General features: G+C 40.8%; 5 protein-coding genes across 6 annotated transcripts in view; 1 reads left to right on the top strand and 4 right to left on the bottom strand.

The window, feature by feature from the left end:
• LOC124287851 (serine-rich adhesin for platelets-like) overlaps positions 1 to 11,912 on the bottom strand; it is a 23,948-nt gene extending 12,036 nt beyond the window's left edge. The window contains exons 1-3 of the mRNA XM_046724331.1: positions 11,601 to 11,912; positions 8,765 to 8,923; positions 6,056 to 6,256 (exon numbers count right to left, since the gene is read on the bottom strand). Of these exons, the coding sequence (XP_046580287.1) occupies positions 6,056 to 6,256; positions 8,765 to 8,923; positions 11,601 to 11,685 (445 nt within the window). The 5' untranslated portion in view covers positions 11,686 to 11,912. The remainder of the gene's footprint in view (positions 1 to 6,055; positions 6,257 to 8,764; positions 8,924 to 11,600) is intronic.
• Positions 11,913 to 19,890: 7,978 nt separating this feature from the next.
• On the bottom strand, positions 19,891 to 28,882 carry LOC124287860 (mucin-2-like; the record flags this gene model as incomplete). The annotated part of the gene is made up of 4 exons (XM_046724346.1): positions 19,891 to 22,208; positions 22,292 to 26,465; positions 27,195 to 27,287; positions 28,355 to 28,882. Coding segments are annotated over 4 exons (7,008 nt in total), but the record flags the coding sequence as incomplete, so codon positions are not given.
• Positions 28,883 to 32,606: 3,724 nt separating this feature from the next.
• On the bottom strand, positions 32,607 to 58,400 carry LOC124287850 (methyltransferase-like protein 27). Of its 2 annotated transcripts, none has more exons than XM_046724330.1 (6): positions 58,316 to 58,400; positions 48,553 to 48,710; positions 45,302 to 45,430; positions 44,626 to 44,761; positions 43,908 to 44,000; positions 32,607 to 33,051 (listed from the first exon to the last, which is right to left on the bottom strand). In XM_046724330.1, the coding sequence occupies exons 2-6, from the start codon at positions 48,706 to 48,708 to the stop codon at positions 32,867 to 32,869; spliced, it is 699 nt and encodes a 232-aa protein (XP_046580286.1). In that variant the 5' UTR covers positions 48,709 to 48,710; positions 58,316 to 58,400; the 3' UTR covers positions 32,607 to 32,866. The 2 variants fall into 2 exon arrangements, with proteins under 2 accessions (XP_046580286.1, XP_046580285.1); XM_046724329.1 differs by lacking the exon at positions 58,316 to 58,400 and adding an exon at positions 50,261 to 50,379.
• LOC124287859 (methyltransferase-like protein 27) lies at positions 50,336 to 56,335 on the top strand. The gene is made up of 6 exons (XM_046724345.1): positions 50,336 to 50,368; positions 52,928 to 53,035; positions 53,628 to 53,756; positions 53,892 to 54,027; positions 54,413 to 54,505; positions 56,069 to 56,335. The coding sequence occupies exons 1-6, from the start codon at positions 50,336 to 50,338 to the stop codon at positions 56,251 to 56,253; spliced, it is 684 nt and encodes a 227-aa protein (XP_046580301.1). The 3' UTR covers positions 56,254 to 56,335.
• A 7,968-nt stretch (positions 58,401 to 66,368) lies between the features above and the next one.
• LOC124287858 (methyltransferase-like protein 27) lies at positions 66,369 to 68,332 on the bottom strand. Its single transcript, XM_046724344.1, has 5 exons — positions 68,180 to 68,332; positions 67,947 to 68,075; positions 67,615 to 67,750; positions 67,349 to 67,441; positions 66,369 to 66,562 (listed from the first exon to the last, which is right to left on the bottom strand). Exons 1-5 carry the CDS (start codon positions 68,330 to 68,332, stop codon positions 66,369 to 66,371), a joined length of 705 nt encoding a protein of 234 aa, XP_046580300.1.
• Positions 68,333 to 72,089: the final 3,757 nt, after the last annotated feature.

Here is a 72,089-nt window from a genome sequence, read left to right as displayed (position 1 = left end):
GTATAATAATGAAAATGACAAGCGAGAGAAACTGGTGGCGCTGACGGTCAGCGGGCAAAGCCAAAGAATACTTGGGTGGGAGTGACCACACTCCCGATAAGATTCACAAAATGCCAACCGAAGAAATCAACAAGCTGTACGCGAGATACGATGCCAGACACGGCGGCGAAATGACAAAAAGTCTTCACCGGCTTAGCGTTCCTCCCCATTCTGCTTGAACGTCGACTATACCTGTGGGAAGATCTCGAGAAAGATCCGTTCATCGACCATGCTTTGAGCACCCTCAGCTGCGTGCTGTACCAAAGATACGGCATGTTTTTAGCTCTGGTGACCGCGGTGATCATCATGGCAAAGCATTGTCAATTTAAGGAAGAAAAAAATAATAATGATAATCATATACAACATGGATGCGCACCCGGAGGAAACGCCAACGCCGACGGAGGAGGAAGCAACGACGACGACACAGATACGACTAGTCACCAAGAATCCTAAAAAAGTCACCGCCTAAAGTAAAAGGTGGTTTAGCCAAGCACCACAAAAATAATAATAATACTCTGTGGATTGTTGCAGCAACGGGAGTAAGCCTCATCGTTGGCGGCATTATGCTGCTATATAACAATAACAAGCAACAACCACCACAACAGCAGACGACGCAATTAGAAATAAATCCTCATGTTATGTTATAAAAAAAAATATATATATATTTTTTATATATACACACACGATGTCATCCGAAGGAAAAACATTTGTCAATTATGCATATCACACTGTTGTGGTCACTGGACTAACCGTAGGTTATGCTCGCTTAACGAAAATGTTCTCAAACAGCCTAGGATCAAACTCGATTTCAACGTGCAGGACATGGGCATGCTCATCATGGACTAAGGATGGCGATTGCCACCAAGGACATTCTCATGAAACAAGGAATTATACCGGAAAATATTTTAAAAAGAAATGGCTACGATCACTATGATGGTCGGTGGTGCATTATTCAACGCCCTCGCATTTTCCGGCAGCAATTATATCTTCATCAAATTACGAACAGCGAACGCGACCGAAGTGGAAGTGGAACGTAAACGTCATGATTTGGCCTTGGAGAAACTGCAAACCGCTCAAGTCAAGTACGCCCAAAAAACACGTGCAGAGAATACAGTTCATAAACGACCAACTCTCGCTCGAAAACAACGCCGTTCAAACGTTCATGGACGTCGACGAAGCCATGCGAGAATACTACCTGCTCACCGGCAAACGACTCGAACCTCTCGGCGACGTACCCCCTACCCTCTCGCAGGCGTTGGGTCTAGCGGCGACCGTGTGTTGATTGCTAAACAATTAGACTAAAAATATATTTATGTGTATATACATAAAGATGGGAAGACGTGCACCATATAACTGCAAGTACGTTCTGCTAGGAAAAACCGAAACCTGCAGCAAAAAATGCACCAAATATTGCGGCATACACATGATGTACATACGAAAGGGTTTCGTGAATTACACGTGCGAACTGTGCGGCGTGGGTGTGAAATGTCATTATCGTCGTTGCAAAGCCCATGGAGCAGACGTGGTACGAAGCCATCTCATCTACTTGACGAAAAGAGACTACCTCAACGAACGCAACCGACTGTTTAGAATAAAAATCTAATGTGCATGTTGAAAGTTTAACATTTAACAGCGAGACCACACCAACAAACTACTAGAGATTTTGACTCGCAGCCGAACATAGCAATTAAAATCCTATTAGAGATTAGACTTCACCCCTGACTATAGCGAACAAGCTATTAGAGATTTGATTTCGCATCTGAATATAATTATATTTCATTTAGAAAAAGGTTTTCACACATTGATATTACCGTTCGTGAACTGAAAAGGATTGCCAAAAAACGTGGAGTTAACGGTTACTCCCGTTTGAGGAAATCTCAGCTGTGGGCAACGTCGACGAACCCACGGTGAAACAACTCAAGCTCCGAGCGAAAGAACAGGGACTCAGAGGTTATTCGCGCATGAGGAAAGCCGAGCTCCTCGAACTGCTGGAGGAACACAAACCCATCGAACTACGGTTCATGCGGACGAAGCACGCCATAGGTAAGTATCTGAGAGGCTGGCGGATGGGCGTTGACAAAAAACATTTTACGTCGTTACAAACCCATGATTACCAACAAAGTCAACGAGGAACTGAACGATCTGGGAAGCCTCAAATTTCCACTCAAAGAGGAAATGTCGCTGGAAAAACAGCAGATGGCACCACCATCACATCCAGCCTTACTTCAGAGGCAAGCAAGAAGTTGCGACTCAACCCGAATCTGTCGACGTGTCCATGGACACCTCGTTTGCAAAAAAACGAGAATCCCTGGAACGCTTTACGCACATGGGCTCGGCTGGGTCGTGGACACAATCAACATGGTCTACCTGGACATAGCAAACTACGTGCCGTTGAAAGGAGGCTCGTACCTGGATCTGCCACCGTACAACAAGAAAAAACAAGCCATGGTAAACGTAAAAAACAAAGGCGATGACTGTTTACCGGTGGCGATCATAGCCGACTTGCATCCAGCTACCCATCATACAGACAGACTTTCCGAGGAATCCATCGAGGAATCCGGCCTCGACTTTACGGGGATAGACATGCCTACTCCCATCTCACAAATCGCTCGAGTGGAAAAACAAAACGATCTGGCTATTAACGTGTTTGGACACGAAGGGAACACAACTATTGAGCACAGGATAACCCCGTCCTAGATAAAACTGTTCGAAGGACAAAGGTATTTTTGATCGAAAAAAAGGACAAGTATCACTACGCAACGATTAAAAGTTTCTGGAGACTGTTGTAAGATCAATCGAAGCACGCCAGGAAAAAACACTTTTGCGAATGGTGTCTGCATGGCTACATGAGAGCCGACCTGCTGGAATCGCACCGGGAGGATTGCCGAGGCGTGGGACAGACGGCTGTCTGAATCGACATGCCCGACGAAAACGACAACGTCTTGAAATTCATCAACCACATGCATCAAATGTCCGTGCCTTACATCACCTACGCCCACTTTGAAGCCCTCATCAAAAACGTCGACACCGTCGCTCTGTCGTCCCCGGACAAAAGTTGACGCACAAAACGCAAGAGCGCGAAGCCTGAGGGTTCGGTTACGTGGTCGTGTTATGTGCGACGGACACTCCTGTGGTCTACCGAGGTCCCGACGCAGTCAGAACATTTCTCACGTTCTTACAACACGAAGAGAAAAAAATCAGGAAAGAGTTAAGGATAAACTCACTCACAAGAAGGATAAGAATTGCCAAGTGTGCGACGAACGCCTGTGCGGGGATTCCGTGAGAGACCACTGCCACATCATCAGCAAGTACAGAAGCGCCGCTTACAACGCGTGCAACTCAAAATCGACCCCAAAACCATAAAAATCCCTGTCGTGTTTCACAACCTTCACGGGTACGATTCTCACCTGATCATGCAGGCCATCGCGAAGGTCGTCGGCAACATAACGTGCATCCCCAACAACATGGAAACATACTTCTTGTTCTCGGTCTGAGATTTATCGATAGCGTTCAGTTCCTGCTGTTGGTCCAAGTTCGACAAGACACGATTATCCCCATCAACCAATTTTACAGCAACTTGACCGACTCGGCCATCACCCCGGACGATTACGCACACGTGATAAACGTGTGGGACAAACTGGGCTGCAAGAATTTAGGCGATTACCACGGCCTGTACTTGAAAACGCACGTGTTGCTGCTGGCCGACGTGTTCCAGATATTCAGAAAAACGTGCTCGAAACGTGGCCTGGACCCCACGTGGTATTTCTCATCCCCCGGTCTCTCTTGGGACGCCTTGTTGAAAAAGACTAGAGTTAAATTGGAATTGTTAACGGATTGCGACATGCACTTGTTCGTGGATTTCCATGGCCTCCAAACGATACACCAAAGCCAACAACAAGTACGTTCACAGTCACGACCCCGGCAAACCGACCAAACACATACTCTATCTCGACGCCAACAACCTGTACAGCTGGGCCATGAATCAGTATCTCCCCACCAGCGATTTCGAGAAAAACTTGTACAAACTCATGAACAACTCGGTGTTCGGCAAGACGATGGAGAATTTGAGAAAAATGAAACTAGTCAGATCCAGCGAGGAAGAAAAACTCAGGAAACTCATAGCCAGCCCAGCGTTCAACGGAAGCAAAATATTCGATGACAACTTGGCGGCGCTGTACATGAACCAAAGCCACATCAAATTCAATCGGCCAGTTTAGATGGGGATGAACATCGTCGACTTATCCAAACACTTGACGTACGATTTCTACTACAACGAGCTGGAAAAGCAGTACGGCGATAGGTGCGAAGTGCTGTACATGGACACAGATTCCCTGCTCATTGAAATTCACACCGAGGACGTGTACGAGGACATTAAGAAACGCATGCACCTGTACGACAACAGCGACTACCCTAAAGATCACCCTATGCACAGCCAAGTCAACAAAAAAGTGCTCAGCAAGATGAAGGATGAATGCGCGGGCACGCCGATCGCCGAGTCCATCGGCTTGAGACCCAAGATGTATTCCATCAAGAAAGCCGACGACAACGAAATCCGAAAGGCGAAAGCCGTGAAAAAACACGTGTGAAAAAACACATCAAGCACGCCAGATTCAAGGAAGCCCTGTTCAAGAATTAAATGGTCAAACACCAAATGAACATGCTGAGAAGCGACGGACACAGGATATATGGACTGAGAATCAACAAGACCTCGCTGTCTCCCATGGACACGAAACAATGGATTGCCATCGATGGAGTCACCACTTATGCGTACGGGCACAAATGCGTATCGAATAAACTGAACGCTCACACACTTACGTACAAACATCATGGAGAAAATTTATTACAGCCCGTGCGGGTACTGGAAAGGTGCGGACGCCATCCCGAAACTCGCCAAAGGCACTCGAGTCTCGGAAGACGTCGCCAAAGCTTGGCTTAAAAAACAAGCCATCTGGCAAGTCTACCTGCCGGCGCCTTGGTACATCCCGAAAAGAAAATTTGACATTTCAACGCCGAATCGCGTTCACCAAGCCGACCTCCTGTTTCTCTCTCACGACAGGGTGAGACGCAAAACCTACAAGTACTGACCATTGTCGACGTCGCCAGTCGCTACAAGGAAGCCGAACAGTTGACAACGAAAGATTCGAACGAAGTCGCGAAAGCCTTTGAACGCATCTACAAACACAGTCGTTTGACCTGGCCTACCGTATTGCAAGTCGATCCCGGACGCGAGTTCATGGGAGCCGTGTCGCAGCTGCTGGCCAAGCACAAAGTCCAAGTGAGACGAGGTATAGTGGGAGCTCACCGTAGCCAAGCCATAGTCGAGAGATTCAATCGCACCAGTACTCGTGGGATTTAATGGATCCCCAAAACAGAAACACCTCAAGTGGTGGATGCCATCAACAACGAAGTCACCAGACTCGTGGGCAAGAGACCCGTCGAAGCCATCAAAATGAAATCTGTCGAATCATCGTCGTCAGCGGCACGTCGCGATGAAACAGAAAACATTACTTGACCGGGTCAGCGTTAGGTACTTGTACCAGCCGGGAGAATACAAGGGAGACAGCGGAAAATGAGCCAACGATCCGATATGGTCCATGAAAACGTACAACGTAGACCTGGTCGACATCAAAGACGGCGAACCGAACTTGTACTACTTGAAAGACAGGCCGCCGAGAGCATTCGTCAGAGAGGAGTTGATGATCGTACCTCACGACACAGTCCCATTTCGATCGCCCACTGTATGATAATTGTCATCATTGTGTGTGTGTGTGAATCAAAGGCATTGGTGTTTCCCCCATGCTCACTTAAAAGTCAATATTTCAGAAACTATTGGACCGATTTTCGTCAGATTTTGCATGCAACTCAGTACTAGTATAGACAATGATGGTACGGGATTAGGGCCTTCCCAAGGGCTCAATTTGTTAAATTGAGCCCTTGGGAGGGGCCTGGTTCCCTACCATCATTGTCTATGCTACTGACATGACATGTAATTTTAGACTAATCCTATGTTTCTTACCTTCCTCAGATCCTCCTTCGCACACAACACGATGTGAAGACGAACTGCTGACTAGCATCCAATGTGTTTGACTGTCAGTTATGGCCCTAAAGCCATCTCCATAACACTTCCATCTGCCTGGTACTTCAGCAGTCAGACTAGGTATACGCCATTTCCAGGGGGTGTTACTTCCGTTTCTCTTCAAAGCTATCCAGTGATCACCTGGAAGTTGGTGATAAAAGTTATCTCCTTCAAAAGAATGAACCGAAAAATGTACTAATACACTTTATTTCAAATGGGAATTTCGGTTAGACTATACACCTCGGAACCTAAATGTTTGTTTGTTTTAAACAGTAGTTAGAGGTCAGAAGCATTGAAATATTTGTTTATAAAAATGCTCCCATTTAATAAAGAGCTAAGGAAATGAACTATCCAAATTCATTACGTTGAAATATTCTGCTAAACGTTTGAGTAGATATATATATGCACATCCTTCGACCAATACTGTGACACATTTTTTAACAAGTACTGAGACATTCTGGACTACTCCGTTAAGGTTCCGCCTAAGTTTTACAGAAAGAAAAGGACGAGTCAGTGTGACCAGGATCTTTGAACTTAATGCAGTTGAATCATTGTTTCCCTTAGCTCTCTACAAACTGGGGGTATCTTTCACAAACAAAACACTTCTGACCGCCAACTCCTGTTTACATAATGCAACTGTACAGCCATTAGGTTATTTTGAAAATGGCTTTAGATATACCTCCATGGGCATAAACGAGTGAGTAGTCTACACGTTAGCATTCTTTGTATCAAATCACTAATCAATGTTAAACCTGATATCAGTTCAATAAAGTGCGTCTGGGTTAACAACCTACACGGGAACGTTAGGCGAATCCCCTCGCTATATGTTACCTATTTCCTCACTCCCTTGATAACGAGCCATTGTTGCTACATAATGCAGTTGTACATGTATTTCCTAGCCATTGAAATAAATGTTAACATGGTGAGAATCCTAATATCAATGAACGAGTTTTTTATAGAGAATAAATTATAAGGTAAATCTGTACTTTGTTCATGCATGATTTCAAGGGTATTTCAAGGGTACCCGTGTCAGCAATGAAATTTACAATTATGTCAGATGTTATAAATATACTCAACAACGAAAGTTCTTTTGAGGCAATTCAAAGTTATATAGAAGAAAAAAATTAGAAACCAAATGCAAAACAAATATAATTAATGTATAGAACTGACATGTGGCTTGTGAATGTTGATCATAATCTTGGATTAGACAGGTTTGTAAACGGTAAGAAGGCCATGTGAATGTTGTCGGGATAAAATCACAGCTCACACACTAATCTGATCCAGTTGTCGTTGAGTCGTTACTGGTGGTTGGCCACTGCGGAGACGGTCTCTGACGTCGGTTAGCTGATGCCGATTCCACAAGTTCCCATGGACGTTAAATCGACGAGCAACTTTCCGTTGTTCGGTTCCGACTTGGAGCATTCCAAGTGTCCGCCACTGTTCATTTTCACAAAGCCTTGACACCAAAAAGTTTATAGTCTGTTTGCAGTGAAAACGTACCGATGAATTTCACGTCAAACAAAAAAGTAAATCGAATAAAGTGAAATTAAGACTGCGAATCCTCATAATTTTACCTTGCCAGTTGAACATTTAAATCTCAGAATTGTATTGAACTCAGGATGACAGTTGTTTAAGAAACGATCATAGTTTCAAATCGCTTTATTTGTTTGTATTAAAAGGGGGTATACACATTAAATGAAACACCGAGAACAAGCAGGTTTGGTCTCAGTTAACGCTTATCACGTACCGCACGTGCTTTTGTTTCATTGTTCCAACTACTGCGCTTACCCCCATTGTAATACAAACCAATTATAACGATTTGAATCTATGATCGTTTGTTAAACAACTTTTATCCAAATTTGAATAAAATTCTGAGACTTACATTTTCAATCGGCAACGTAAATCTATGAGGATTCGCAATCTTAATTTCACTGTATTGACTTTATTCTTTTGTTTAAAGTGAAATTCATCGGTGCGTTTTCATTGCAACAGACTATACTTGTGGTTCGAAATTCAATGTTTTCAGGTAACACCCAGTGAACATGTCTTTATCCACAATGAAAAAATCTATCAGCAACTCATATTTAAATACCCACAGACGTACTCGTTTTTCGCGAAATTGCAAGTGAAATGTCAATTTCTGGTTATCAAACATTCACTTCAAATGTGCGTTTGTACTCTCTGTTATCGTATTGGGTTGTACTCTCTGTTATCGTATTGGGGGCTTGCTTTTTATGGTTTGGGTTAAACTTGATCAAATTTATCCAAACATGTATGTGTTACAAGAACTTTTGTTGCTGAGTATATACGGAAATGGTGATCACACTTACACACCCCTGTCATATTTGTTCATAGTTCCCAAGTGTTATTTTATTTCATCACCTGCGTGACAAATGACTTGGCGGCCAGTTCATACACACATTTCAAACATTGGTCATTTGGACCTCGTTTATTTCATATTATGGTTAGATTTTGGAAATACTGCCCTTCATGTCGTGAAACTCTCTGAAGAATTTGTCATGAATATTATCACCTTTCAATTACAAATAATCATCAGAAATTCTTAAAAGTACACAACTGCCAGGACCATGCTGAAACACATCTAGAAGAATTAAAGTAATTTGATGACTTGTTGATAAAATGACTTACCCAACTCCTGCACGACTTTGCTCTGAATTTCAGTTGACATGTACAGTGGCAACCGTGCTGTTTTGCTTTTACAAATTCTCCGGGCTTCGGGACGCGTTTTATTATCTGCCTGAACTGTGAACACGATCCCGTTGACTACAACCGACGAGTTTGACATCGCTGAAAACGCATATACACATGTAGATATATATCACTAGTTACGATCTGTTCAAATATACTATGACTTGTCCTGACTCTTGCCAACAATATCTTATGGTGACATCGTATTTATTTCAGATATCCTGTTGAACCAGTACTTCAAGACAATGTTCATTAAATCCATATAGTGAGATAACATGATCTTTCCCATGAGGCGATGGGGTAGCCCAGTGGTTAAAGCGTTCCCTCGTCACGCCGAAGACCCGAGTTCGATTCCCCACATGGGTACAATGTGTGAAACCCATTTGTGCACCCCCCCCTTGATATTGCTAGAATATTGCTAAATGGGGCGTAAAATTAAACTCACTCGTTCATTCTTTTCCATGTCTAGGAAGATTCAAGACAAGGCGTTTGGCTAAAGATCGTGGTATATTTAATATAATTAAGCTATTGCTACAACGTGTCAAAGATTGCAATACGACTACTACGCAGAAGTTATTTCTTAAAGGTTGCAGTATTCAAAGTTTTAGTAAAACCTTCAGATTTGTATAGTGTGTGGAGGGCACTTGTAAATGTGAGTCGGCCGTGACAAAAATTATGTCCAACGCAACCTTCTATTTTGACTTTTTCATATTAATATTTGACCTGTCGTTGCGTGTGTTTGTGACGGGCACTGGCACCCCTGTTATTTCATTGCTTCATTAGAGTGATTCATAAAACAGCTGTCACACCAGGGCTGCGACTGTGCGCTCTTTGGTCATGCACAAAGTACGCGCCGTTGCTCTGCGTTCTGACATGCTCACAGCGGAAACGCCGTAGGATCACGGTAGTAAGGTCTCCCACAGCGCGAGAGGAGCTGCGGGGCGCGCAGCAAGGACGCACATGACCGCAGCACGAACGCAGTGGTAGCCGATGGCACTCACAGAGTCCTTAGTGATATCACTGCGTCTGTACCCCGTTCTTATGGCGCGTAGACCTACGGCGCTTACACAGTGCGTTATTTATTTTACTGCGCTCTTACAGCGACTACACGGAGCTGCCACGTCGAATATTGCGCTTCCACGGCGATTCTACCGCATCCATTAACGTTTGCATGACGTTGCCATTGCGTTGTGAGCCAACCCCATAAATATGGTACAAATGCATTCTTGTCTTTGCCGGCCATGATGTTTTTTACGAGGGAAATAGCAACTGATGATGGTGTTTGTATACACTTCGCGCACGCAATACGAACGTTGTCAGCACAGTGTACGTGCGGTGGACGCACAGTGACAACTCTAGCACGCCGTGAGCACTCTGTGAGTCAATCGCCAGCTAGAACTCCGTGCGAACGCGTTAGCACACCACGGGCGCATCGCAGAAATCCCTCATTCGCCGTAAAGACGCCAAATTTCAAATATACACTACCCCTCAAAAGTTTAGACTCACTAGTGTAAATGTAGCCACTTACTTCAGTCAACTGTTCTAAACTAGCATTTGCAAAATATGCCATACTGTTTAAAGGTACTGTTTACATATGAACTAATGTATTGTAAAACAAATACGTAATGTTGAAAAGATTATTGTCATGAGTTCAATAAATGATGAAACTCAGTAAAAACTGGAGAATTCTTTACCAAACTTTACACCAAAACGCAGCTGTTCACATGCACGGTATTTGCACATGCATTTCAGCAATTTGATGCATGATCCTCATGCAATTCATCTGCATAAGGTTTGCAGTTGGTTCCCGAAAGTTAGTGGAGAAATTCATCTTCGATGTAACTACATATACATAACCACTATGCATAACATATAGTGAGATCTTCAAGTGAGTCTAAACTTTTGATGGGTAGCATAAAAGTGAAACGATTTTTTTTCAGAATTGTCCTCCGATGCCAAAGCGCTCAGAGAAATTTCACAACGCCCTGCCAACTCAGCGAAAGCTCATGGTACAGCCAAATCAACTCTGCATCGTGTACCGATTCTATTACCCCGAATCTGCTTTGTCGCTTTTACTGTAAGGCTAGAGTCACAACTTAGTTCATTTTGCATCCTCATACCGGCATGGATTCGTGATCATCATATCGACCACTTGTCTTGTCTCGTTGATTCACCTGCCACCTTCCTACATATGGACTACTGGTAAATGTGACCATTAAGACTCACCCAACCAACGAAATAAAGGCACTGGTATCTATATACTATTCACACTTTGCTAAGGATTAAATCATTGATTCAACAGAAAACTATTATGTGGGGTCAAATTTGGCCTAAGCTTATTGTAAGCATGGATCCCAGGTTTCAGTATGTCACTGCATCCTTTGGATCCCATACCTGCTATTGACAGGTGTTGTGTACTTGTAAATGACTCATTCCATGATTTGCAAAATGGTTGTTTGGTGTAATCAAAACCATGTTTATGGTTACTCGTGTATCAAGTGCATAAGGTTAGAGTAAAGTGCTTGTTTGCCTAAAGAGGAGTTACCATATCATTATTTATCCAGTTTTACATGGATACAATTTCAAATTTTAAATCTACGTTTAAGTTGCGACTTTTGTGACCCTTAGCAAAGTGTGAGTAGAAATGCAATAATACAGGAGTTGATATCCCCATGGGTAATATGGATTCTAAAATGCCCCTAAGATTTCATAGATAGTATTGAAACATGTTTAAATGTTATTGTTTATATGAACATGACAACTTGGTGTTACTTACCTAGGATCGACGGGATCACCGATAGCAAGGACAACAACAGTATCTTCATGTCGTTACGTTTTACGGTAAAACTGCTTGACACCATTCTCAAAACCTTTGCAGATTTGCAGAGGTCACACACGATTCAGTTGCCCAGTGTCATGTATATTATTAAAAAGAACTATCGTCAAAAGGTCTGTCGGAGTCGGTATGAGAAAATATATTCACTCGTTTCAGTGAGACCTTAAGATGCACCCGATGTCGATCCTTTATGATCAAGTCTAAATGAGAAGATACACTGGTCACAATGCATGCTCATCCGATGCTTTGAAATGACATCTGATTGGTCGAAATACTTAGGGAGTTACTGCAACAAACGCTCATTACAGAAATTTCGAATTGACTTCCATATTTCTATGTTATACGAATCGATGCCTCTTCGCGGTCTCTGAATCTAATGAAAAAGATGAAATATGTCTTCTTTGTCAGTAGTAATGCTCATTTATATTCACACCCAGTGTGAAATCATTGTATAATATTCACTAGAAATGAAGCATTTGAAACAGATATGTATTGTATTACAGAATTATGTTTGTGTTCAGTGAGTGATTCCCTCGAGGAAATAGGCGACTTTGTGATCTCAGACACCGCGTTGTGCAGAGTTACGTCCCCTTGTCAGGTTCCGGTTACCCTGGACTTGTTTTCATAACTGGTATTTGACTGCCTGTGATTATCATTTGATGACACTTGAACGTTTGTTGTATTCATTCATACAAGTTAGTTATTTTCAAATAGGAATGTTAACAAAGACATTTACATACGTACATGGTTCATTTACCAATTTTGCAATTTATTCAGAAATCTTGTAAGCATGATAGGTTATGATGACATTCTCTTTGTCATTAGGTATGATTGATTTTCAAGTGGGTTTTCAACGGTTTTCAGAACACAACCAGGGAGTCATTTATAATTTTGCTTCAAGAGCCAGTAACTTGCAACGAGTCCCAAGACATTGTATATGAATATTTCATATCACTTTGATGACGTTGATGATTCGTGATATCAGAATGAAGCAGTGGAACAAAATCTGATAATGCAAACTACTGACTGCTCTTATGAGGGCCTTAGAAACCGATGCTGTTTACAAACAAAACTCCTATCATATATGTCTCAAAGAAAGACGTGAATATTCATTCTTTGCTGTTTGTATGATTGTCTTCTGAAAATGTTCGAGCCTGGGCCAGGCAACCAAGAGTTTGGGATCATGAGAATCCATGTGTGTAATCTGGATTCTTTGGCATGTATCCACGACTTCAGCAAGACTCACCACCTATCGTAGACACTGGATTGACCACATTTAGTAGGTGGATGTAATTTGACAATGAGCTATATGCCATCAGAGATGTTCGAGCCTGAACCAGGAAAGCAAGAGTTTGGGATCATGAGAATCCATGTGTGTAATCTGGATTTTTGGCATGTATCCACGACGTCAGCGAGACTCACCACCTATCGTAGACACTGGATTGACACATTCAGTAGGTGGATGTAATTTGACAATGAGCTATTGAAATCGTGTAGAAATGTACCTACTTACGTTAGTGTCATACAAAGAATGGATCTTCCCCAGTCCATGTTTGTCGTAAGTGGTGGAATAACGGGACCGGGTGATCACGCTCGTTGACATTGTTGACACATGTCTTCGTATCCAAATTTGCGTACATCAATGCTCCTGCTGTTGATCACTGGATTGTCTGGTCGTCCAGACTCGATTATTTACAGACCGCCGCCATATAGCTGGAATATTGCTGAGTGCGGCGTATAACTACACTCAATCACTGGTGTGAAAAGGGTTTCAGAACAAACGCCATAAAATCATTGCATACATTCTTTTCCCTTCCGAATGTACAATGTGAAAATCCTTTTATATTGTCCAAACATCACGATATTACTAAAAGAGTGATAAACATGGACTTAAGACGTGTTCGTGTTCTCTGATCACACATAGGGGCGGTACCGTAGCCTATTGGTTCCATCGTTAGCTCGTCACGCCGAACACCCGGGTTCGATTGCCCATATGACTACAATGTGCGAAGCCGATTTTTAGTGGCCCCCGTTGTGATGTTGCTGGAATATTGCTAAAAGCGGCGACAACCATACTCACTCACTCTGATCACATATAATGGAAGAGGCGTATAATAAGGCTTTCTGACGACGCACTCATACGATTTGAATGAAGCAGCCCACCAATATCACCTACATGTGGCTGACATGTCTTGATGCTTCATACAATAATCGATATCCACCATTGCTGCTTCACCTTCATCTGCAACTGTCTTAAAAAGACCCGGGATCCTATGTTCTCTAAACTGTTTTAATTTGTACCCTTGATGTCGTTTCACCTTGCCTGAGCGTTCTGTTCTTCTTTTTGTGTTTATTGATGTGTTGATGTGCATAGCAATTGTATTTGTTATTCTTACAGTGAATATTCTATGTGAACCCGTGAGTGTGAAATCCCGATCCGAAACACGGATCGTGTACACACACGTACACACAGGCACACACATACATACATACAGACAGAGAGATAGACAGACAGACAGACACACACACACGTACACACAGCACACACATACACACAGACAGAGACACGTACACACAGACACACAGAGAAACACACACACATACAGAAAGACACATTCATGAGAGACACACAGAGAAACACACACATCACACTACAAGCACTATACGACATTCAACTTTATACACGGATCGTGTACTTTACACACGTACACACAGAGGCACACACACATACATACAGACAGAGAGATGGACAGACAGACAGACACACACACACACACACACACAGGCACACACACATACATACAGACAGAGAGATAGACAGACAGACAGACACACACACACGTACACACAGCACACACATACAGATAGACAGACAGAGAGAGAGAGAGACACACACAGAGAGAAACACACACACATACAGAAAGACACATTCTCCCAGAGAGAGACACACAGAGAAACACACACATCACACGCACTACAAGCACTATACGACATTCAACTTTATAATAAGATAACACAATCTTCAATCGAATTGGAACTAAAGTTTCTTTGATGTAGTTCTCATGATTATGTTTTAAGTTTGTTTATATGAAAATATCCCATTAACCCATGGGGATTTTGGTGAAGAGGATACTCTGTATGTGGGCCTGAGGCAGAAAATGCTTATGACATATACAAACACGAACATTGTACTAAGTGTTTAGAAGAGATTTTGTATGATCATGGAATACATTGGTCTTCTTCATAAAACAACGTTTGTTTGGAAACGAAAGAAAGAATCAAAACAAACCAAACCCGTCGTATTCATTATTTTCTTTTGTTGCTTAACGCCGCACTCAGCAATATTCCAGCTATATGGCGGAGGTCTGTAAATAATTGAGTCTGGACCAGACTATCCAGTGATCGACAGCATGAGCATCGATCTACGCAATTGGGATACGATGACATGTGTCAACCAAGTCAGCGAGCCTGACCACGCGATCCCGTTAGTCGCCTCTTACGACAAGCATGGGTTACTGAAGACCAATTCTAACCCGCATTTTCATGGGTTCATTTTCATAAACAGATGACAAGCTACACCTGACACATTATTCTTCACGTAACATTAGGTAAAACAGTTAGTATTGGGCATGTGTCGCTTATTCAACCACGATTAATGGAGTTTAAATATTAATTACTAAACACGAACAACACCATCGTGTCGTCATGCTGCTGTAACATCTATAGGAAGCTGGTGAAATAAGTTACATTGTGAGGCGAGTGTCACATAATAGTCACAACTGTTATTCACAATATCCACACGATATAATACCCTGAAAATCGAAACATCATTAAAATACACTACTTCTTGATAATGGTACTTTAAACCAATTGCATTTAACAATTTCAGGAAGGAGATGTCATTTTCTTGAACATAGAGTTCCAGTAAACTACGTTTGTAACGAACACGTGATCGTCAGTATGGATGATTTAGAGAATAGGAACGTTGATTTTAGAGTATTATAACAAGGACATCAGATCAGCTAAAGTGATTTCAAGTAGAACAGGCATCCCTTTTTCCACTGTTTATCGTGTTTTGAAAAATATTGCAAATGGATATGGCATTGAGCACAAGGGAGGCGCAAGTAGGCCCAGAAATTGACTGTCGGTGACAGGAGGCGGCTTAATTGGTATTTTTGTTTCTAAAAACAAACGAAGGAGTTTAGAAAACTTAAGGCTGGATATGATTGATAGAGGAACTGTGGCTGTCTGTAAGGAGACAATTAGAACTGAGCTGCATGCAATGGGTTGGCAGAAAGGTCGAGGAATTCCATCACCGATCATAAAACCTGAACAAAGGGAGCGAAGGTTGAACTGGTGCTTACAGCATAGAAATTTTAATTGGGACAATGTGATTTTATCAGATGAAAATTCTGTGTGGCTGTTTCCTAATACACTGAAATTCTGGACCAAACAAACTGAAAAACCTTTGTATCAGCGCCCAAAGTACAGTCCGAAATTTAACGTGTGGGGTGTCATATCTGTGTTAGGGGCAACGCCCCTCTGTGTATTTGAAGGGAATGTGAACAGTGATCGGTACACAGATATTCTCGAGGGACATTTACTTCCATCTGCTCACGTGTTCTATGGAAATGCTTGGATTTTCCAGCAGGACAACGACCCAAAACATCGTTCAAAGCATTCACAGGCCTGGTTTCGGACCCAAAATATGACATTATTAGATTGACCAAGCTATAGCCCTGACCTAAATCCAATAGAAAATGTTTGGGGACTTATGAAGGAAAGTGTCAATAAGAAAAATCTGACAAATATTGCTGAAATGAAAGAAGAGGTGGTCCGATACTGGGACAGCATGGACCACGACTTTCTAACTTCTTTGATCACTAGTATGCCCCGCCGCATTGAAGCCTGCATTGCTGCCCATGGTGACTTGACAAAATACTAACTGTTCACTTGTCTTTGAATCAGGAGTTATGCTCTGCTAATATCAACATTTAATACGTGAGTAATGAGTGAAAAAAATATAAAAATTACAATCTTTAAATTCTCAATAATTTCTGGTTGTACTGTATTTTAGAGAAAGTGCGTATAATGAACGGCGGTTATAACGAACTAAGTTAGTCGTCCCTTTGACTTCGTTTTAACCAGAGTTTACTGTACATAACTCATTAAAAGAATATATTAACATGGCACGAATAATGTCAGGTCGTTTTTGCTAAAGTGACCGGACATTTTTTATGCCATGTTAATATATACTATTTAATGAGGTTCTCAGGATGTACAACTTCGGACGTAGGAACTGTTGCACTTGATAAGGATTCTCAATAAGTTTTCTCAATAAGGATTCTCAATAAAGATTCCGTGTCACCAGAACGGCTCTGTGGTACCAGATGGATATGGCAACCCGCATAAATCTAAAAATACTAACCCAAGATTATTTAATCTGTGCTCTGTTTTATCTTGTTTTACTGCCATACATTTGATTTGTTACTGTTTCTTGCCAGCAATCATATATGTCATTGTATTCTTTGCAATTAGCCCCCAAAGCATGTTTGGGGATTTTACCATGTACATTCATGAAGTGAGTACGTTTAACCATAATCACTATATATAAGCAGGTATTTATGCAAATATCTTTGGTGAGTTATTTTTCACATAATTCTAAAGAATATTAATATTGCTTCAATTTATTTCAATTTACTTACTATATACGTGACGAAATGGATATGCCGAAAAATACATAAACGATTCAAACTTGTCTTGTGACATTTTTTCCGCCATTTATGGGCGGAGATTTTTGAAAACTAAAACTGTGTATCTCATATGAGGAAAATATAAGTCGTCAACACATGAATACCACTCACATCCTTAACCCTGTTGATGTTTTCTGTGGCGTTTTGTATCCATCTTGAGTTGGATTTTATCATTCGAATAATAACATGTACATTTTGTATTTTTTCGGGAGGGCTAGTTTATACTAAGGGGAATACTAGTGAGTGTTTTGATCGTGAGAGGGGAGGAATTTCGTTCAAGAATAATTCACACAAGCGTTTATCAGTTTATCACACATTGTGCCCACGTGGGGAATCTAACAAGGGTCTTCGGTGTGACGAGCGAATGCTTTAACCTCACCGCCCCACTGCCCCATCATGGATAGGGTCATCTGGAATGAAAGCTAGGGGAGTGATTTATTCCTGCCATACTGGCAATGAGGTAACCATTTCCAACCAGTTCTGACAAAATTCTGAGACAGTAAGTAATGAAATCAAATACATACAATGACCGGACACTGCTGGCAGTGATATGAAATACACACAATGACCGGACACGGATGGCAGTGATATGACATACATACAATGACCGGACACTGCTGGCAGTGATATGAAATACACACAATGACCGGACACGGATGGCAGTGATATGACATACATACAATGACCGGACACGGATTGCAGTGATATGACATACATACCATGACCGGACACTGCTGGCAGTGATATGAAATACATACAATGACTGGACACTGCTGGCAGTGATATGAAATACATACAATGACCGGACACTGCTGGCAGTGATATCAAATACATACAATGACCGGACACTGCTGGCAGTGATATGAAATACATACAATGACTGGACACTGCTGGCAGTGATATGGAATACATACAATGACCGGACACTGCTGGCAGTGATATCAAATACATACAATGACTGGACACTGCTGGCAGTGATATGAAATACATACAATGACCGGACACTGCTGGCAGTGATATGAAATACATACAATGACCGGACACTGCTGGCAGTGATGAAATACATACAATGAAATACATACTGCTGGTGATATGAAATACATACAATGACCGGACACTGCTGGCAGTGATATCAAATACATACAATGACCGGACACTACTGGCAGTGATATCAAATACATACACTGACCGGACTGGCTGGCAGTGATATCAAATACATACAATGACCGGACACTGCTGGCAGTGATATCAAATACATACAATGACCGGACACTGCTGGCAGTGATATGAAATACATACAATGACTGGACACTGCTGGCAGTGATATGAAATACATACAATGACCGGACACTGCTGGCAGTGATATGAAATACATACAATGACTGGACACTGCTGGCAGTGATATGGAATACATACAATGACCGGACACTGCTGGCAGTGATATGAAATACACACAATGACCGGACACTGCTGGCAGTGATATGAAATACATACAATGACCGGACACTGCTGGCAGTGATATGAAATACATACAATGACTGGACACTGCTGGCAGTGATATGGAATACATACAATGACCGGACACTGCTGGCAGTGATATGAAATACACACAATGACCGGACACTGCTGGCAGTGATATGAAATACATACAATGACTGGACACAGCTGGCAGTGATATGAAATACATACAATGACCGGACACTGCTGGCAGTGATATGAAATACATACAATGACTGGACACAGCTGGCAGTGATATGAAATACATACAATGACCGGACACTGCTGGCAGTGATATGAAATACATACAATGACCGGACACTGCTGGCAGTGATATGAAATACATACAATGACTGGACACTGCTGGCAGTGATATGAAAAATTTACAACAGGTGTACAAACAAGAAACACTTGGAGAAATTGTATAAACCGTTTACCAGAGAGCAGCGTAAAACAGACACAGCTGGAGAACAATTGCATTGGAAATATCGCATTATCGAACATACAGACATAATATAGTCACATTATGGCATGTGTATAAATGTATGTTATATATTTATATTACAATATGCGAGAAGTAATCATATCTATTTCAAAAATATATTTCTAGCGTTGTAAAATTATATGTGCCTCAATATCATTGAATATATTTAGACGTTACCATTATGCTTACACCTTGCGAAACAAATTTATGAATATTTGTGTTTTGCTGTTCATACATGGACACACGTTTGTAACAGATATTGAATGAGATATTTGTCAATTACAGGGATAATACAAGACACATGTTGTCTCTGCGATATAAACATATTGTCAGTTCACCGTGAAGATCCGGGTTAGAATTGGTCTTCAGCAACCTATGCCTTGTCGTAAGAGACTAACTGGATCGGGTGGTCAGGCTCGCTGACTTGATTGACGCATTTCTTCGTATCCCAATTGCGTAGATAGATGCTCATATTGTTGATCACTGGATTGTCTGGTCAAGACTCCATTATATACTAACCGCCGCCATATAGCTGGAATATTGCTGAGTGTGGTGTTAAATAACAAATCAAGTATCTTAACACACACGTGGACTGTCCTTTTCATGGTTTTACCTTACACAGCCATTTAACTACTTGGACAGCATCACTCAAAACAGCCATTGCAAAAGGAATAGCTACAACGATAACAAACGTCCCCCCTATCACGACGGGAGAGGGTCGCTTGTCTTCTAGGCTTTTTCTCTGTAGAATGTATTTGTTTAAATATTTCTCATCAATATTTAATTTTTCTTTTATTTCTTTGGCTTTCTCTGTTGCCTTGTCAATTTTGCTGGGTGCTGCAGTTTGGTTACGACATCTGCACACACACTTTCTGAAGATATGTCGTGCGGATGTTGATGTTGTGTTCGCTGAAGCCGTAGTTGTGGTGGCGCCGGCTATAGTTGTAGTTTTGTCATCTGTAGCCTTGGAAGACGTTGTGGTGTCCTCCGTAGTTGACGTTGTCGTGGCTTCAGCAGAAGTTGTAATGGTGTCAGTCGTTGTGTTTGTTCTGGTTACTTCAGTTATGTTGGTATTTCTGGTGTCAGCTGTAGCAGTAGTCTCGGGGTTAGCTGTAGTTGTGGTGCCAGCTGTAGCAGTAGTCTCGGCGTCAGCTGTAGTTGTGGTGTCAGCTGTAGCAGTAGTCTCGGCGTTAGCTGTAGTTCTGGTGTCTGCTGTAGGAGACGCCGTGGCATTAGGCGTAGTACTAGTGTCAGCTGTAGGAGACATCGTGGCGTTAGCTGTAGTTTTGGTGTGAGCTGTAGGGGACGTCGTGGCGTTAGCTGTAGTACTGGTGGCAACTGTAGCAGACGTCGTGGCGTTAGCTGTAGCAGTGGTTGTAACGTTAGCTGTAGTTGTGGTGTCAGCAGTAGGAGACATCGTGGCGTCAGCTGTAGTCGTGCTTTCAGCTGTAGCAGACGTCGTGGCATTAGCTGCAGTACTCGTGTCAGCTGTAGGAGACGTCGTGGCGTTAGCTGTAGTACTAATGTGGGCTGTAGAAGAAGTCGTGGCGTTAGTTGTAGTTCTGGTGTCAGCTGTGGGAGGCGTCGTGGCGTTAGCTGTAGTACTAATGTGAGCTGTAGAAGAAGTCGTGGCGTTAGTTGTAGTTCTAGTGTCAGCTTTAGGAGGCGTCGTGGCGTTAGCTGTAGTACTGGTGTCAGCTGTAGCAGTAATCGTGACGTTAGTTGCAGCACTGGTGTCAGCGGTAGCAGGCGTCGTGGCGTTAGCTGTAGTTCTGGTGTCAGCTGTAGCAGTAGTCGTAACGTTAGCTGTAGTTGTGATGTCAGCAGTTGGAGAAGTGGTGGCATTAGCGGTAGTTCTATTGACAGCTGTAGCAGTAGTCGTGGCGTTAGCTGTAGTTGTGGTGTCAGCTGTAGGAGACCTCGTGGTATTAGCTTTAGGTGTGGTGTCAGCTGTAGCAGTAGTCGTGGCGTTAGCTGTAGTTGCGGTGTCAGCTGTAGCAGTAGTAGTTGCGGTGTCAGCAGTTGGAGAAGTCGTGGAGTTAGCTGTAGTTGTAGTGTCAGCTGTAGCAGAAGTCATGGCGTTAGCTGTTGTGGTGTCAGCAGTTGGAGACGTCGTGGCGTTAGCTGTAGTTGTAGTGTCAGCTGTAGCAGAAGTCATGGCGTTAGCTGTTGTTGTGGTGTCAGCAGTTGGAGAAGTCATGGCGTTAGCTGTAGTTATGGTGTCAGCTGTAGCAGTAGTCTCGGCGTTAGCTGTAGTTCTGGAGTCTGCTGTAGGAGACGTCGTGGCATTAGGCGTAGTACTAGTGTCAGCTGTAGGAGACATCGTGGCGTTAGCTGTAGTTTTGGTGTGAGCTGTAGGGGACGTCGTGGCGTTAGCTATAGTACTGGTGGCAACTGTAGCAGACGTCGTGGCGTTAGCTGTAGTTGTGGTTTCAGCTGTAGCAGTGGTTGTAACGTTAGCTGTAGTTGTGGTGTCAGCTGTAGAAGAAGTCGTGGCGTTAGTTGTAGTTCTGGTGTCAGCTGTAGCAGTAATCGTGACGTTAGTTGCAGCACTGGTGTCAGCGGTAGCAGGCGTCGTGGCGTTAGCTGTAGTTCTGGTGTCAGCTGTAGCAGTAGTCGTAACGTTAGCTGTAGTTGTGATGTCAGCAGTTGGAGAAGTGGTGGCATTAGCGGTAGTTCTATTGACAGCTGTAGCAGTAGTCGTGGCGTTAGCTGTAGTTGTGGTGTCAGCTGTAGGAGACCTCGTGGTATTAGCTTTAGGTGTGGTGTCAGCTGTAGCAGTAGTCGTGGCGTTAGCTGTAGTTGCGGTGTCAGCTGTAGCAGCAGTAGTTGCGGTGTCAGCAGTCGTGGAGTTCGTGGAGTAGCTGTAGTTGTAGTGTCAGCTGTAGCAGAAGTCATGGCGTTAGCTGTTGTGGTGTCAGCAGTTGGAGACGTCGTGGCGTTAGCTGTAGTTGTAGTGTCAGCTGTAGCAGAAGTCATGGCGTTAGCTGTTGTTGTGGTGTCAGCAGTTGGAGAAGTCATGGCGTTAGCTGTAGTTATGGTGTCAGCTGTAGCAGTAGTCTCGGCGTTAGCTGTAGTTCTGGAGTCTGCTGTAGGAGACGTCGTGGCATTAGGCGTAGTACTAGTGTCAGCTGTAGGAGACATCGTGGCGTTAGCTGTAGTTTTGGTGTGAGCTGTAGGGGACGTCGTGGCGTTAGCTATAGTACTGGTGGCAACTGTAGCAGACGTCGTGGCGTTAGCTGTAGTTGTGGTTTCAGCTGTAGCAGTGGTTGTAACGTTAGCTGTAGTTGTGGTGTCAGCTGTAGGAGACATCGTTGCGTCAGCTGTAGTCGTGCTTTCAGCTGTAGCAGACGTCGTGGTATTAGCTGCAGTACTCGTGTCAGCTGTAGGAGAAGTGGTGGGATTACCTGTAGTTGTGGTGTGAGCTGTAGAAGAAGTCGTGGCGTTAGTTGTAGTTCTAGTGTCAGCTGTAGGAGGCGTCGTGGCGTTAGCTGTAGTACTGGTGTGAGCTGTAGGAGTCGTGGCGTTAGTTGTAGTTCTTGTGTCAGCTGTGGAAGAAGTCGTGGCGTTAGTTGTAGTTCTGGAGTCAGCTGTGGAAGAAGTCGTGGCGTTAGTTGTAGTTCTGGTGTCAGCTGTAGCAGTAATCGTGACGTTAGTTGCAGTACTGGTGTCAGCTGTAGCAGTAGTCGTGGCGTTAGCTGTAGTTCCGGTGTCAGCTGTAGGAGACGTCGTGGCATTATTTGTAGTACTGGTTTCAGCTGTAGCTGTCGTCGTACAGTTAGCTGTAGTTGTGGTGTCAGCAGTTGGAGACGTCGTGGCGTTACCTGTAGTTGGAGTGTCAGCTGTAGCAGAAGTCATGGCGTTAGCTGTTGTTGTGGTGTCAGCTGTAGGAGACGTCGTGACGTTAGCTGTAGTTGTAGTGTCAGCTGTAGCAGAAGTCATGGCGTTAGCTGTTGTTGTTGTGTCAGCAGTTGGAGACGTCGTGGCGTTAGCTGTAGTTGTAGTGTCAGCTGTAGCAGAAGTCATGGCGTTAGCTGTTGTTGTGGTGTCAGCAGTTGAATAAGTCATGGCGTTACCTGTAGTACTTGTGTGAGCTGTAGGAGTCGTGGCGTTAGTTGTAGTACTGGTGTCAGCTGTAGGTATGGTGTTAGCTGTAGTACTGGTGTCAGCTGTACGATACGTCGTGGCATTAGCTGTAGGTGTCGTTTCAGCTGGAGGAGTATTCGTGGTGTTAACTGTAGTTGTGGTGTCAGCAGTAGGAGAAGTCGTGGAGTTAGCTGTAGTTGTTGTGTCAGCTGTGGTAGTAGATGTGATGACGTCAGCTGTGGTATTAGTCGTGATGGCGTCAGCTCTGTTAGTAGTTGCCGTGTCAGCTGTGGTAGTAGATGTGATAGAGTCAACGGTGGTAGCAGATGTGATGGCGTCAGCTGTGGTAGTAGTTGCCGTGTCAGCTGTGGTAGTAGATGTGATGACGTCAGCTGTTGTAGTGGTTGTGATGGCGTCAGCTGTGGTAGTAGTTGCCGTGTCAGCTGTGGTAGCAGATGTGCTGACGTCAGCTGTGATAGGAGTCGTGATGGTATCAGGTGTGGTTGTAGATGTGGAGGCCGGAGTTATGGTAGTAGATGTTGTAGCGTGAGCTTTTGCAGTAGATGTGATAGCATTAGCTGTAGTATTAGATGTGATGACGTCAGCTGTGGTAGTAGTTGTAACGTCAGCTGTGGTAGTAGTTGCCGCTTCAGCTGTAGTTGTTAATATGATAGAATCAACGGTGGTAGTAGATGTGATGGCATCAGCTGTGCTGGCGTCGGCTGTATTAGTAGATGTGATGGTGGCAGGTGTGTTAATAGTTGTAGCGTAGGCTTTGGTAGTAGATGTGATGGCGTCAGCTGTTGCGGTGGATGTGATGGCGTCACCTGTGTTGGTAGATGTGATGGCGTCAGCTGTGGTGGTAGATGTGATGGTGCCAGGTGTGGTAGTAGTTGAAGCGTCAGCTGTGGTAGTAGTTGTAGCGTCAGCTGTAGTAGTAGAAGTGATGGTGCCAGGTGTGGTTGTAGTTGTAGCGACGGCTGTGGTAGTAGTTGTAGCGTCAGCTGTAGTTGTAGAAGTGATGGTGTCAGGTGTAGTAGTAGTTGTAGCGTCAGCTGTAGTAGTAGAAGTGATGGTGTCAGGTGTGGTAGTAGTTGTAGCGTCAGCTGTAGAAGTAAAAGTGATGGTGCCAGGTGTGGTAGTAGTTGTACCGTCAGCTGTAGTAGAAGAAGTGATGGCGTCAGGTGTGGTAGTAGTTGTAGGGTCAGGTGTGGTAGTAGTTGTAGCGTCAGGTGTGGTAGTAGTTTTAGCGTCAGCTGTAGTAGTAGTTGTAGCGTCAGCTGTAGTAGTAGAAGTGATGGTGTCAGGTGTGGTAATAGTTGTAGGGACGGCTGTGGTAGTAGTTGTAGCGTCAGCTGTAGTAGTAGAAGTGATGGTGTCAGGTGTGGTAGTAGTTGTAGCGTCAGCTGTAGTAGTAGAAGTGGTGATGTCAGGTGTGGTAGTAGTTGTAGCGTCAGCTGTGGTAGTAGTTGTAGCGTCAGCTGTAGTAGTAGAAGTGATGATGTAGGGTGTGGTAGTAGTTGTAGCGTCAGCTGTGGTAGTAGTTGTAGCGTCAGCTGTGGTAGTAGTTGTAGCGTCAACTGTGGTAGTAGAAGTGATGGTGCCAGGAGTGGTAGTAGTTGTAGCGTCAGCTGTGGTAGTAGTTGTAGCGTCAGCTGTAGTAGTAGAAGTGATGGTGCCAGGAGTGGTAGTAGTTTTAGCGTCAGCTGTAGTAGTAGTTGTAGCGTCAGCTATAGTAGTAGAAGTGATGGTGCCAGGTGTGGTAGTAGTTGTAGCGTCGGCTGTGGTAGTAGTTGTAGCGTCAGCTATAGTAGTAGAAGTGATGGTGCAAGGTGTGGTAGTAGTTGTAGCGTCGGCTGTGGTAGTAGAAGTAATGGTGCCAGGTGTGGTAGTAGTTGTAGCGTCGGCTGTAGTTGTAGACGTGATGGTGCCAGGTGTGGTAGTAGTTGTAGCGTCAGCTGTAGTAGTAGAAGTGATGGTGCCAGGTGTGGTAGTAGTTGTAGCGTCAGTTGTAGTGGTAGAAGTGATGGTGTCAGGTGTGGTAGTAGTTGTAGCATCAGCTGTGGTAGTAGATGTGTTGGCGTCAGCTGTGGCATTAGATGTGATGGCGTCACCTGTGTTAGTAGATGTGATGGCGTCAGGTGTGGTAGTAGTTTTAGCGTCAGCTGTAGTAGTAGAAGTGATGGTGTCAGGTGTGGTAGTAGTTGTAGCGTCGGCTGTAGAAGTAGAAGTGATGGTGTCAGGTGTGGTAGTAGTTGTAGCGGATGTGATGGCATCAGCTGTGATAGGAGTCGTGATGGTATCAGGTGAGGTTGTAGATGTGGAGGCCGGAGTTATGGTAGTAGATGTTGTAGCGTGAGCTTTTGCAGTAGATGTGATAGCATTAGCTGTAGTATTAGATGTGATGACGTCAGCTGTGGTAGTAGATGTGATGACGTCAGCTGTGGTAGTAGTTATAACGTCAGCTGTGGTAGTAGTTGCCACTTCAGCTGTAGTTGTTAATATGATAGAATCAACGGTGGTAGTAGATGTGATGGCATCAGCTGTGCTGGCGTCAGCTGTAGTAGTAGATGTGATGGTGGCAGGTGTAGTAGTAGTTGTAGCGTAGGCTGTGGTAGTAGAAGTGATGGCGTCAGCTGTTGCGGTAGATTTCATGGCGTCACCTGAGTTAGTAGATGTGATGGCGTCAGCTGTGGCGGTAGATGTAATGGCGTCAGGTGCGGTAGTAGTTGTAGCGTCAGTTGTAGTGGTAGAAGAGATGGTATCAGGTGTGGTAGAAGTTGTAGCGTCGGCTGTGGTAGTAGTTGTAGCGTCAGTTGTAGTGGTAGAAGTGATGGTGTCAGGTGTGGTAGTAGTTGTAGCATCAGCTGTGGTAGTAGATGTGTTGGCGTCAGCTGTGGCATTAGATGTGATGGCATCACCTGTGTTAGTAGATGTGATGGCGTCAGGTGTGGTAGTAGTTGTAGCGTCAGCTGTAGTAGTAGAAGTGATGGTGTCAGGTGTGGTAGTAGTTGTAGCGTCAGCTGTAGTAGTAGAAGTGATGGTACCAGGTGTGGTAGTAGTTGTAGCGTCGGCTGTAGTAGTAGAAGTGGTGATGTCAGGTGTGGTAGTAGTTGTAGCGTCAGCTGTGGTAGTAGTTGTAGCGTCGGCTGTAGTAGTAGAAGTGATGGTGTCAGGTTTGGTAGTAGTTGTAGCGTCAGCTGTGGTAGTAGAAGTGATGGTGTCAGGTGTGGTAGTAGTTGTAGCGTCGGCTGTAGTAGTAGAAGTGATGGTACCAGGTGTGGTAGTAGTTGTAGCGTCAGCTGTGGTAGTAGTTGTAGCGTCAGCTGTAGTAGTAGAAGTGGTGGTGTCAGGTGTGGTAGTAGTTGTAGCGTCGGCTGTGGTAGTAGTTGTAGCGTCAGCTGTTGTAGTAGTTGTAGCGTCAGCTGTAATAGTAGAAGTGATGGTGTCAGGTGTGGTAATAGTTGTAGGGACGGCTGTGGTAGTAGTTGTAGCGTCAGCTGTAGTAGTAGAAGTGATGGTGTCAGGTGTGGTAGTAGTTGTAGCGTCAGCTGTAGTAGTAGAAGTGGTGATGTCAGGTGTGGTAGTAGTTGTAGCGTCAGCTGTGGTAGTAGTTGTAGCGTCAGCTGTAGTAGTAGAAGTGATGATGTCGGGTGTGGTAGTAGTTGTAGCGTCAGCTGTGGTAGTAGTTGTAGCGTCAGCTGTGGTAGTAGTTGTAGCGTCAGCTGTAGTAGTAGAATTGATGGTCAGCCTGGTAGTGGAAGTGATGTTGCCAGGCGTCAGCTGTGGTAGTAGTTGTAGCGTCAGCTGTAGTAGTAGAAGTGATGGTGCCAGGAGTGGTAGTAGTTTTAGCGTCAGCTGTAGTAGTAGTTTTAGCGTCAGCTATAGTAGTAGAAGTGATGGTGCCAGGTGTGGTAGTAGTTGTAGCGTCGGCTGTGGTAGTAGTTGTAGCGTCAGCTATAGTAGTAGAAGTGATGGTAGTAGTTGTAGCGTCGGTGTGGTAGTATGGTGTTGGTAGTAGTCGGCGTCAGTGGTAGTAGTAAGTAATGGTGCCAGGTGTGGTAGTAGTTGTAGCGTCGGCTGTAGTAGTAGAAGTGATGGTGCCAGGTGTGGTAGTAGTTGTAGCGTCGGCTGTAGTTGTAGAAGTGATGGTGCCAGGTGTGGTAGTAGTTGTAGCGTCGGCTGTAGTAGTAGAAGTGATGGTGCCAGGTGTGGTAGTAGTTGTAGCGTCAGCTGTAGTAGTAGAAGTGATGGTGTCAGGTGTGGTAGTAGTTGTAGCGTCACTGTAGTTGTAGAAGTGATGGTGTCAGGTGTGGTAGTAGAAGTGTATGCGTCAGCTGTAGTAGGAAAAGTGATGGTGTCAGGTGTGGTAGTAGTTGTAGCGTCAGTTGTAGTAGTAGTTGTAGCGTCAGGCTGTAGTAGAAGTGATGGCGTCAGGTGTGGTAGTAGTTGTAGCGTCAGCTGTAGTAGTAGAAATGATGGTGTCGGGTGTGGTAGTAGATGTTTTGGTGCTAGCTGTGGCGGTAGTTGTGAGACGTCAGCTGTGGTAGTAGTTGTAGCGTCGGCAGCTGCGAAGTGATGGTCCAGGTGTGTATAGTTGGCGTCAGTTGTGGTAGTAGAAAGATGTGATGGAGTCATGTTTTGGTGCTAGCTGTGGCGGTAGATGTGATGACGTCAGCTGTGGTAGTAGTTGTAGCGTCAGCTGCGATAGTAAATGTGATGGGGTCAGCTGTGGTAGTAGATGTGATGGAGTCAACTGTGGTAGTAGTTGTAGCGTCTGCTGTAGTAGTAGAAGTGATGGTGTCAGGGGTGGTAGTAGTTGTAGCGTCGGCTGTGGTAGTAGTTGTACCGTCAGCTGTGGTAGTAGTTGTAGCGTCAGGTGTGGTAGTAGTTGTAGCGTCAGCTGTATTAGTAGAAGTGATGGTGCCAGGTGTGGTAGTAGTTGTAGCGTCAGCTGTAGTAGTAGAAGTGATGGTGCCAGGTTTGGTAGTAGATGTAATGGTGCCAGCTGTGGCGGTAGATGTGATGACGTCAGCTGTGGTGGTAGTTATAGCGTCAGCTGCGGTAGTAGGTGTGATGGCGTCAGCTGTGGTAGTAGATGTGATGGAGTCAACTGTGGTAGTAGATGTATTGGCACCAACTGCGGTAGTAGATGTGATGGCGTCAGCTGTGGTAGTAGATGTATTGGCACCAACTGTGGTAGTAGATGTGGTAGTTGATGTGGTAGTGGATGTGATTGGATAACTTGTGGTTGTTGGAAATGAAACAGTAGTGACGTCAGCAGCCGTGTCCGTGACTGTTGTTAATGGATCAACCACTGTGGAACTCGTGGTGATGTCAGCTCCATTTGAAGTTGTAGTGGCGCCGGCAGAAGTAGATGTGACGGTGTTAGCTAAGGATAGAAGATAGATGAAAGAAGTAGTTTAGGAACACATGCAACTCTAGACAAACATAATTATAACCATTGAGTGAGTTAAGTTTTATGCCGATTTTAGCAATATTCCAGCAATATCACGGCGGGGGACACCAGAAATGGGCTTCACACTTAAAAAATGACAGCTTCAGTTATATACAGTCTTCAAAAAAAGAAACGCACAGGGGATTGAGATTTTCTATTGCATTTTCATATCGGCAATCTATGATTAAGACTATGTTTATGTTTGAATGATGTGATGTATGTGATTTTTAATGGTTATGTCGCGCAACACAACCAAAACAACTTCATGTTACCGTTGTTAGCAATTGTGAAGAAAATGCATGAAAACGCACATGTTGATCACAATGCACGTGAAATGAGTGGAATTCATCAGTAGAGACAATGACTATAAAAGCCCGATACATTTACTCCATTGTATCACAAATATTGATGAGGAATGAACGACGTTGCACGTCATTATAACGTCCACCAAAGCACAATATCTCGTCTGTGGGCCCGTTATACAGCATTCAATTCGACGCGAGATCGCCTAAGAAGTGGACGACCACGAGTGACCACCCCTGCTCAGGATAGGTACATCCGGGTGTTCAACCTACGTCATCGGCATTTGAAAAACACATTTTGTACTTATCATATTCACTAATTCATCTTATCTCACATTTGCTGTTTAATTGTCACACCAACTATAAACATTTAATATATTAGCTGTAGTTATTATGGATAGGAGTGTCTGCGGGATAGCCTAGTGGTTAAGGCGTTCAGTGGTCACGACGACGACCTAGATTCGATTCCCTTATATTGGTACAATGTATGAAGAACATTTCTGGTGTCCCCCTCTCTGATATTGCTAAAAGCGGTGTGAAACCATATTCACTCACTCTTGAAAGGAGAATCATTCTCCGTTTTGCATCCATTGACGACAAACTACAATGATAGATGGGTATCTACAACAAGACAGGAATGACAAAGTGGAAATCTGAACACTTACCAAACATCAGTTGTATCGTAACCAGAAGAACTAGCCATGCCACATTTACATTCTTCCTTAATGTCCTAGAATAACACATCCAGGCCATTTTGAAAGAAACACTCGGAAAGTTTATCAGCTCTCTGATCAAATGAGTCTGCAACGTTCCTTAAATTTCCTAAACTTCATACTTAAGGGATGGAATATCCATACAGACAAAGACATTCTGACTACATTCGTACACAATGGCATATCAGAGCTTGATGTGAGATGATTGAATATTTGTATTGTACACAAGGATACTTGCCAAGACCACAATCAACACGAGAGATAAATGGGGTATTTCTTGCAATAACCTTTTACAATTCAGATAACGCCGTCTGACAATAGTCCAATGGTACATGAAATATGTATGGTTTTAGATTGACAATCATCGTTGTATGAGATCAGCAATTGATTTTATCCCAAGCAATCTCATTCTCTGCTAATACTTTGAAAATTTTCCAATTAATTTAAGAAAAAAACATTAACCGTCATGTCTGCTTAAGTGCTTTACATTCATTGACCAAACAAGCAGAAAACAATTTTCTGTTAACAAGAGAGTCCATCGATTAAATGCGTTTTGAAAAGTCAGGTATGTGTAACCCCGAGTGATTGTGATCATTACACTGTAGATTTGCATCACATCACTGAACTGGAACTGAAGTTTTAGCGATATCGATACCGATCTTTCATTAAACAATCAAGTAGAACATTTAATTCCACTGGTTACCCTCCAGAACTAAAAAAAAAAAGAGTATGGAATTTTTCAGCAAGATCAGGGCAACCAGAAATGGGCCTCACATATTGTACCCACTCGGGGAATCGAACACGGGCCTGCGGCGTGACACGTTAACCACTTGTCTGCCTCGGCACCCTTCCCAACCCTACGGTGACATTTTCGCAAAAACCTGATAGCCCCTACTAATTCATAGTCGTTCGCAAACGAACACCTGCAATATACAGTAAACTACGGCTATATCAAACTTAAAGGGACAACTATTTTAGTCCGTTTTAACCGTAGCTTGTCGTTTTAACCCCAAACAATTCATGATATCTGTAGCATAAGCGTGTTCGTTATAAAAATCCCGTGTTCGTAGTAGTACCCCGTGTTCGTTATAAACGTGTTCGTGTTCGTTATATAAACGTTATAAACGTATACCGTGTTCGTTATAAACATAGTATACCATGTTCGTTATAAACGTAGTATACCGTATGCCGTGTTCGTTATAAACGTAGTATACCGTGTTCGTTATAAACGTATACCGTGTTCGTTATATAGTACGTTATAAACGTAGTACCGTGTTCGTTATAAACGTAGTATCGTGTTCGTTATAAACGTAGTATACCGTGTTCGTTATAAACGTAGAATACCACGTTCGTTATAAACGTAGTATACCATGTTCGTTATAAACGTAAACGTATACCGTGTTCGTTATAAACGTAGTATCTCGTGTTCGTTATAAACGTAGTATACCCCGTGTTCGTTATAAACGTAGTATATCTCGTGTTCGTTATAAACGTAGTATACCGTGTTCGTTATAAACGTAGTATACCATGTTCGTTATAAACGTAGTATCTCGTGTTCGTTATAAACGTAGTATCCCGTGTTCGTTATAAACGTAGTATACCGTGTTCGTTATAAACGTAGTATCTCGTGTTCGTTATCAACGTAGAATACCGTGTTCGTTATATACGCAGTATCTCGTGTTCATTATCAACGTAGTATCCGTGTTCGTTATAAACGTAGTATACCGAGTTCGGAAACTTTCCAGGTTTCTTTACAAGGTATGTATTGCACTGTGAGTGAAATTCTGGAAATAATTAAAGGAAGACTTGTACTTTCATGTGTTCCCTTATTCCTTTCTATGAGTATCAATTTGCTGAAACGGTGTAAGTATCTATGCCGAAACGTCGCTATTGTACAATAAAAACGTTGATCCTCCATAAAGTCTTGTCTCCCTATTACTTAAAACTTCTTGAATGCCTCTCAAAGAGTTACATGTAAATGAGGTCTTGTTAACACCAGAAACAACCATTGTCTGATGTGCCTGAGTGAACATTCAGACCCTGTTAACTGACTGATTGTTGATTGTTTGTCAACTCGTTTGTTTGGGGAAATATAACACGACCGACAGAGCCAACGCCTTTGTCTTCCTCAGCCATCTGGTGATTACTATTAGGCTTCATTCTTCATTCTAGCTCACCTGAACATTCAGTCAGTTCAATTAACCAACCAAGACAGCAATTTAACTGTAGTTGCTGCTGTGATATTGGAATATTTTCTACATGAGTGAGTGAGTGACTTTAGTTTTACTTATAGCCGCACTTAGCAATATTCCAGCTATATGGCGGCGGTCTGTAAATAATCGAGTCTACACCAAACAATCCAGTGATCAATAGCATGAATATCGATCTACACAATTTGGATTGATGACATGTGTGAAGCAAGTCAGCGAGCCTGACCACCCGATCCCGTATTCGCCTCTTACGACAAGCATGGGTTGCTGAAGATCAATTCTAACACGGAACTTTACGGGTCTCTGTCAGCTGAAACAGTCGGTAGTCTTTCATTTAGCACTGATATTGTCCAGAATGTGCAAAGCGTTTACTCAGCAGGAGATCGTCAATACTTCATCATCATTCGCACTGAATTACTTGAACAAAAAAGCTGAGACATGACCTGACTATATTTGTCTTTATTTCAAGCTCTGTACAGAGATCGATGACACACATACCATTTCAGAAAGGTTTATATGGCTTCATAACAGCACACTTGATGTTCACTGTAAATTCATTTGAATATACATCGCAAGAGGACATGAAAGTATAAACCGGCTACATAATTATAGCTTCAGGATAGGGAGAAGATTTTCAGGATGAAGTAGGCACCGAGGTTAAAACAAGTTCGGTCAGTAGTACCAAACTGTAATACTATTTTCATTAACAAACTAGTAATTCATAGACAACTCCGTTATTGTCAAAGGAATACCGAGACACAACATCACGAGACAGTTGTTTCAGTTTCCCATCCTCCTCCAGTTTCTTCATCAGCGGTTCCAGTCTATCGCGGTACTCCTTGACACTGGTCAGATATTCCTCCCTCATTACGATGCAGACAAGACCCCCTGTCAGGTACAAATTGTCCATATACTACAGACATCATGTGTTACACGTTTCAGGAATTGCATCATATTCACCTTCAGCAGATTGCACCTGTGAAAGATCCAACCGACGTCCAAAACGGTATACGTTTAGTCGTTATAATTCTCCATCCCTTATCAAATTCTCAGTTCATGCACAGAGCCATACGCTGTAAGTAACGAACATTCTGACATATGTTCGTAAGCGTGTTTGTTGGCTAGAACCGCACTAGGACATATCTGACTCTGAGTCAAAGTCTCACCTTGCGTCGGCATTATTTCAGCCAACCAGCGACGAGATCAAATTTACACATATACGCAAAGTCACTCTCAAACCGGTGATCTGTCTTGATCAAATAATCCAAGTATCAGGCCACTTTCCTTTGTGGTGACATCTACTGGATCGTCATTGATGCTGACCAAGGAATTTGGTCTAGAAGCCAGACCCCCAAAATGGTGAGTGAGTGAATTAATATTTAACGTCACATCGGCAATATCTCAGCCATATAGTGACGAAAACAATTTAGACAATAAAAATGAAAACATTTTGGAGAGTAAAACCTGTCGACGATGGACAGTAAAAATACTAGAATATCACATATCTGAACATAAAACTAGCATGTTAAACTAAAAGATTTTAATTAAAGAAGACAATACAATATAAAACACGGGCTATAGATCGCTAACAACTGAAGGTAGATCACCATACAAGGAACATGGGGACTTACATTACTTTTGCTACCTGCATGGACCCTAGCTGGATTTACATCATCCCTTCAGATGTTGGTGATGTAAGAAGATTTAGCCGAAAGTTTTAAAATAACACAAATACTACGATTAAAAAGTATGGTTGTGCGAAATTGACTTTGAAAGTATTTGGGACGTACGTACCCTTTCAGGAGGACAATACTTTAACCCCCTTTGAGGATACAGCCACTAACAATCGCAGTTGCTAATTCATACTACCATGCTTAAAATACCATTTAAATATATACCAAACATATTATTCAAGATTTAATTTATGCAAGAATTATATTTCTTTAAAAAAAACATGTATTAAATGATAATTTACAGTACAAAAAAGATCCTTCAGTGTTTTGACACTGAAATATTTATCCCTTGTGATGGAAAAATCAATGCAGTTAAGCAGGACACGCTTGACCGTGATTCTTTCATCACAAGGGATACAGAATGGAGGATCTTCACCTTTCAATAAATATTCATGTGTATATCTTGTCTGGCCAATGCGACATCGTCGCATGATGACCTCCTCAAACCTGGACTGACAACCCAAGTAGGTGTAACCGATTTAATTTCGTGTAATTTATTGATACCTACTTGGTCGTCCTACTTCTTTTGCATTAGATCTCGGATATATGATCTAATCACGGCTTTATAATTAGAATATGGGATAAGAAGTGGGGTCACAGATTTATTGAGTGCTGCCTTAGCAGCGAAATCCGCCATTGTGGTACCAGAGATTCTCCCACATGGCTGGGTAACCAACAAAAGACGATGTCGCATTGGCCAGTAGCAAGATCATTATATAATTCAACGATTTCAATTAAAAGTGGATGTTTTTTCAATCACCTGAAGGCAAGAAAGAGAATCTGAAAATATTATGTATTGTTTATATTTAGGTTTTTTATTAATATATTTAAGAACTGTGAGTATGGCATTAGCTTCCGCTGTGAAAATAGAGCTGTTGCCAGGTAATCTAGAAGATATTATTTTTGATCCAATAACAGTGGCACAAGCTACTGCGCCACCATCGTTGGACCCATCTGTAAATAAGGACTTGTATGTATTATATTTAATTTTTAATTGATTATATTCCTGTTTATATTGTAATTCATTCGTTTCTGATTTCTTAAAATTTGTCATAGTTAGGTCAACTTCAGGCCTCACCAGTTGCCAAGGAGGAGAAGAAAGAAGACGCTAAGGAGATATGTTTTGCAGCTCAATGCCGGCAGCAGAAATGAATGGTTTAATTCTGAGCCCATGAGGCGGAACAAGAGAAGACTTTTTATTGTACAGATCCTCATAAAGAGGATTAAAAACACAGTTATATGCAGGGTTAGACTCACTAGAATATAGTTTTGTGACATATTGTAACGATAATTTTATACGGCGTTGTTTGAGTGATGGCTCATCAGCCTCTACAGAAAGACTGTCAATAGGAGAAGTTCGGAAAGATCCAACACAAAGTCTGAGACCTTGGTGATGAACAGAATCTTATAATTCAGGATTGCACTTGCAGGCTCCACCATAAATGATGGATCCATAACGAGTTTAGAACGGACGAGTGATCTGTATAAGTGAAGGAGGGTTGACTGGTCCCCTCCCCACTTGGAGTTTGAAACAACCTTTAATAAATCAAGTGCCTTCAGACATTTAGCTCTCAGAGATTTAATATGTGGTAAGAAAGTAAGATTATGGTCAAATATTATTCCCAGAAATTTAGCTTCCTTTACAATTTTAATGTTAATTCTGGGTCTCTGTGCGGCTTATAGTTCCGACAGAAATGAATGCAATTAGTTTTAGTTTTTGAAAACTTAAAACCATTTCGTTCTGACCAATCATTAATTTTATTGAGGCATAATTGCAATTGTCTCTCAATCGTGTGTACATTTTTACCTCGACATGACACATTAAAATCATCAACAAATAATGAACCATCAATGGATTCATTTAAAACTTTAGATAAGCTGTTTATTTTTATACTGAATAACGTTACAGATATATGCTACCTTGTGGTACACCTTGGTCTTGATCATACATATCAGACATGGTGGAACCCACACGTACCTGGAACTGCCGATCTGTTAAAAACTGAGATATAAATTGAGACAAAATGCCTCTTAATCCCATTTCATGAAGCTCTTTTAAAATTCCATACTTCCAGGTCGTATTATACGCTTATTCTAAATCGAAAAATATTGATACAGCATGTTGTTTCTTGATGATAGCATCCTTTGCGAACGTTTCCAATCTAACAAAATGATCTATGGTTCTTCTATTTTTTCTAAAACCACACTGAATATTTGTTAGAAGATTATTTGTTTCCAAGTACCATATCAGTCGGTTATTGACCATTCTCTCCATGGTCTTACATAAACAGCTGGTAAGAGATCTGTATGATCCCGGCCAGGTTTAGGTATAGGAATGACGACAGCATTCCGCCATGAAGAAGGGAAATTCCCAGTAGTCCATATATTGTCAAAGATACATAATAGCACTTCAAGACAAGTATCTGGTAAATGTTTTAACAGTTGATAATGATATGAGTTGTACTGACGTAAGTTAATTTGGTCTGTCTGCTTTAAATATGTTTCCTGCAGACAGAATGCTGGTGGTTTATAGTCTTGGACAAATAATTGTGAATCATTAAAATTTGCTTTAAATCATCTACAATTCCACTGAATCAAAGGTTGAGAACTATTCATCTTTTTGGCGGATTAACCGGACATCTCCCTCGCCCATTTTTTAGGCGACAAACTAGCAGTTCTACAATGGATGTTTTCAGAGACATCCATCTCTTCAAGTGATCCAAACTTGTTATACAGTTTGATTGGATCATCTGATCCTTTAACTTGTCTACCATGTTGACTTGAACGCGAAATTGTTGAATCTGTTTTATACCTTGTTTTAACAGTTTGTCCTTTTCCAGAAGGTACCGGTGCTTTTGGTGACGGTTGATGATTTAAGTCTGACCGTGAAGGTGTTTTATGTGCCACGGAAGGTGGTTTAGTTGCCACAGAGGGTGGTTTAGTTGTCATAGAAGGTGAAGAATCAGTGTCTGGAATTTGAACAGCGGTCTGGGTAGCAGAATCAGATGGTACGATTGGCTTTGGGTTAATGGAATTCACCCATGTCAAATCTGTCTGACATTGTTTTGGTCACAGATGCATACGTCTCAGTCTGTTCATTACTTGGCACAAGTTTCTTTGCTTCCATATAAGTGATGTTTCTTGTGCATTTTAGTTTGTTGATTTCCATTTCTCTTTTCAAGACTGGACACGATTTATTGAGAAAGAGTTCAGTTCTTACACCTTTTGAAATCACTCTTACAATCTTCAGTGACATGAGTAGTTTCACTACAGTGCGCACATATGATATTATTTTTGCAGGAATTTACACCATGGCCGAAATTGTGACATTTAAAACATCTCAATGGCTTTGGGATATAGATTTCAACATCAATTTTACAATAACCTGCTTTGACTCATCTGGGTGCTGCTGGGGATGAAAATGAAAAAAGGTACGTATTTGTTGGAATTGTTTCTGTACCTTGACGTCTGGTAAACCTTTTCACAAAGGTTACTCCCTGTTCTTTCATTTCATAAACAATATCCAGTTCTGTCATATCTTCCAAGAGTGTGTCCCGATCTCTTATGATCCCTCTGTTGGTATTGAGAGATCTGTGTGGAGAAACATAAACAGGGACTCCAACAAGTTCATCAATTGACAGCAAGTTTGTGGCTTGTTGTCTTTTAACACATTCAATAAGGATTGATCCTGTTTTTTACATCACCCGCTATCCCTTGAATGCCCGTAGCAACAGCAAAAGGGTTCAGTTTAATTGGGGTCTTATCGGGTGTTTCCAGCACCAGGAATCTAGGCCAGTACTCCACTGATTTCGAATTGAGAGAAACATCATCAGTCTCAGAATCGTTTTCAAGTGTTCGCTTTGATTTTTAAGGGGGGTTTGAAACGCCATGATTGTATAAATAAAGTTTCGTCATCCCTACTACCCACCCGCCACCGAGTGCCAAGAGAGGCAGTATCTTATTACCTGTGGATGTCCAACAGACAGATACTAGGGATATAGGGATGATATACACCAGTAGAAAGACTTACCAGTTTGGCCCATGAGCCATTGCCTTCTGGCACCAGCATCTAGGCATTTTTCTCAATTTGAAAATCCATGTATCATATATTATATACATACAAATAACAAAATAGTTCCAAAATGTATCACAAAACCAAGCCAAATAATAACAGAGCAATAAAAGTTTAGTGCTCAGGGCTCGGCATGACCAGCCGATTGGTTGAACCGGGCCCATTCAACCACCCGTCTAGGTGAAGTAAGGGGCGAAGTGGTGTGTTGGGCAAAGGAACGCTATTCCTGGAACCAGTGCCCTCAACCACCAGGCTCCCGTCCTCAACCGACACAGGGGCGCAACCCACGGCAAACGGGTTGGTGGACCAAATATACCCCCGGGTCCACACGGGGGTTGAAGAGCGCTTAGCGTTACCCAGCACCTACCACGAGGAGGTGGCTCTTCACGGGTGCCCCAAAATGGTGAAAATGTGGTGCAGTGTAATAACTCTGGTTTGGATTGACCGATTTTCATCAAAATAGTAGTTTTGGAATGCTTAGATCACGATTTAAAGTTGTGGACAATAATATTACATATATGCTAATCGCAGCAACAAAAATGGTAAGGTCAAAGATAAATTTTAATATAAAGGCCATTTGATGAGAAAATATGAGTTGAACTTTACAAATTAAAGGTAATTTTTCCAAACAGATGTTTTTTTCTGATTCAGCTATATCATTTGAAGATCATACATATGTATCCATGAAAAACCATTACAAGATAACAAAGGTTGGTACTTTGTATTTAGATCAGCCAAATGTTACATAATGTCTGTTCAACTGTAACAGTTCTATGCTTCACATAGTATCAAGGGTGCAATGTGTGAAGCCCATTTATGGTGTCCCCCGCCGTGATGTTGCTGGAATATTGCTAAACGCGACGTAAAACATACTCACTCACATAGTATCAACGATACCAAATATGTCGAAGATACTGTTAGACTATCATTAAAATCACAGAACATAACAGAAAGGTCTTAAATGTATAATTCTATTATTCCAAATTTCTTTCTTTGCTCATCAAAGAATGGTGAGTCAGTCATTTTATCATAACTCAAGCAACATTTCCTTCATATCAATTTGTATTTATTGTTCTTAATAGTCATTGTGTATTCCCAGTTGACATGTTAGTCAGTATCAACAATGTCAAGATCACGGGAACATGTTTCAAGTCCACATCCACACGCTGAAGTACACAACAGGTTCAACCGCTTGCAGCTACACCTTCCATTGACGTTTACATGCACAGATATGAAGTTGAAGAAGGTCCACCGAAACGATTTAGTCGTACCTTATTTGCAACTTTATCACACAGGAATATTTGATGAAAATCTATTACGACAGAAACGTATTGCTTTAAATACAAAACAATAAGTGCCTACTTTTTATAGACAGCCCAAATATATTCCTAGATAATATTCATATAAACAGCTTGCTTCTACTGTAACGTTAATAAAAATATGCAGGTCTCAGTTTTAGTAACATGTAATGATATACACAAAGAGTTACACATAACATGGTCATGACACTATGAGCATCGATCTTCGTAAGGGGGATACGATGGCATGCATCAAACAAGTAAGTGAGAACGACCACCTGATCAGATTATTTACCTCTTACGACAACATGGGTTGCTGAACATCAATTTTTGCCCAACATATTTGTGAACCTGTGAGATAGGTTATTGAATAAATGCATAGTCAGTCTCATGATATGGATTGTAGATCATTCCCAATGCTATTATAGACAACACGATGTATGTCTCCAATATCAACTGGTCTCTGCATAAGTCGTACCCCAGAGAACCAACTGTCAAGTTGCATATGATTACTATCAGCTATTCAATACACCTACAGAAGTTGGTATATACGTTGACAGATGCTTTAGATTTTGCGTGGAAAACCTTGAAATCGTCTATACATTTTAACAGCAGCGGGTGACCTCGTCTAGATGGATGCTAAAAGACCAACTGTGTTTCATTTCCCCATTTCAGTATGTCGCATGACTACGTTGTCCTTGAAACAGAGAGTGAATGAATTGACAATAGTTATCGCATCATGGAATTGGCTCATGTGAATCATTATCTTCATCAGCTTATGAACGTCGACAATACAGCGTCAGTTCTGAAACACTGACAGACCTCAACCAGATGAACACTACCGAGTCGGCAGTAGACAACAGCATTGTTCCAACAACAGACATTATGAAGCCACAAGCTGTGATCAGCAGAGCGTGTTTCAAATGAAGGACATCTTCTGCTTGCCCAGATCTATATATTTATTTTCTGAAATACGAATGCTAATAGGAGATTAGGTTTTTAAAATGTGTTTCTCTCCTTGTAAGAACCACATGCGCCCTGTATCGCTGGAACCTTACACATGTCAGTAGTCTGTTTCATGCTCCAAACTTTCGGCCGAAACCCCTTCTGTAATGCAAATAGTCCAAGATGAAGCCAGTCTAGAACCCCACTGGTTCTGAATCTCCGTGCTCACTGGGGCTAATGCAGTATGTACGGAGTTGTACACTGCAATCAAAAGTTCCTATTTTCCGAGGCTTACGCTTTGTTTAACGTGCCAGGATCCTGTAATTATGGTGTGTGCGTGTGCGTGTACTGAAGGTAGGGCAAAATGTGCTAACCCTTTCCGCAAACACACTTCAAATGAAGATGGGTGTCTCCTTGATCTTGTTGTCCATATTGATGACATGCCACACAACTACATCCTAACCGCTATATTTAATCATGGGAAAATTTTCATAATGTTTGCACTGTAAACCGATCAACATGAAGATGCCTAATGGGCATTAGAAGTTGGAAGGTAACATAACAACGTATGGTATGGATTTATAACTTCTTTATTATTTAAAACACGATGTTTCTGGGCTGCTTCTTGCCCTTTCACCTGATGCATGGACAAGAAGTAGCCCAGAAACGTCGTGCATTTATGATATTGAATATCTGCTTGATTTTATGGAATATGAAAAGGCTAATCCAAGTACATTGTATATATGATGCCTTGTGCGATCTTTTAATTAGGATGATTATTTTCTCCAATTATCCAGGGGGTAGTGGAAATAGAGGAAAGATGGGAGGTATCTGTTCAAGGCGTTAATGCGCTGATACGTCCAGACCTCCAGATAACCTGCAGTGTTGCTTAAAATATTAAATCAATACATTTCAAAACAAGGTTACCTTAACGGACTTTGAAAACTAAAACAACACTGTGTTAAAGTACCTGTGAGCAATGCCGCTTTAAGCAGGTTCCGATCACAAGTATTTTCACAGATGTTATGTTAATGATTGAGTGCATGAATCATGAATCAAGGACTGCATTGTATAATGCATGGATGCGAAACATATCGCAAATTGTAATGTTGTTGTCAGTTAACAACCAATAAACCAGGAGAGAGTAATAACATATTGCATAGCCTAAACAACTATCAAATCTCAATGTGTAACATCTGTAGCCCTTTTCTCCCACTCACATTTGCCTAAAGAACTGACAGTGGGTGAAGCGAAATGATTAAGTTGGCGACGTAATAGAAACCTGTCCGCTTGCATAACAATGTGAACCCAGTTTTTCTGTGACCATTTTGTTTTAGTACTGGTGACATGAACATATAAAAGTGTTCAAATACATACCCTTGATATCCGGAATGATACACAAGGTTTTAAGCCATGAAAACATTTACAAATTTACAAATTTACAAATGTTTCTCCACCTAAGGAAATATTTATATTTCGAACCCAAGAAACTTAGAAAAGGGTCGGAAATTACACCACCTATTACAATCAACAGGAATGTAATGAAAATACTATGTATTTCAGAGGTATATGAGGGATGTGTATATTTGGTGGTAAGCTACCATAATGCCTCTTTGATTAGTGTGTCATATCTTTTACAATGTATTAATGATTGCCGGTGTAAAATATGTCAAGAAAACCAAAGTCGTAATATTTCAAATTGTAAACAGAAAAATGGCACACCATAATGTCACTTGCAAACCTTCCATTAAGATGTCATATTATTATCCATCAGCTTTAAGGGTTTCACGGCATGTCAGTACAGTGCAGTGCAGCTGGAGCGTGAAGTGACACAACTATAAACAATACTGACATTTATCAAAACATATCTCCTTCTAACATCACCTGAATTGTTGTTTCTGCCAGAATGTCAATAAACGGAAATTTGTATGATAGTTCAACAGTATCTTCGAAATATTTAGTATTGTTGCTACTTTATAAAGCATGGAGCTGAAATTATCTTATATTTTGCTGATCAAAATACAAAGTAACAACGTTTGTTGCCAAACAAAGGTATGTATGATCTTCAAATGATATAGCTGAATTAGAAAAACATATTTTTTGGTAAAATTACCTTAAATTTGTAAATTTGATAAAGTTGCAAATAAGTTAAAACTAAATCGTTTCTGTGGACCTTCTTCAACTTCATATCTGTGCATATGTACAGGAAGTTGTAGCTTCAAAAAACTGAGGCCTGCATATTTTTATGAACGTTACAGTAGAAGCAAAATGTTTATATGAATATTGTCTAGGGATATCTTTGGGCTTTCCATAAAAGTAGGCACTTATGGTTTTATGCCGCCTTTAGCAATATTCCAGCAACATCACGGCGGGGGACACCAGAAATGGGCTCCACACATTACACCTTTGATACTATGTAAAGCATGGAACTGTTACAGTTGAACAGACATTATGTAATATTTTGCTGATCTAAATACAAAGTACCAACCTTTGTTACCTTTTAATGTGTTTTCATGCATACAGTGACAACCAAAGGTATATATGATCCTCAAATGATATATCTGCATCACAAAAAAACATCATTTTGGAAAAAGTACCTTTAATTTGTAAAGTTCAACTCATATTTTCCCATCAAATGGCCTTTCTAATAAAATTGACCTTTAACCTTACTAATTTTTTTGTTGCGATTAGCATATACGTAATATTATTGTCCACAATTATAAATCATTAACTGAGCATTCCAAAACTACTATTTTTATGAAACTCGGTCAATCCAAAGCAGAGTTATTAACTTAAACCATCCAGCTATCGGTTAAAATATTGCCACAACTGACATGACATGTTTCACCTTAAAAGGGCCCCTGCACGGTAGTCAGGCACGGTAACTGATGACAACCGGCTGGCAATCAAAGCTAAATCATTCCTGATTGTGTGAAAAATCACATCCCGTTTGGTCGCCCGAACTGCACCACATTTGTTTACCATTTTGGGGGTCTGGCTTCTAGATCAATTCATATTGACGCCACTTACGACAAGCATAGATGGATGGGAGCCAAAAAGCAAACCCGTAGTCCCCACTTATCATTGTGGCAGGATTAAATCACTTCCCTTAAGTTTCACTCAAGAGTGACCCTGTCCCATGAATGATCTGACCATGCACTGACCATATCGGTATCAATATGTTTTGAGTGTATGTCAGTTTGTTTTGACACATCGAGTTAAGATTAAAGGATGGCCTTGGCATAACTGATCCACATTATAAGCCTTCTCAAAGAGTATAGTGTTACTTCTATCATATATATATTATGATCAAATGTATATGTTATGATAAAAAAAGAAAAAAAAAAAGTTTGATATAATAGCTGTTAGAACTAAAATCAATTAATGAGATCATGCTTACATGGAGCTGATAAAGATCTATTTGAAAAATGCATTACACGTTCCAGTTCCAGTTGGAAACGTACTCCCTTCGATCCGCTCATTGTACATGTGTTGCTTGAGGAGCGGTTGGGTAGCCTTGTGGTTAAAACGCCCGTTCGTCACGCCGAAGACCCGAGTTCGATTCCCCACGTGGGGACATTGTGTGAAGCCTATTTCTATTTCTGCTAAAAGTGGTGCAAAACCATACAGTTACTGTTTTGACTCTTATTTGTAACCTGTGACGTGGATGAATCATTTGCTTCCAATACAACTCACCTGATTTAGTTACTCTAATCAGCTCGTATAGCCCGTGGCATGGAATCTGCCCTTCACCCATACCCCCCGATATAACACAGCAGTCGTATGTGTCTGCAAATGAAGAATATTCTTTAAAATAACAAAACAAGGAGGGTGAATAAACGGAATTCTTTTCCCAATGAAAATATGACGTTCTCGTCCTGTTGCGATGTTGTTCCATATCACCAGGGGTCGAACAGGTTCCCAGTCCCAAAGCAACCGTGAAGATACAGGTTAGAATTGGTCTTCAGCAACCCATGCTGGTAGTAAAAGGCGACTAGCGGGTGATAAGAATCGCTGACTTGGTTGACACGTGTTATCGTATCCCAATTGCGCAGATCGATGTTCATGCTCTTGATCCGCGGACTGGCTGTCCCAGACTCGATTATTTACAGACCGCCGCCATATAGCTGGAATACTGCTGAGTGCGGTTTTAAACAACAAACAAACAAACAAACCTATAATATTGTTGCCATGGAAAACATATATATGTTCAATACAGAGCCTCAGGAAATCTTATAATGGCATGTGGAAGCGATGCACAAGAGTAGAGAATTTTACAGATATCAACTTCTTTATTATGAGAAACAAGCCTATTAAAAGGAATGTCGCTTTAACAGGCAAGTTATGAGTATTGTTTCGGATGAATTGATAAAACGTATGGAACATTTACAAACCAACCCAGAATGTTACTCACCATCATCTATTGGGAGGCGGTTGCCGTCCAGAACCTCACAGTAGAAGTTGGTGTAGATGTTCTTCTTCCTGGCTTGTTCCAACATCCCTGCCGCTGGTTCTAGAGCATCCAGATGCTTAAATCCTCGGTCCTGAAGCTGTAAAAGAGATAAACATATTTGAGAGACCTGCTATTGGGAGACGGTTGTCGTCCAGGAATTTACAGTAGAAGTTGGTGTAGATGTTCTTCTTCCTGGATTGTTCCAACATCCCTGCAGCTTGTTCTGGAGAAACCTCGATCCTGAAGCTAGAAACAACTAATTCTGTATGAACATATACCCGTGTGTAATTTCCCCAATCATTGCTTCGTCATAACCATTGTGATTGATTCTCTGCGAATTGGCGCTGTAAAAATCGCAACGATAATACGCTTATAATAATTATGATGCTTTCTCATAAAATACTAAAGTGATGATCGTGAAAGTTCTGACTTTGTTTATATGTTAGACATTTCTGAGGGAACATATATATACTCAGTAAACGAAACACATTCCCTGTATATTTAAACTGGTTGTTTTAAGCAGCATTCAGCAATATCCCAGGTACACACTAATGACAAAATATAGGGGAACTCATGCACTAGCACCGGTACCCCTCCACGCGTGTATTGGGTGGAGGGCATGCGCATGAATGTCTACCTCTTTCCCTACTGAGCCGGTTCCAGCCGCAACGTCTAATATTTTCGTCTCTGTGATGTTGTCATTGAAATGCTCCGTTAGAACATTTGCAGCAATGACTGGTCCCTGGTAACGTTCCGAACACAAGTCCTGAAAAATACACAGAAACAATATATTTACCCAGACAGTGATGATTCAGTACATGCTAACTTTGCAGCAACATACGTGTCAGAGTAATAATGATATCATCAATGCACTGTCCATTCACGATTATCTTACGTTACACATAAATGTCGTTTTTCGGACTGGCTGAGCGCTTTTGTACTATTTCCAATGTACCCCGCTTACAAGCTTGTAACATTTTCTATGTTACCCGATGGAAAGGCCGAACTGTGGGAATTCATTCGGTACTTTGTGTTAGTAATTCTTTATCTCGAATAATTCAGTCACGTATGATGTGCGGAAATTACCGATATTTTGCGAATGCAAATCGATGGACTTGAAATAACTCTAAATTTATTTTTCTTGTCGTCTGCTAGATTCTATGTCATCTAAAAATCTTGTATTAGCTAATTGCCTAACTCTGGTACTCCTTATTACGATCCGATATCCGTGCTTCAAACAGATCAAAATTATCATTGAGGTGTTCGGTAAGATAAATATGTTGGTGACTGGTCCCTTGGGGCCAATGGGTTGATGCACCCTCTATAAACAAGAGGGTACATCAACCCATGTTCCCCTCGTGACTAGTAAACATCTTACATTTGTCAACTGTTGCAGTAGAGTAACAGGGCGCGGAAGGCACCCGAAATCAGCTAAGGCGCCGCAATTAGCTGTGACGGTTGTCTCCCCAACCCCCTACAGCCCAGTACCCCTACAATTAGTTCAAACAACACGTGGCATTTACCTGTCTGGCATAATGCACTGACCCCAAGAAGAGATTATTATTATTATTGGGGTAGAGTATACAGTGTGAGATTGGTATCTTCCCATTATGACTACTCCAAATATGACTGCTCCCCTTTTGTCTACTCATGGATATAAACATATAAAATGGAGCACCTATATACTTAATAATGCACTGTACCTGTATAGCTGATCACTCCCGGTTTGTCTACTCTTTGAAATAAACCTATTAGGGAGACTCTCCGGGACTACCCGTATTTGAATCGTTAGAAGCTATAAATATTTTGGTTATCATCCATTAAAACTATTCTCTCATTCTCTTGGTCATTAAAATCATTTTTTTAACTTCTAATTGTTTGGGCTGGTCCATTGTATGAAATAGGTAACAGGCAGGAGATTAGCAGTGCATTGGACCATGAACTTTGTTGTTATAAGCTGTAGGGGTTTGGGGAGGTTACCGCTGTAACGGGTTGCCTGAAACCTGTTTCGCATGGTGGAACCCCGATTAGCTTCAGTTATTTTTGTGGGTTCGCCAGAACTATCATCGTGCTCGTAATCCTGAATGTGGCAAGTGTTTGATACTAGCATTATTCCGTGTGTTCATTCCACGTGAAGCTGACAAGTTGTGATCTAACTGAAATGATGCTGAAAGCGTGGTTAAAACCAAATGCCTCATTCACACACAGTAGTTAATTCTATTTATAGAATACCGTGGCATGGCACACATGTATATAATTCTGTGACAATATGTTGGTGTTTTTCGACTTCAGTAAACAACGTTTACGACGAACAGGCTTTTAGCATACTGAAGAGCTTTTTTCAAAGAGGTGGGGTTGGGGTGGGATTGGAGAGGGGTGGGAAAGAGGGCTTGGAGGGTCGGGTGGCAGTGGCGGTGCTAAGGAGAGGAAGTGAGGATGTCGTTATCGGGTGATGGTGGCTTTTACATAACTGAAGTCAAGGGAGGCTATTTACTTAATGTGAGTGAATACAGTGAGTGAAGATTTAAACGCTTCAAGTAATACTAGATCAGTATCATAGCTGCTGGCTAGATACAGTGTACAATAAGACAGTGCTCAGTATATACAATAACCTACGGCAAAAACGAACTCATAGGGACCACTGATTTTAGTTCGTAAACATCAGATTGAACTAAATTACAGTAAATGACTGGAACCGAAATATCAGTTCGTTATATTAGTCAGTTCGTCATAAGATTCTTCTTTGAAAGGCATTTAGAAGTAAGAGCAGTAAGGAAGGATAACAATATATGGTTGAACAATTTCTTTATTGCTGTGAGAGCGACGTTTCGGTGTAGGTTCTAACACCATTATCAAGCAAGTGATGAACAGCATAAGTATGAAGGAGCATGTATTCAAGTTTGAGCAGATGTTTGTACAGATACAATGGGGATTAGGAAGCCAGACACAATAAGAACGCATGGGCTTAGATGAAAGCGTTAACAAATGAAGCCTGCCAAGTGCAAGTGGAAGTGAAGCCTGTAGTATACATAAATAGGGGATTATAAGGATGATTACTGAGTTGTATACATAAACGGCGGTTTATCGTTGATGAGGATCTTTAATGAGCTGGTAGTATGCAGGAGGTATGTAGTAACCTTGGTCACGGTTGATTGATGGCTGGAGTCTCTAGATGTAGATGGCTTTTTGGAGTTTCCTGAGCTATAGTCTTTGAGGTTGGCTTTTAGCAAGCCACCAACCAGCCAGATACAACAACCACAGTGAACAGTTGACCACGTCTCCTGCGATTGTGGACAGACCTACGTAGGTGAAACATCAAGACCCCTCAAAACCCGAATCAAAGAGCATCAGACCTCAGTATCCAACTAGACTCAAAATCAGCCCTATCAGATCACTTCAAAGACAACCCCGACCACAATATCCAGTGGGACAAAACCCAAACCCTAAGAGCCAACCTCAAAGACTATAAGCTCAGGAAACTCCAAGAAGCCATCTACATCCAGAGACTCCAGCCATCAATCAACCGTTACCAAGATACCTCCTGCATACTACCAGCTCATTAAAGATCCTCATCAACGATAAACCGCCGTTTATGTATGCAACTCATTAATCATCCTTATAATCCCATATTTATGTATACCACAGGCTTCACTTCCCCTTGTGTACTTTGCAGGCCTCATCCCCATTGTACTGTACAAACATCTGCTCAAATTTGTATATATGCTCCTTCATCCTTATGCTGTTCATCACTTGCTTGATAACGGTGTTAGAACCTACACTGAAACGTCGCTCTCACAGCAATAAAGAAGTTGTTCATCCATACATTGGTATCCTTCCTTATTCTTCGTAATAAACGTAGTTTAATGTGTTCAATGACGGCGCGCATACCTGGTCATATATTCCATTGTCTGCCCATTTAGAGTAGTACTCAACGTTTTCTTGAATGGTGATCCCGACACGATGGACCTCAAAACATTTGGAATTAACTGTAGCATCGTCCGGAGCACAGGCTTCAACGTACTGCTTTGTTTCCTCGTCTGCCATTTCTGAAAACGAAAAGAGAATTACATGTATACTTCACACATATTGCCACCAGTTCGGATGGATATATACAGATAAAAGAACTTGCTGAATTTTATTGAATTTAAACACAGTTGATGTGCATGATCAAAAGCGTAAGGTGTGCATGATCTAAAGCGTCAGGTGTGAGATCAAAGCGTCAGGTGTGATCAAAGTATCAGTGTGAGATCAAAGCCTCAGGTGTGAGATCAAAGTGTCAGGTGTATGATCAAAGCGTCAGGTGTGAGATCAAAGCGTCAGATGTGATCAAAGTATCAGTGTGAGATCAAAGCGTCAGTGTGAGATCAAAGCGTTAGGTGTGAGATCAAAGTTTCAGGTGTGGGATGAAAACGTCAAGTGTATGAGCAAAGTGACAAGTATGGGATCAAAGCTTCAAGTGTACTATCAAAGCTTTGTTCATCATTTTAATGTGTTTCCCGTAGCCACCAAATTCTTAACATGGGTCGGTTGGTTGGGGGGAAAAGAAAACTTATGAAAGACAAAATTATCTGAATAATCGTCTTGATTGTCATTTATTGTAATTCTTATTACAATTTCTCGCGTTCTTTGGACTTGTGGCAGCAACTGATGTAAAAATTTAAAAAAATATATGACGAGGCGGTAAGTTTTAGGTTTGAATCGGTGTTGGAATGAAAAAAGATTTTTTAATTTTTTTTATTATTATTATTTATTTCTTTTTTTGGGGGTAAGGGTCGGCTATAAAATTAGAAGGGTCAGTCGGGCGATGACAAACACAGGAAATAAAAATGCCGCTCTTTGATCAAAGCGTCAGGTGCGTCATATGTGTATGATCAAAGTGTATTACCAAAAGCCCCAGGTGTGGGATCAAAGTGTGAAGTATATAATCTTATAAGAATAAGTATCGTGAGGATCAAAATTCCTAAGACCCCAGGTGTGGGATCAAAGTGTGAAGTATATAATCATATAAGTATAAGTATCGTGAGGATCAAAATTCCTATCGTGAGACCAAAGCCCCAGGTGTGGGATCAAAGTGTGAAAGTATATAATCATATAAGAATAAGTATCGTGAGGGATCAAAATTCCTATGACGAACGCCCCAGGTGTGGGATCAAAGTGTGAAGTATATAATCATATAAATATAAATATCGTGAGAATCAAAATTCCGATCGTGAGACCAAAGCCCCAGGTGTGGGATCAAAGTGTGAAGTATATAATCAAATAAGTAAAAGTATCGTGAGGATCAAAATTCCTATCGTGAGACCAAAGTGTCAGGTGTGGGATCAAAGTGTGAAGTATATAATCATATAAGTATAAGTATAAAAATTGTTCTTGAACAAACTTGCTTCTGCTTATACCCAATATATCGTAGAGTCATGAAAATACTTTCCCCTGATTTTGTTTGTTATGCCAATAAGTAGCCTCTGTTGTAATGGGAACTCGAATGGACAGAATTAGTATAACGTTTCCGTGGACATATGCATTCTGAACAGTTCATATTAGCATAATAATATCAGAAATTAAATACATTTGTGATATTATATAGAATTTCACATACCTGTTCACGATACTATCAACGTTGATAAAATGTCATAATCACTATTCGAGGCATAAATTTATACTTTCCCTCGAAATGACAAGTACCAACACATGCAGTTTCTGCAACGTGAGTGTCCTTAAGCTTGTGTTAGGTTCAGTCTAGACACGCATCCCATTGTCTCTTAATTACAAATAATTTTGTTTTCGTCGCAGTCATTGGCTTTATGATAGCACGTTACTAATGGCAACGTGACATGTTTTGGCCAGATTGCAAACAAGTCACCAGTTAAAAAACCTTTATCTATTAACAAAATATATTATTCATATTTTTAAACAATTCTATTTCTTTCAAACAATTATTAAATGACGATTAACATTATTAAAAAGGATCCTTCATTGTTGTTTTACTGAAATATTAATCCCTGTGATGGGAAGTCAATACACTCAAGCAGTTTATCACGCAGTATTACAGCTGTATGGCGGTGGCCAAGAAGAGTGAGTGAGTAAGTGAGTTAAAATTTATAGTCACATCGGCAATATTTAAGCCATATTGTGACTTAAAAAGTTATAAATTAACAATAAACACAATTACATTATAAAACACCTGTCGACGAAGGACAGTAAAACAACTAGATTATCACAGTGATAAATTTAGGACTAGTAATTAAATCTAAAATATGTTACTTTTAAATGACAATACAATATGAAAACCGGCTATAGATTGCCAACAACTGAAGGTAGATCACCATACTAGGGACCATGGGGACTTACAGTACATTTGCTTCCCAAGAAGTATAGTGTAACTAATACTTGGCTCTATTCAATGGTACGTATTTATACTTAATTCGATATCCCACTTCTTATGCATTAGATCATGAATGTGAGATCTAATTAAGGTTTTCTATTCCGAGTATGGTCTGAAAAATGATGTCACAGGTTCGTAGAGTGCTGCCTTAAAAGCCTGGTCGGCCAGTGTGTTACTATAGATGCCTGGGTAACCAACACAAGACGCCAGGTAAATATGTTTCGAGCGTATTATCCTCTTGACCAGGAAACTCCACATCAACAGCATATCACCATCTCTATAACAGTCTAAGTTTTTCCCCTCGACTGTTTCCCAGAGACCATCATCGACATAATATCAACGGTCTTTTCCCTCAACTCTTTCTCAGGTACCAACTCATATCCTTTGAAAGTAACCTTTTACATCATTTGAACTGATAGTGCTGTCTTCACCTTTTGAGATTTACCATAAGAAACACTTTGCAACAATATTTCCAAAGAATGTTGCATCTTTCAAAAGTGATTTCAAAGTGCAAGACAAAAAATGACAACTTTTGATCACTTGGAGAGGAGTTGGTGGACTCACAAATGTCAGAATCGTGTTTAGGGCTGTTTTTGTCGATCTGGGTGTCAAGCCGTTAGGAACTGCACCGAACTAGCCAATTTACAATTGTCAAGTAGATAAAATGCCAGTTTCAAAGACGTTAAATGGGCATCTTATTACTCTTATGCAAGTACAGCCAATCCTCTAGAAAATGTCCCATCCCAACTTTAGGCATGACTGCGCATGTTTCCACAAGGGCGATAACTCAAATTTACAATCGCTGATGTTGACCGAGAGTTCGCCGTTTTCTTTCCAGGAGAGTGTGAACATATCGCTGTATTTGTCACTTCTTGCTAAAATAGTTTCTTGTCAATCCCATGAAAACCAACTGAATGGAAAGGCACGTAAGTATGGAAATTTATCGTTACATTGCCACGTTGCCAGCATTACAAAACAGAACGAAAGATGACTGTCTGTTGGGTTGAGGCATTACAATGTGCCAGATTCTTTTGTGTGATGAGACTGAAATATAAACTCTGTCTGTCTGATGATATCACGGCTGGGAGTGACGAAAGAAAGAAACTTGCCCCATAACCGACCCGTGAGGATCCGGGTTAGAATAGATCTTCAGAAAAAAGCATGCATGACGTCAGAGGCGACTAACGAGATCGGGTGGTCAGGCGCGCTGACCATTTCCTGATACACCCGTGAAAATCAGGGTAAGAATTAATCTTCAGAACCCCGTAAGAGACGATCCGGTGGCCAGGCTCGCTGAACTGATTGACATTTATCATCATATACCAATTGCGTAGATCGATGTTCATGCTGTTGATCACTGGATTGTCTGGTCTGGTCCCCGACTGAATTATATACAGACCGCCGGTATATAGCTGTAATATTGCTGCGTTAAACAACAAACAAACATACAAACAAATATTTACCATCATAAATGCACAATAAATCAACAATTCACGCTGAGTAAATGATAGCAATTCTTCATTGTGCATAATCGTACCTTGTCAATAAAAACCGAACATCTATTGTAATTATTTTGTCATTTAAGTACCCATAATGTTAATGAATATCGATTATTTTGCTTTGAAATAGATATATTTTCACGCAACAGTGAACGAGTTAATAATAGGAAATTTTCAGAAATGGAAAATGAAAACCCAGGGAGTACAGACCGAATCGAACAGTCCATGCTGGTTCACGCAACAGCGAACGATCGAATAATAGGAAACGTATTGTAACTTGGATTCTGTTCTTTCATTTCTCTCCTCTGATTTTAAGTTGTTTCAGAAATGGAAAAAGAGAACTTCCAAGGAAAATGGAAGTAGAAATACCAGCGAACCATAGTACACGCCAGCTCGTACCGTTAATGCTGGAGCTCATCGTGTCGGGATTAGCACTGATGAGGTTGTTGAGTACTACTCTAAATGGTCGCATGACGGGAAATATGAACAGGTAGGAGTCATACCTTTTTCGAATTTACGTACATACACATAATGAGCTTCCGATAAAGTAATTGTGCAATGTTCGCAATATATTTACTCATGTATACTCTCTAAAAAAAAGAAAGGCATATATTAATTTTAGTGAGTGAGTGAGTTAATATTTAACGTCACATCGGCAATATCTCAGCCATATCGTGACGAGAACATATTTGACATTGAAATAGAATATATTAATTTTAAATACAATTTACTCTTTATTCTGTTACATCGTATGGAATTTAATAGCAAATGAAATTCAAAGATATCTCACATGGGAAATGTCACAGTATCACTGTTTGATAAGAGCTCGAGAAAAGTCAGTTAGTGGGTCACATATAGACGTTTGAAGTCACCTTGTGCGACCACCATTGGCGTTCAGAACTGCGTGACATCGTCTCAGCATGGAACGAATTAGTCTCTGAATCTGATGTTGCTGCATCGTAGTCCACTCTGCCTCTAGTGCATGTGCGAGTTGTTGAAGTACATCAAAATGACATTTTCGTTATGCGTTTCTGTTTTGAGAGAGTATATTTGTCATGGCTCAATGACGTGTTTGGCTTCAGGATTTATGTCCCGAGTGGTACAAGGGACCAAGCATTGCTGCAGATGTCGTGGCTGAATACTTCCGTCACAACGTCTCTCATGTGAATATCCTCGACGTTGCCGCGGGAACGGGTCTTTTAGGCGAGCAGGTACAGCCTTTAAGCTCATTTAAATTTCATCAGTTAATTTCAAATATATTGCAGTTCACACTTCAGAAAGAGGATGGATGATTTTGACTTTACCATATTACTGTAGAAACAATAATAATGTCATGCACTTTCCAGCTTCAGGACCGAAGATTTAAGCATCTGGATGCTCTAGAACCAGCGGCAGGGATGTTGGAACAAGCCAGGAAGAAGAACATTTACACCAATCTCTACTGTGAGTTCCTGGACGGCAACCGTCTCCCAATAGATGACGGTAGGTAACATCTGACCTAAGTATCTAGCTGAGGTATGTCACAGTTTCAGGACCGAGGATTTAAGCACCTGGGCCCTTATTCTCAAAACGTTCGTAGCCCTAGGAATTCTTAACTTTGATTGTAGCCAATGTGTTAAGAATGGGCTGGAACGTTTCACGAATAGCTAGCCTGGATGGTCTAGAACCTGCTGCAGGGATGTTGGAGCAAGCCAGTAAGAAGAACATCTACACAGCATCTACTGTGAGGTCCTGGACAAAAAAAGTATCCCGATATATAGGTTTGGTGCCAATTAAATAGCATTATATAGTGGATTGTAATATGAAAATATAATCATATGATGCAAGTATGACTTCTTGTATTGACCTCATGAAGATGTTTCCGCAGATATGTACGATTGCTGTGTAATATCCGGTGGTATGGGAGAAGGACACATCCCATGTGATGGGTTACACGAACTCATTAGAATAACCGAACAAGGTAAGTTGAATTTCGTCCTCATTTTGAAATAATAGTATTTATCATCCAAAACGTGCTCTAAGCATGTGATAAGCAATATGTCGCTGATCACTCTGCCACCTAGGCTGAATACATTATACATTAAGGGACTTAATTTTAGATCAAATATAGTATATCTAGTGAAATTCTCTGTATAATAATAGTGTTATACGGAATGGCAAGCGATGGTATAAAGGTAAACGATTAGTATGCCATTGTCACGTTTGAAGTATATACTTTCTACTAAACAAAAACCATGTGGTGACTGTTTGTGACTTCTGCCAGGCTTTAAAGGTGTTGCATGTTACATTTGTGGGTTTGGAAGATTGCAACGAGTCACATAGTTCATCAACTATAAGGAGACGACTATACATGTGCCAGCTTAGGGGTGACTATTGAGGGGGAAGCAGCTATTGCGATAGCGATAGTCTATTGCGACCAACTATTACAATACTATAGCAATATATTTTTTCTCTCCTTGAAATGACTCATTTGAAGTCATTTCCCAAATGAATATATAATTTATGTGAAATATAGACACGCTGAAGTAGTTTCACTTTCTTTTATCAAGAAACGTGAAGCCTATTCCAAGAGGTAATGTGTGTGTGTGTGTGTGTGTGTGTGTGTGTGTGTGTGTGTGTGTGTGTGTGTGTGTGTGTGTGTGTTAACTCTAAATTAAAGTGAAAAAATCTGATACTATCTATATGCGCATTTATCAACGGAAGTCAATTGCTAACAATCGATAGTCACACATACTATTAATGCATCGATAGTATTTCGTTTCTTCCATGGATTAATTGCTATTGGAGACTCAGCAATTGCATTCCATCGATAGTTCGATTCATCGTTACAGCCCTATGACAGCTACGTCACTATTCCCAATACGGCATTCGTGAAGCTTTGTACCGTGTCTGTTATAACATGTACTGTACGTCTTGTCCACATGACACATTGAGGAATGGTATCCAATTTTGACGTAATTCCTGCAGATTTTGTTGCCCTGACTCACTTGACGTCCTCGTCTATCACAGGAAAGGGTCGTGGGGTAACATAGTTGTTCGTCACGTCGAAGACCCGGTTTCGATTCCCCACATGTGTGAAACCATTTCTGGTGTCCCCCGCTGTGATGTTGCTTGAATATTGCTGAAAACGGTGTAAAACTAAACTCACTCATTCACTATCATAGAAAGTTACCATGACACTTCCTCCATTGAATTTGTCCATTTCTCTGAACGTTATGTCCGGGCGATATAGTTTAATAAGACTCTAAATTACCCGAATAAAGTTAAAAGGAGTTGAATTTTGTGCCATGATACTTATCAATATACTCCTCCAAAACATGAAGTATGAGCAAAAGTAGATATTATCATCCATGCCCATGGGCGAGGAGCTTGATACTTATCTGTATTTAAGTCTGATGCTGACATTGCAGAAACCGCTCGGCACTGCAGAGTGATGAATTAAGTAAATGTACATCTATGGAGAAGTATTCAGTCATATTCAACATTGAATGTTTGATGCATCTTTGTCTGTGATTGTTGGCAGGAGGTCTGATCTGTATAGTGATGTGTGAGGACTACCTGTACGATGTCACGGAGTACAGGGGCAGGCTGGAAAAGCTGATGCAGAAACTAGAGGATGATGGGAAATGGAAGAAACTCTCACGTGATGTCGTGCGTCAATACTGTTTTAACCACAACGGAGTTATTTTTAATTTTAAGATATGCTAATACAACAGAAAATGTTGACGTTCATTCGAAAACGTTTCAACTTGTTTTATGGAAATAAAAACATTTTCTTCGGAGAAGGAAAGAGGTTGCTACATTGGTTTATATATGAATTGAACTGAAAAAGTCAGTGCCAGAAAATAATCCTGACCATTGCTGAAAGAGGTTCAAACAAGGCATAGATGGTAAAAGGGCGGTGAAGATTACACGAAATGATGTCTCTAAATCAATAAAGATATCAGGTGTTCGTTAAAAGTTTAATTACATGCATGTATTTTACAAATTTCCTTACTTGATGCAGTATGTAACCATACTAAACACGCATGCTACCTGTGAATCGTGTTCTTCAAAAGTAACTTTACACAGTAACTTAACTAGATCCGGGTTAGAATTGCCCTTCTGTAACTAATGCTTGTCGTAAGGGGCGACTAACGGGACTGGGTACTTGGTGACTTGGTTGACACTTGTCGTCGTATCCCACTTGTGTAGATCGATGTTAATGCTGTTGATCACTGCATTGTCTGTCCCAGACTCGATTATTTACAGACTACTACCATATAACTTGCTGAGTGCGACGTAAAAGTAAACTCAGTCAATCAATCAGTAGCGTAAATTGTTCTTTCAGAACCTCCCGTCGCAACTGTGGTTTCATTTACTGGTAAGGCATACATGCTTAGGTAGAAATAAAACTCTGAAACAGTCTGAGGCGTGAGCATGATTCTGACGAAGGAGGGAACCCATCATCTCATGTCACATTAAATACTCATATCACATCCCAAACATTTACTCTACACTTCAATCTAAAGCCATATTTAGTTACAGATACAGTAACTGTGGGTTGATGTCCAGCTTCGGAGCAGAAGAATTCACAGTCTCGACTATCCTGAAAAACAGCTTTCATTTTGGCAAAATAGCTGTGAACATCATTTGAACAGACCATTGAAAATTACTGATGACACCAGGTGTTCGCGAAAGCTGGTCCTGCACTACCGGTTGCTAAAAGGAGGGTACATTGGGGGCTTCTCTGGTCTGTAGTCGTGGGTAATGAAAATAACGGGGATCTCCTTCTCTTGTGGTTCAAATAACCTCAGTACATCACTGACATAGCTTCTAAAACATACCCCAAACATATTCACGACTACTTAGAGGACAATATGATTATATATTTAACGTTCAGGTAAATTAAAGAAAGATACGTAAGGAACCAAAAATTGATGTAAATTCGATGATACAAGATTTCGAGAAAAAAGAGCGCCTGTACCCTACACGAAAGTACGCAGTCAAAGCATAAATGTCTATTTGTGGGGAATAAAAAAACGAAAAGATTTCTAGGTATTGAAACATAGAGCCACATATTCACAGCATTCACGAGTATTTCATATTGCAGGAAATACTTGAAATTGGAGACAATATCTACACACCTCCGTGCGATTTAAACACAGTGACTTAAATGTTCTTATTTCAAGACCAGTTTTATTATGTGCGAATTTGGCGATAAAATAATACTTCTGTTTCGAGAGTTTCTCAGATGGATATTGGGTTACGGTTAATTCCTAGCATTGACTTATAGTATTTAGGCAGATATACCACACCGCCGTTTGTCACAACGGGTCTAGTACATCTGAAGAGAAAATAGAATATGTACACTTTGTAATTTTAACGAAATAGAAGATGAATTACATTTTCTCCTAATATGTCCATTTTATGACCGGTTGCGAACAAAATATAATGAAAGATATTACTATGTCCATCCAAATGTGATAAAACTCTCCTCACTGTTAAGTAGTAAAAATCCAGTTCTTCTACTAAATATTTCAATGTTTATTTACTATGCTATGATTACCCGATCTAAATTCCTCTCAAATGTAACATAACTTTATGTACTATAGGCCTGTGGCCTTCTCAGTGCAAATAAAATATTATATATAGACATCTGAAGCATATTAACAATCTGCAGCCTATTTCAAGAAACATATTCAACCGAGTATGCCATTTATTCCTGTAAGTCAAACTGATGCAATGGCCAGTCGTGTGTATGTCAAATATATACAAAATATCCACTTACCCACACAGCCTGGTCCTTCGATACAACGTTATTCGTATTCTCTCCGACGACAGCTTAGTGAACGCAGTCTCACTGTGCCACTGTGTCTTGTGTGTGCAGATGTTCCAGAACAGCAACGTGTCGCTTGATTGTGGTATGATAGCTTACCTGCTAGGAACAATGAGCCGATTTGTAGGAATTTAGATACTGAATGAACTGTTAATATAGGGACAAGATGTTGTACTGGTTGTAATGTTAATGGTGTTAAATGTAAAACGAGCTAAAGCGCCGAGGAAACTAAAAAGGCTAGATGGGAGAGTGAGGACATAAATTTGATACTTTGTCAGAAACGGGCCACAGATGGTTTCTGGACTTTGGGGTTTCCAGAATTATCATGCGATAGTTCTTATATTCAGAATATCTAATCTAATATTATTTGAAACACATGCAAACTGATCTTGTCAGTATTCTGTCACAGTGCACACCATATGATGTACGTATCCTTAGGGCTGGTTAAAGTGTTGAAGTCTGAAGGGCCCCATTTCACAAAGCGATCATAGCTCTAAGGTGATCGTAACACCCATACTTTAACATAGTCTTACGACAGTCGTAGCGCTACGATCGCTTTGTGAAACGGGTCCTAGGGCCTAGATTTTCGAAGCTCTCTTAGCGCTAAGATAGTCGTAAGTGCCATTTATTAACATTAACTTACGACTATCTTAGCGCTAAGAGAGCTTCGAAAATCTGGGCCCTGGTCTGTGTAGTGATGGGCGAAAACTACCTGGACGATGTGTTGGAGGACAAGGACGTGCTGGAGAAGCTGATCAAGAAACTAGAAGATGATGGTAAATGGAAGCAACTATCACGTGATGTCGTACGCCTATACTGCTTTAACCTCAATGGAGTTTTTTTAAATCTAAGATGTGTTAATGAACAGAAAATATTGACATTTATTCGTAAACGTTTCAACTTGTTTGAGTGGCATTAAAACGATATTTTCGGAAACGGAAAGGGCACGCTATATTAATTTTCAAAAGAATTGAACTGAAATCGTCAGTGCCAAGAAATAGTTGTGAATATCTGCTGAAACAGATTCCAAACAGGACATACTTGGCAAAAGAGCGATGACAATTGTAAGAATTGACCTCTCTAAATCCACGATAACAACAGGTGTCCGTTAAACGGTTAATTACATGTTTTTAGCAGAGATTTCTTATGAATGTGGAAAGGGTTTTGTCGCTCCTATTTCTGTGCATGTATTGTACAAAATTTCTTTCTTCCATGCCATAGACACTGCCACGGGGTATTTTAAAAGCGGAATGAATCATAACGCTTGCAGCCTCACTATGCTACGTCTTGTCACAGCAGCGTGTCGCTTGATTGTGTGATAACCTACCTGCTAGGAACAATGAACCGATTTATGGGAATTTAGATACTGATGCGAATGACCTGTCATATCGGGACCAGATGTTGTACTGGATTTAATGTTAATGGTGTGTAATTTAAATAGTGTTAAAGAGCCAGAGGAAGCTAAAATGGCTAGATGTGTGGGTGAGGACATGAATTTGAAATAAACAAACTTCATGTTACGTATCGATTCCCTCAAATATTCTCCATGTTTTCAAATGGAAATTTCATTCAGCGGGACTATTACTAACATAACTAATATATGATAAACATTACTGCAATGTACATATAAGCACTGATCTTTCAATGTTCTAAAGTTGAAACGCGAAGGTTAACAAAGAAATAGGTACTTACAGAACAGAATGGTGAAATCAGTATCATGTAATCATGTATCCATTTCGGATCAAATAATAAATTTAGAATGTTAATTAAGAGACAAAGAACAAGTGAATTGGATTTTACATCGCTTTTAGCAATATTCTAGAAATACCACATCGGGAGACACCAGAAATGGGCTTCACACACTGTTCCCACGTTAGAAACAGCTAATGCTTTGACAACTAGGCTACCTCACCGCCCCAAGAGATCAGCTTTACGATAATGAAAAGCAATACAATATGTCGAAATGTTAACAACTCGGTGTTATCAGAAATGTCCAAAATGTGTCACAGACGAGTGAGGCAGGTGTTCCGATCTTCAATCAAGGAGCTTCAAGCTGTGGCGGGTCGTCGATATGTCCAGATGGGTATCCTGTCTGTACTGTGCAAGACTATTAGTTGTGGAAGGAGGCTTCGAATCGCCTTCATCTTGCGTTTATAGGAACAGACAGCCTTCTAAGCAGTGCCACCCGGGAAGATCCGGGTTAGAATTAGTCTTCAGTAGCCCATGCTTGTCGTAGGAGGCGACTAACGGGATCGGGTGGTCAGGCTCGCTTTGTTGACCCGTGTCAGCTCATGCTTTTGATCACTGGATTGTCTGTACTCCCAGCAACAATCCAGCCATATGACAGCGGTCTGTATACAATTGAGTCTGGACCAGAGAATCCAGAGACCAACATCATGAGCATCGATCCAGGTGTTAGGCGTCAACCAAGACAGTGAGTAACAACTGAATGTAAATTTGTCTCTATTGTACTTCCCAACTTCAAAAATGCCACACTCACCAATTTTCCAGCTATATGGCGGCGGTCTGTAAATAATCGAGACTGGACAAGAAAAGCGAGTGATCTATAGCATGAACATCGATCTACGCAATTGGGATACGATTACATGTGTCAACCAAGTCAGCGAGCCTGACCACCCGATCCCGTTAGTCGCCTTTTACGACAAGCATGGGTTACTGAAGATCAATTCTAAACCGGATCTTCATGGGTCTCACACACGGTAAGTGGCTGTATGAAAGACACTGAAATATCCATTCACATTAGTGAAAATGGTGATTGGAAATATCTCGTTCATGAACACCTGTGATTCACATGAAAAACTATTCACCTGTGACCCAAATGTATTGTGGATACAATGGAGTGCTACCGCCACCAGGTCAAACCGAAAATGGATTCGAACGCACAGGACGTAAACTTTAAAATATTAATTTAGTGTAGTTAAATCTACAGGTGAACCAGAACTATTTTTATCTTAACTGTTCCTTGACAGCATTAAACGTGAGAGTGAGAACAGTTATAGAACAATCGTTTGATCTGTCTTTTGGAAACCAGGAAACCAGTCATTACACAAGATATTCGCAGCACATAGTTTCACTCATAATCATAATAATCACTTGCGTGCACATATCAACACAATGAAAACCAGCAAAAATGTTATGTGATGTGCATACATACATATATTACCGTCATGTGTTAAATTCGCATAATTTATAGACTAGCTTAGTTAATTTAAATAATTGTAACATGTGGACTGATTGCTTTACAGAATCCTTGATATCACTACCTACTACCTATTCATTGTGGTTAAATTCCACGGATTCAGAATGTACTGGATAAAGTAATTTATTAACGAAAATGGTGAAAACTACAGCAATATATATTTGAACAGAAAACACTATGCCTCGAACTGCGCTAATAAGCAACGCTTAAACATCACTTTCTGGTTGTGATATTGACCCAAGTAATCCGATTTATGTATCTGTTTATGCATCTGAAACCGTTTCAGTATGTTCAGTATTCATAATACATCGTTCTAGATTATTTCTCCGGAAGATATGATGTTCCATAAGATAAACATTAACAAACAAACGTGTTCAACAAGAAGCACACAGTCAATTTAAATACGCCAGCTTACCAAGAAGTATTAAAGGTTGTAACAAGCTTAGTGGAAACGAATTCAGAAATTGATAGAAGTGTGAATTGCTGGTCAGATCTCCATAATGACGCCCTTTAGAGATGAATGTGAGGATAAAATAGTACTATAATGAACAAGACTGAAATGAATACATTGGGCAGGCAAATCTGTAAGTTTAGGGCGCACTATCTCTGAACACTTCCCAGAGAGATCTGTGAGGATTGAGCAACCGAAATATTTGATGACACTTTCCAGAAGTCTGCTCAGATGGTGAAGATGAAGACACCTTCCGAAACTGATGAGATTTGGAAATACCCTGAACATAAAACTGACATTGATGCTGTCCCCTCTACACCCAGTAAATAAAAATACAATTTCCATCTTTGACCTGTTTTCATCTTTAATTCCCTCATTTGCAAATTAATTGAAGTGCAAATATGGGAAGGGAGGAGGCGGGGATGGTGACATAGAAGTTTCTAACTGCCATGGAGGCGAACAATGTGATATGGTGCCATATTGTGTATATGTGATGGGTGGTGAAGTATGTTTTTTCTTTTATTTTAATACTAATAATAATCCCTGCCCAGGACCAGTCACTTCCCACTCGCAATCGCCAAAATGTGATTCTTAAACAAAATGTCAATATGAAATGTCGACTTTGCAATGAATTTTCAGAGACTGCCCAGCACCTTGTCAGTGGATGCTCTTTCTTGGCACAAAAGGCATACCTTAAACGACATGATGTCATGGCTCGTTGCTTCTACTATCGTCTTCGCCTTGACTCCGAGGTCCATCCATGGTACGACCCTGAACATGTCCAGGGTCTCGTGGAAAATGATCCTTTTATACTTCTTTGAAATAGGCCCATCTACAACCTCAGAAGAATTCCTCCCAACGAACCTATTCTTGCCCTTTTTGATAAAGGCAACGAATTTATTTATATCATTGGATTTTCTGTCCCTTTTGACAACAACGTGATTAGCAAGATTCAAGAAAAGCATGCCTTTGAAATGTCTCGCTTGCATCTCAAGTACACTGTCGTCAGGCTCCCCATTGTTTTCGGTGCCCTTGGTTTGGTACTTCCTGATCAGGAGAGGGCCCAGGTTCTCCACCGGGAGCACAGCCCTTCTGACACTCTGGGTAATGCAGAAGGCTGCAGTGTTGGGGAGTCTACATACTAGTATTCTTCAGAAAGTTCTTGGTGGGTTCGACTTGGCAGCGTTTCCTGGGAGAAGTCGCATTCGCTGTCTGAGCTGCGTGTAGATGGGGCAAGGTCCCTGAGGTGATGAAAAACCTTACCAGCATGGCTGTGCTGTCACAATAACAAAGATAACATCAACTTGGGTGATGCATAAAGTCATAACTTCTTTCTACAAATGGTGTGAGTGGATTATGGTATCAGGAATGCTTTGATCACTTCTCAATATTTCTGTTTGGCGGATAATTGAGACTCTAGGCGCTCCACTTCAGATACCATATGATGAGTGTATCCCAAGATCCCATTCATTGTAGTAAAGTGTTTGACAACAGCTGTTCCAGGGAATCTTCGCAATGAAAGTTGAATAGAATGCCTCATGCAATCAATATTTACATACATGCTATTCGTAAATGATATCCACAGTTGTACTGAGCTATGTAATCCAACTCTAAGGATAAAATGCATTATGCAGTACAGCCTAAAACATTAAAAGAAGCAAAGCCTCAGTACAGTGAAATAACTATCAAATGAACACTGGAACGACCTCACTGAACAACCCATTTTACCATTACTCAGTTGTTGGAATTGAAATAGCCTGGAAAGAACAAACAACTTTCTTCCTATATTGATGTCAATGATATTGATATTTAACTGTATCATAAAACATATTCACAAATAACATAGTTAAGCACCCCCTGATATATCTCACGATTGCATGAGCCCCGATCTTAAACCTTTGGAGCATATCCGGGACATGACTGGTCGTCGTGTGCAACAAAGGGACCCTCCTGTACCGAACCTGGCCCGATTGGAAGCTGCGTTAGACGAGGAATGGCGTAGATCGTCCCTTCAGAGGATCAGGAGGCTGACAGGCGTATGAGGAGGAGAGGGCTGCCATACAGTCACATGGAGGTTACACTCGGTATTGAGCTTGAATCGTGTTAGACACGCAAAATGATATTTGGAATGTTCCCATTCACCAATAAATTCAACATTAAACAATCCAGGGCCATACTTGTATTTGTTTGAAAATCAGCGTTGTTGTTTCTAATAGAGCAATTATCGTGGATTCCAATCATTTTGTCGTTTTTTAGGAGTCAAAGGATCATACGGGTCAGAAAACTCATGTTTTTCCATCGTGGTCACCACGAGAAGTTTTATGTACTTGTTGAAAATCTATCATTGCAAAAATACATAGGGTGCTAAATTAAGTTCTTTGTGTTTATGCCAATTCTGATATGATTATAAAAATGTCATTTAAGGCCAAAGCTAACTGGGTAAACCGTAAAACACGTCATACTTTCACGGCGCCATCAAAGACATCTTCATCAGTTGTATTCACATATATTAAAACCTATTAAAACGCGAGTGTTGGGGAATCAGCTCGCTTGGCAAGAGGTATGACAATACCAACCCACACACAACACAACACCTGAGTAAATAAAGGAGGAGTTTATCACACAACAGTCACTGAACATGCATGTTACATGATCAGGCAATAATAGAATGGTTTACAATTAATTATTACAGTATATTCACAATGCAATCAGCCATCAAAGGACATAAATATAACATATAGATTCGTTACACATACTACATTCCATACTACACATTGGAAAGTATAAAACGTAATGCAATTGTTCAGTACTCTTCACATCACCCTAGTTGGCGTTTATACAATCTACATTCTGTAACAGTCACAAAACAGCATAGTGTTCACAACGTAATGCAACAGTTATATTATCCGACACACTATATACATTCTATAATAGTCACAAAACAGTGTAGTGTTAATCAGTATTAAATAAACAATCCTAAACAGTAATGCAGAATATATGAGAAATATAATAAAGGCTGCCTCGTTCACCATCAACCTGAGAGACGGCCACCGTGGTGTAGTGGCTAGAGCGTACGCCCGGAGAGCGGAAGGTCGCGGGTTCGATCCCCGACCGCGTCATACCAAAAGAAGTTAAAATATGGTACTTGTTGGACCCTGCCTGGCGCTCGGCATTAATGGGTACAACAAGGACTGGTCGGCTCGGAGTCAGTATTATGTGTCTGAGTGGGGTATTCATGCTTCACTGCGGCATGGTATCTCAGTGGGATAGCACTATAAAACCAGCTTCAGTCTGTGCTAGTACAAGCAGCCGCACATACAGATACACATACACACGCATGCACATCGTCATATGAGCGAAATATTCTCAAGCACGACGTTAAACCCAATTTCACCTCACCTCACCCTGAGGGAAGTGCTAAGAATAACAAATAGTAAAGAGACGTCCAGTAGATTAAAGTTAATAGAGAATAGCAATAGTAAATATTTGTCAAAGTAGAAGATAGTAAAGTTACATACCCGGGTGAATTTACAAGACACCCACCCAATGATTTGTGACTGTTGTCCGTGTTACATAGTTTTTCTATCTATCGCAGATAATCGCGTTTACAGATAAAACTTACGATAACGTTGTTAATGTGAACTTGAGCTTATGTCATTTAGTTTAACATAAATATATTGGTAAAACTTTGTCCAGTTTTTTCGTGTTAATACATCATTAGTTTTTAGCAGGTGGCATAACATAATGATTTGAACTTCGAGCTTCCCAAAACCAAATTTATTTACTGTTATACTGTCAAGAGAATCGTATAAATAATATGTGAAAATAGCAACTACTGATCTCTTGAAGCATACGAGATTATGGACTAAATATAGAACAGTTAAACAATCCTGAGTTCTTTGTGTTATTTATAGACTGAAACTTCCAGAAACACTCCGTTTATTTCCTACAAAGTCACGACCTTGGTTCATGAAAAAGATACTTCATTTTACTATCGACATTTTATTATCGAAATGTATCAGCTACCTTTTATCACATTGGTCTCAGCAGGTTCTTGGATCGACCATTTCTGACATATGTTCCTCGTCTCAGTACCAGATGGTCATCATACGCTTGTTACGTTTCAACTCAATTTCGGGCATTAACTTGTGTGAAGGAGCTGTTGTCTGACAAGAGGGAACCGAGGTATAAATATTTCCTTAACAAGTTATTTTCTCTTAGCACACCTTAAGTCAATGTCTGATAAGAGGACACTGGTGGATTCACTGTATTGAAATAATTTACCGATATCCGGAGCAAGTATACCACCAAGGTATGAATATTCCTTCAACCAATTAGTTTCTATTACATATCCTGAATCTGAACATAACACCATTTTCGCCAAATGCGTATTTTGGCACGACATCACGTGACAATCTTTCCCATTTCCCAGCATCCTCCAGTTCCTTCATCAGCTGCTCCAGTCCGTCCTTGTATTCCTTGCACTGTGAGAGATATGATTCCTTCATCACGATGCAGACTAAACCCCCTGAAAAGAGGGATTAAAATGTTTACTACGGACAAAAGATGAAATGCAATTTGATTCACACACACGTGTAAACCATATTCCCATATGCAGTCATGACTTAAGGGCAATGACGAGTAAGAGAGTGAGTTGGGTTTTACGTCTCTTTAAGTATTCAAACAATATCACAATAGGGGACACCTGAAACGTGCTTCGCAATTTCAAGCCATGTGGGGAATCGAACCCGGGCCTTTGTCGTCATGAGCGAACACTTTAACCACTCGGATACCCCACCGCCCCAGCCCAACAATGAAAGAAACAATAGTCAATAAATCTGAGTAGAGACAGGCAGAAGACCATACAGACATTAATTGAAAAAAACACCCCAGGCCGAAAATGCATGCAAAGAAAATTTCTTAATTTCGAACGGCTGGTTTTCAACAGTTTGTTTACTTAGTGTATATAAAAATAGGTCCTTAGAACTTCCATTTTGTTGGTTAGATTTATTTTCGAAATATATATAGTCCTCTCACCAAAGTGTAAATTATTCATTTTGAACATGGGCGAGATCAGTGTCGACGGCAAATTTGAGACAAAAGAACTTTCGAATGTCTTGTGATAGCAGAAATTAGTTACCTTCAGACTGAGAGAAGTGTCCTAAAATGTTTATAAACCAAACATTTGTCTGAATAATTTTGGGACTACCAGGACTGTTGCAATTTCGACCTTTTTCAGTTATATATATACACAATTTAGTTTTTGTTGCTCCATTCTGATCTTCTGTAAGATGTAGATCTAAATCCAACTCACCTGGTTTGGTCACTCGAATTAGTTCGTAGAACCCGTGCAGTGGAATGTGTCCTTCTCCCATACCACCACATGATACACTGCAGTCGTACGATCCTGAAAGATGATTGCAATGCCTGTTCATCACAAATGTTGGCATATGCAGATTTTCGAAAATGGACATCAGAAAGAAAACAAATTTTTCTATTTTATATATAGCAGTATTTGCTAAACATAGGTGGTGGAATGCTCACTAGTACATGATCAAATCAAGGTCAAAAGTTACCTACCGTCATCTATTGGGAGGGGTTTACTGTTCAGGAACTCGCAATAGATTTTGGTGTAGATGTTCTTCTTCCTGGCTTGTTCCAACATCCCTGAAGCTGGTTCTAGAGCATCCAGGTGCTTAAATCCGTGGTCCTGAAGCTGAAACATGACTCAGCTGTTTATGATTTAATAAAGAGCAAAGTTATGATTCAATATACATTTACATTGATAAACAACCAATAAGTGTGATAATCTTTTAAAAAATTACACATCATTCACCCATCTTTCGTACGCCATGTGTGCAAGATGTTAGCATTTACGAGCATACATGTGAAGTTGGATCATGAAGCTGTACCTGTTCGCCTACAAGGCCTGTTCCTGCGGCAACATCTAATACTTTAGTCTGGGGTATATCATCCCTGAAGTACTCTGCCACTGCGTTTGCTGCAATGACTGGTCCCTCATACTGCTCAAAACGCAAATCCTGAAACATGGAAATCATAAGATGAAGGTGAATATCTGAGTACAGCGAATAGATACCATTAACAAGACGTCATACCATATACCCAGTAATTTAATAAAACCTACCTGGTCGTATTTGCCATTCATGGCCCATTTGGTATAGAAATCAACGACTTCCTCTGTGGTGATCCCAACACGATGGCACTCGGCTGTAAACGCCCTTGCTGTGTCCTCTTGTACATAATTCTGTGAATTCGTAGTTACCCCCTCGTCTGACATTTCTGAAATTACAAAGCCTGCAATATTCCTACAGTCGCAGCTAACTTGCCTCCTAACCAATCCATAAAATCTGATTTGGGATATGGATTTAGCTTGTTTTCCCTGTTTATCAGGCACGTAAATCCACGCCTTCGTCTTAACTGATACTACATCGTCCAAATGGCCATCTGAAAGACATTATAATCCTTCACTCAAACACTTTCAGTTCTGGTGCAAAACTGTGATGAACTCTTTCCACATCATAAAAGCAGAATCGATGTACAATTTAGACCATTTCATGAGCTATTATTTATGAATCACTGTCAACACAGTAATGAGTCAAGATGTTCGCGAAAATGTGAGTGTATTCTGCCCCACCCATAACACAAAGTATCTCTTCATACCAGTTTGTGAGTTTGGTTGATGTGACCGTTTCACGAGTTTTTGGCTCCTTGATGACCAGTTTTTCAAAGTCCCACAGTTAATTTCTATATAACTAAACAGCACATACCTTATCTTGCCCTCTTTTCTAATGGAAAAGTATGTAGTTCAGTCAAATGATGCTATTTCATTCACAGTCCCCAGTTGCATGGTGTATGAAAGTAACAACCAGCATATACAAGTATATATTATGTTTAGTATATGCATACATGTAAATATGCAAACATATGTTCCTAATGCATATTCTACCACCTATTATCATGCCTTTGTGCATAACTGTTTCATATGTGGTCCTCTGCAACTTAGTGTTGGAAAATGTCATGGTTAGGTTTATACTGACTGAGTTTGGTTTTACGCCGCTTTTAGCAATATTCCAGCAACATCACGGCGGGGGACACCAGAAATGGGCTTCACACATTGTACCCATGTGGGGAGTTGAACCCGGGTCTTCGGCGTTACGAGCCAACGCTTTGACCACTAGGCTACCCCATCGCCCCGGTTAGGTTTATAACTGATAACCTTCTCAAAAGTAATTGATTTTAAACACATGTATAAACAGCATCAAATAGCCTATCTAGGATATATATCAAACGTCCTGCAACGAAGTTGTAGATACAGGCATGCTGGTTCTTATGGAGATCGTAAACATTAATACAATGCATTTACATCAAGTTTTACCTTGAATGAAGGATCGAAAATGCAGCGAATGTAAAAATCTGTCTTTTTTCCAGTCGATACGCATTAAAGCATAACAATTTGTAACAGACATTTTGTCATTGAATGAAATACATTTGATACCCAATGTGTTTAGTTTGACATATTTGTTTGACTATTATATAATTTCTTTCTCAAAATGGTTCTTCCTGTGTTAATATTTGGTGTGGTTGTCTTTGTACTTCAAGGCAGTTGAAATGTGATGATACTGGCAATGCTGAAGGTTACAAGAACATTGTAGAACTGTCAGAATATGGTAAGCGTCTACTGGTTATGTCTATATCATTAAGAATTTGCTTTAATGTAAATGAAGGACTAAAGTCCACCAAAGGAAGGTTACGTACTGATTATTGTCACAGAGTTGTATTCCAGACCAAAGCGTCATAAAATAAAGCAATTCTTGGAGTTTTATTATTAGCGACATTTTCTAGTTTGAGAAGCATTTTAGTGTGAGATTACAGCTCACACGCGTAAAGATTTCTTTCGGCTTTATTGCTTTATTGCAACTGCAAAGTCCACTCAGTCGAGCAACATGTCTGACAGTGAGCTCTTTACCACAAAGGTCCGACTTTGTAAGGACAGCTCTAGTCAAATAGTCACGAGCAAACCGCCTGCAGCCAACACATCACCGTCACAAACCGACCTCACCACGTCCCGATCGACAACCCAAGGTACGAACAATAATATGTTGATCCACATTTGTGACAATCGGAAAGAGTGCAATACGACGTTTACTCCAACATTTTTTTTTATCAAGGCTGCAACATTCAATACAAAACGTACAGAAAGTTATATGATAGACATATGTTTCATGTGAACAATTGACATGCCTGTGCATGTATTTGTGACGGATGTTACATGGTACGCTCACCTTTTTGTTAATACTTGCATCAGTACTATTTAATAAATATTCATACAATCGACACCGTTTAAAGCGATGTCTTCTTCTGGATAGGGCTAAATGCCCTTAAATGTGATATTTTGACTGATATTTGAGTGATTTTCAACATCACTTTTATTATGTTTAGTTTATTGCAAACCAGAACATTTTCTTGCCGTGAATAGCTGCGCAAACAGTGTTTACCAGCAAAACACTTGCAAACGTGTTCCAATACTTTTGACCTAGAACTAACGGTGTGTCTCAATAAGTGAAAAGCAACTTACTAAACTGCCTGGTCCCTTGACACCACCTTACTCTAATTCACTTTAAAAGCATCCACAGGATTGTTGAATTGAGATGAATTGGAGTGCATGTATAGCGCCACGTCTTAAAGATGCAGATGTTCCAACACAGCGGTGTGGCACCTGATAGGAGGAGAACATACCTTCCAGTAAAAGTCTGGTATAGAAATACGGTGGTCAACACTGACGGGGAAGATACTGTGCATACAGCGACCAGATGTTGTGGTGATGCCCTCGTTCGGTAATTTGAAACGGTCAAGAGAATAGTGTATGACTGGGTTAGGAAATGAGATTGTAGTAAACAAACTGAGCATTGTTTCGTCATGACTCCCAAATGTTTTCATATTTCCAAACATAGACACTGTACAATCGGACTATTGCAAAAAAAACATATAACAGAAATGTTTGAGTATATACGCATTACCTTTGCTTTAAAAAGCAAGGTGAAACGCGAAGCTTCATCGAGAAATTTTCAGAACTCAATTATGTATTTAGTAAACCTCCATCTGGGATCAATAAATAATTAAAAGTTATAGCAATGTATGTTTGGTTGTGCCATTTGGAATCCCTGTAATCGCAGTAGCTGAATTGGTCATGGGTTATTGTTTCAATTCATGAGTAATAATCCACGCCCGGCGATGCTGACCTCTTTGGCAAATACCGAATTGCAGAAAATATAAATTACAGTCTAAGGAATAACTTTTTATTTTATATATTATTTTCAATGTAGCCCGCTTACAAGCGAGTAACATTTTCTATATACCCCGTTAGGAATGAAGAACTCATTTGGTACTTCGTAGTAGTAATTCTTTATCTCGAATAATATTGAATCACGTATGATATACGGAAATTACCGATGTTTTGCGAATGCAAATCGATGGAAGGGAGATAACTCTAAATTTGTCTGGTGATCCGATACCCGTGCTTCAAACAGTTGCAAATTACCATTGAGGTGTTCGGTATGATAAATACGTTGTTCATTGGTCATGGGCTGATGTACCCTCGATGTTTGTTCATGTTCCCTGAGCCCGAAGGGAAACATATAATGTTCGTCTGTATCTTATGATTCTGTAGTGAAATTCATGTGCATAAGGCGTGAAAAAATCACCATTTGAGGCCAATATAACAGCAAACGTTCAGGTTCGCTCGCACATGCAGTGCGATTAACAAATTTACCTAGGACATATTTACGGTAATTCATTTCACTTTCGCCTTTAAAAAATCGTAAACTTTGGAAATAATGGACTTGATGTCAGAGATGAATTTCACTGTCTCATGTACCCTGTCAATAAATCTATTGGCTAATTGTGACGTCACAATTGCATGTGGTTCCGGCAACAGTGCTACAGTTACTTTACCCTCGTAAACTTCACAAAGAAAATCAAATCAAACTGATAATACTTTGTTAAGTAACTTTATTATTTTGGAGACAAACGTTATG

The sequence above is a fragment of the Haliotis rubra genome, unplaced genomic scaffold (genome assembly GCF_003918875.1).
Source record: "Haliotis rubra isolate DU_JTF1 unplaced genomic scaffold, ASM391887v1 Scf407, whole genome shotgun sequence".
In the NCBI taxonomy this organism is placed as follows: domain Eukaryota; kingdom Metazoa; phylum Mollusca; class Gastropoda; order Lepetellida; family Haliotidae; genus Haliotis; species Haliotis rubra.
The sequence above is the reverse complement of the archived record's forward strand: the minus strand, read 5'-3'. Positions and strand labels throughout refer to the sequence as shown.

Coding starts and splice junctions, on each gene's coding strand:
- LOC124287850 (XM_046724330.1), bottom strand. CDS start 48,708: ATGGCAGACGAGGAAACAAAGCAGTACGTTGAAGCCTGTGCTCCGGAC. Junction 44,762..45,301: donor CCGGCTCAGTAGGGAAAGAG/GTAGACATTCAT, acceptor TCTCTTTTACAG/CTTCAGGACCGAGGATTTAA. Junction 33,052..43,907: donor GATTAGAGTAACTAAATCAG/GTGAGTTGTATT, acceptor TGTACCTGACAG/GGGGTCTTGTCTGCATCGTA.
- LOC124287858 (XM_046724344.1), bottom strand. CDS start 68,332: ATGTCAGACGAGGGGGTAACTACGAATTCACAGAATTATGTACAAGAG. Junction 68,076..68,179: donor TGAATGGCAAATACGACCAG/GTAGGTTTTATT, acceptor TCCATGTTTCAG/GATTTGCGTTTTGAGCAGTA. Junction 66,563..67,348: donor AATTCGAGTGACCAAACCAG/GTGAGTTGGATT, acceptor CCCTCTTTTCAG/GGGGTTTAGTCTGCATCGTG.
- LOC124287859 (XM_046724345.1), top strand. CDS start 50,336: ATGACAAGTACCAACACATGCAGTTTCTGCAAC. Junction 53,757..53,891: donor CGGGTCTTTTAGGCGAGCAG/GTACAGCCTTTA, acceptor TGCACTTTCCAG/CTTCAGGACCGAAGATTTAA. Junction 54,028..54,412: donor CCGTCTCCCAATAGATGACG/GTAGGTAACATC, acceptor ATGTTTCCGCAG/ATATGTACGATTGCTGTGTA.